Source organism: Dendropsophus ebraccatus, chromosome 4 (assembly GCF_027789765.1).
Source record: "Dendropsophus ebraccatus isolate aDenEbr1 chromosome 4, aDenEbr1.pat, whole genome shotgun sequence".
NCBI classification, from domain to species: Eukaryota; Metazoa; Chordata; class Amphibia; order Anura; family Hylidae; genus Dendropsophus; species Dendropsophus ebraccatus.
Window position 1 is genome coordinate 97,313,712 of NC_091457.1, and position 60,948 is coordinate 97,374,659.

General features: G+C 44.4%; 2 protein-coding genes across 5 annotated transcripts; one reads left to right on the forward strand and one right to left on the reverse strand.

The window, feature by feature from the left end:
- Window positions 1–12,256: 12,256 nt before the first annotated feature.
- KLHL36 (kelch like family member 36) lies at window positions 12,257–33,767 on the reverse strand. Of its 4 annotated transcripts, none has more exons than XM_069968615.1 (6): window positions 33,551–33,767; window positions 31,585–31,676; window positions 26,005–26,082; window positions 23,654–24,727; window positions 16,912–17,069; window positions 12,257–13,795 (listed from the first exon to the last, which is right to left on the reverse strand). In XM_069968615.1, the coding sequence occupies exons 3-6, from the start codon at window positions 26,062–26,064 to the stop codon at window positions 13,240–13,242; spliced, it is 1,848 nt and encodes a 615-aa protein (XP_069824716.1). In that variant the 5' UTR covers window positions 26,065–26,082; window positions 31,585–31,676; window positions 33,551–33,767; the 3' UTR covers window positions 12,257–13,239. The 4 variants fall into 4 exon arrangements, with proteins under 4 accessions (XP_069824716.1, XP_069824715.1, XP_069824717.1 ...); XM_069968614.1 differs by having other exon boundaries at window positions 31,550–31,676; XM_069968616.1 differs by lacking the exon at window positions 31,585–31,676.
- A 99-nt stretch (window positions 33,768–33,866) lies between these two features.
- Window positions 33,867–51,076, forward strand: COTL1 (coactosin like F-actin binding protein 1). Its single transcript, XM_069966333.1, has 4 exons — window positions 33,867–34,096; window positions 34,453–34,535; window positions 47,944–48,101; window positions 49,555–51,076. The coding sequence occupies exons 1-4, from the start codon at window positions 34,020–34,022 to the stop codon at window positions 49,663–49,665; spliced, it is 429 nt and encodes a 142-aa protein (XP_069822434.1). The 5' UTR covers window positions 33,867–34,019; the 3' UTR covers window positions 49,666–51,076.
- The last annotated feature ends 9,872 nt before the right edge of the window (window positions 51,077–60,948 follow it).

Sequence of the window (60,948 nt, forward strand, 5' to 3'; positions counted from 1 at the left end):
ACTGCACACACAGAGAAGATTCCACAGCCCTGTACTACCTGTAATGCCGATATTGGAATAAAGTAAAGAACTTTTTTGAATTTAATAAAAAAATGTTTCTTCTCATCTCCACGCACGTATTACGATCAAGCATCTTTTATCTTTGAAGTTATGCCCCACAATAAGGACTTTATCCAATAATATCTTACATAGGATATACTGTTTATGCCTCGTGGGATTGGCAGTTCCGGCTCCGATCCTCTGTGTGGTTGAGCATTATTTATTTGTGTTACTGCATGATTTTTGTGAAGGTGCTGCAGTACTGCAATAAAACTCCAACATTGTTACTGCAGACTTTTGTACAGACAGTGAAATTGCAGCAGATGCTTCTGTCACTCCTTGCCTGCTCAGGTGTAGGCTGAAGGGCTGGTCAGAGATGGTGAATCACTCAGGGGATGGGAGACAAGATAAAGCCAAGCCTCCTGTGACCTCAAGTCCTGCCCCCTGATAAGTCTGCATCATCAGCCTGTGCTCAGCAAACACACACAATGTAAGACAGAGGCATGTAATCTTTGTGTCCTGAGGGGGGAGAACAGAGGGAGCAGGAGACAATGTGGATTGGCACAGAGGCCATTTTTCTTCACTTCCTGGATGTCAATCAACTACCAGTGTGGCAGAACCGCACGGATATGGTAATACATTGTATAGAACCTTTAATGGAATATATTTTTCCCTATCTGAAGTTCCCCTTCCTCTCCCAGTCCTCTGTCATCCTAATCTGCAATGTGCCAGGATCTTTGAGAGATCACTCTGTCGCCTTAATATTTGAATCTCCCACTACCAGCACATGTCTGACCTGTTTTATTCCCATTCTTACTAGAGAATACACCCCCTGGCTGTCAGAGGCAGTCATTTGCTGCAGCAATGCCACTCCTGAACTAACATTCCCCTCAATTGGCTTTCCTCACACCCTTTCCTCTACCCTGCCTTCTAGCTGTCACCCAAGTAGCTGCCTTTTCTTCTACTTTCACCTTACTACCATGCAAACAACTGATAGAGACAAAAAAAATAAAAAATAAAAAACAGGGAGAGTATCTGATTTGAAAGAGACACAAATTGAGCCCACCTTCACACACAGTTTCTCTGTCATTTTTTTCTAGCATGTAAAAATACTCCCATAAGTGTCATGTGTTTTTCACAAGAATTCATTTGGAAGCTTTTTATTGACATATATGGGAACACAGAGGTGGGCCCAATACCATATGGGAGCACAAATGGGGCCTAATTCCATATGAGACATATAGGAAAGAGACAAAGGGAACTAAGAGGAAAAAAAGACAAAAAGAACTTTAAGGAAAAGGAAAGTACCCAAGTGGAATGACTGGGAATCTGAGAGGAAAAAGAGACCCTGAGAGAAAAAACATAATTGAATAGAAAAAAAAAAGTGAGAACCTGAGAGGAAACAAAGAGAACTGAGCAGAGTGATAAGTGGAAAGAGACAGAAAGAGAGATAAATGTGAAAAAAGCAGATTTGACACGTGTTAATTTACCCAAACAATTGGCCTCTACTCATGGGCCAGTACAAACATTTACCAGCAAGCCCCTGATCAAAGGTGCCACAAAGTTGTTGAGCCAGGGGCGTAGCTAGGGGTTCAGCCTAGGGGGGGCGAGTGAGTCTGAGTGGGCCCCCAACCGATTATGTTACCCAAAGGGAACCTCAGCAGGTGACAAGGCTTTCTGAATAATAAAGGGAATATTCTTCTACATTACTCATAGTAGATAAGGATAAAGAGCAGTGTAAGAAGCTTCTGTGCATTTCACATATACTGTAGAACCACAAAAAAATTTAAAGTGCTTAAGATTAGAAAAATATAGCTGCCTTCTTCCACAGACAGCACCACTCTTGTCCTCAGTTTGTGTGTGGTATTCGACTGAAGTGAATAGTACCAAGCTGTGATACCACACACAACCTAAGAGCAGGGGTGGCGTTGTTTTGGAAGAAAGCAACTATGTTTTTTTTTTCTTTATTCTGGAGAACCCTTTTAACCAGATTATCTTTGCCTAAAAATAATAGTGGTATAAGTAATATGTTTTTAGACATTAAGGCTATGTTCACACTGCGTATAAGTCCGGCCGCATTTCGTACGCCGGTGTACATGTGCGGCTGAAACTACGGGCGTGGGAAAAATCGTCATGCGGCCGGATGCGTACGAACCGCGAACCTTTTGGATTGAAAAATCAAGTTCAATTTGGCTGGAATAAGTACTTTGTACAAGACCGCATGGAAATCCACGGCCGTGAGTTGGAACAGTTCCGTCCTCAAACAACGGTCTTGTTCATTTTTCACGGCGCCGTATACGATCCGTCCGTAAGCTCATACGTAGTGTGCACTGTGCGGGTGTATATTGTATACTTTCAAGCGAACGTATCAACCTCAAAACTATGTGCAGAAACATACGCAGTGTGAACATAGCCTCAAAGGGGTGAGCTGATTGTGATCATACATGTACAATCCAAGATATGTGATGAGCTGCTAGATATCCATTTCCTATCTATCTATCTATCTATCTATCTATCTATCTACTAATCCATCTATCACATTACAGGAGGAGATATGAGACAATGATCACATGTCCTTCATGCACCAGCATCTTCTCAGCCCCGCCCCCTCATGACATCACCACAGGTCCTTCATCCACAAGAATCCTCTCCAGTTCTCAGCCCCGCCCCCTTATGATGTCACCACAGGTCCTTCCTCATCGCTCTGCAGGCTGTCTGCAAAAGAAATAGCTTTTGCAGACAGCATTAAAGGGGTAGTCCACCCAAAAAATTTTTCTTTCAAATCAACTGGTGCCATAAAGTGCCAGAGATTTGTAATTCACTTCTATTAAAAAATCTTAAGTCTTCCAGTACTTATTAGCTGCTGTATGTCCAGCAGGAAGTAGTGTTTTCTTTCCTGTCTGACCCAGTGCTCTCTGTTGCCTCCTCTGTCCATGTCAGGAACTGTCCAAAGCAGGAGCAAATCCCCATAGAAAACCCCTCCTGCTCTCCAGACTGGAAATAATACAACTTCCTGTTGGGCATACAGCAGCTGATAAGTACTGGAAGGCTTGAGATTTTTTAATAGAAGTAAATTACAAATCTCTGTCACTTCATGGCAGCAGTTGATTTGAAAGAAATTTTTTTTGGGTGGACTACCCCTTTAAGCCTCTGAGACCTCAGTGGGCCCCTGCCAGTGTGGGCCCAGGAGCCACTGCACCCCCAAATTTCGCTTATGTGTTGAGCCATTGACTCAAGAAAGTAAATCTATCTGGGTGCCTTAGTTTATTATTGTAACTGGGGTTCAGATTAATACGCCAGGGTTTTTGGGAAATGTAATGTTTATATGGGCACTGTCACTAAAAGTAACTTAATCACTAGAGTAGGGCTGGGCGATATGGGCAAAAAATAAAATCTCGATTTTTTAAAATTTTTTGACGATTCTCGATTTAAATCTCGATTTTTTTCCTTTTTTGCTAAATAAACAGAACATTTTCTCCCTGCAGCATCAGATACTATTTTAATATTTTAGACAACAACTGTATTGATTTCCAGTGTAACAGAGGCCCCATATAGTATAGGAAATCATGTTTGTGCCTCCATCTACGTAGGGTGTAGTAGTGGAGGTATAGTGGATAGGGGGTGTAGGAGTGGAGGTATAGTGGATAGGGGGTGTAGGAGTGGAGGTATAGTAGATAGGGGGTGTAGGAGTGGAGGTATAGTGGATAGGGGGTGTAGGAGTGGAGGTATAGTGGATAGGGGGTGTAGGAGTGGAGGTATAGTGGATAAGGGGTGTAGTAGTACAGGTATAGATGAGGGGTGACTGGGGTAAAACTGAAGGGGACTGGGGTGACACTAAAGGGGACTGGGGTGACACTAAAGGGGACTGGGGTGACACTGGGGGACTGGGGTGACAATGGGGGACACTAAAGGGGACTGGGGGGACACTGAGGGGACTGGGGGGACACTGAGGGGACTGGGGGGACACTGAGGGGACTGGGGGGGACACTGAGGGGACTGGGGGGGACACTGAGGGGACTGGGGTGACACTAAAGGGGACTGGGGTGACACTGGGGGACTGGAGGGACAATGGGGGACACTAAAGGGGACTGGGGTGACACTAAAGGGGACTGGGGTGACACTAAAGGGGCCTGGGGTGACACTAAAGGGGACTGGGGTGACACTAAAGGGGACTGGGGTGACAATGGGGGACACTAAAGGGGACTGGGGGGACACTGAGGGGACTGGGGGGGACACTGAGGGAACAATGAGGGGACTGGGGGGGACACACTGAAGGGGACTGGGGGGGGACACTGAAGGGGACTGGGGGGGGACACACTGAAGGGGACGGGGGGGGACACTGAGGGAACAATGAGGGGATGGGGGGGACACTGAAGGGGACTGGGGGGGACACTGAAGGGGACTGGGGGGGGACACTGAAGGGGGACACTGAAGGGGACTGGGGGGGGACACTGAAGGGGACTGGGGGGGGACACTGAAGGGGACTGGGGGTGACACTGAGGGAACAATGAGGGGATTGGGGGGACACTGAGGGGACTGGGGGGGGACACTGAGGGAACAATGAGGGGACGGGGGGGACACTGAAGGGGACTGGGGGGGGACACTGAGGGAACAATGAGGGGATTGGGGGGACACTGAGGGGACTGGGGGGGGGGACACTGAGGGAACAATGAGGGGACGGGGGGGACACTGAAGGGGACTGGGGGGGGACACTGAAGGGGACTGGGGGGGGACACTGAGGGAACAATGAGGGGATTGGGGGGACACTGAAGGGGACTGGGGGGGGGACACTGAAGGGGACTGGGGGGGGACACTGAAGGGGACTGGGGGGGGACACTGAGGGAACAATGAGGGGATTGGGGGGACACTGAGGGGACTGGGGGGTGACTGGTGCAGCTGGAGGTGATTGGAGCAGGAGGGCACATACATCTCCTCCTCCTCTCACCTCCACACACACGCTCCCCTCCCGGCCAGATATGGAGGTCCCGGGTCTGTGGAGGAGGAGGCCGCAGGGACTACAGTAGGTGGTGATCGCATAGCTGCGGGTCACGGAGCTATACAGCGGGAACGGGGGTCTGCACCGAGCCCCCCGATCCCGCTGTATAGCTCCAGGACGAGCAGCGCCGCGATCACCACCTACTGTAGTCCCTGCGGCCTCCTCCTCCACAGACCCGGGACCTCCATATCTGGCCGGGAGGGGAGTGGGACGCTCAGTGGAAGGGGCGGGGGCAGGTCAGCAGCGGCGCTGTCAGTGGCTGGAGGCCGCCGTAACTGCACCGCCCCTCTCCAGCATCTTCTCCCCGCTCACCCACACCGCCCCTCCACAGCTCTCCCGCCGGCCCGCACCGCAACCCCCCTTCTCTCAGCTTCTCCCCGACACCGCAGCCCGAAATGATTTTTTGTGAAAATCGAATTTACGATTTTCACAAAAAATCAAATCGATTTCAACGTTCTGGACGATTAATCGAATTATTTCGATTAATCGCCCAGCCCTACACTAGAGATGAGCGAACCGGGTTCGGGCTCAAGTCCATCCAAACCCGAACGATCGGCATTTGATTAGCTGGGGCTGCTGAACTTGGATAAAGCCCTAAGGTTGTCTGGAAAACATGGATACAGCCAATGACTATATCCATGTTTTCCACATAGCCTTAGGGCTTTATCCAAGTTCAGCAGCCACCGCTAATCAAATGCCGAAAGTTCAGGTTCGGATGGACTCAAGCATGCTCGAGGTTCGCTCATCTCTAGTAATCAGACATGTCAAAAGTTATTGATCACAATGGGTCTCACTGCCGAGACCTGCTCTGATCATAAAATAGAGAAGGGAAGTGATGGCGGCAGTGTAGTCCTCTCCCAGGATTGCTCATTTCTTTAATATTTTCTCATAGACTTACACTAATCAGGAGCTATGTCTCCTGATTAGAGCAAGTCTCAGCAGTGAGACCCGCCGTGCAGCGCACACCTGCATAGTGTAAATAGTGGTTTTGGAGTGCTGGCCATTTTTTTTATTTTCATTGTGGTATATGTGGGTGGAATGGCTACCCCAATTTGACTTGCACTACACCCATCTCCTGTAGGTGTTTTCACTAGAGATTAGTAGGGTCCTGCATGCCCAGTTTTGTAGGCTTTGTATTAGCACAAGAGAGACCAGTGAATGTGTAGGAACCAGCTCTCTGAGGTCACCTTAAAGTGGTTAGCTAAGAACCTCATTTTTGTTCAACAAAACTTTTAGAGCACAGTTGTTCCATTTCAAATACCTTGTATGCACGGGGGTATATATTGTAAGGGTACCATTACACGGGCCGATGGGGGCCCGATAATAACAGTAAACGAGCGCCGAACTGCACTCGTTTACTAGGCCTATTACACGGCCTGATATTCGTTTAACAAGGGCTGTATGGTCATCGTTACCAATGTCCTTGTAGCCCTTGTAGCTAAACTGGCATACATTACCTATCCCAGGTCCAGGGCTCCTCTTGCGGTCTGCTTCTCCCTGGGTCCAGCGCGCTGCAGCTTCAGAGTGTCCTGTCTTAACTGACAGGCCGCTCAGCCAAGCCTGAAGCTGCAGCGAGTGGGACCCGGGGAGAAGAGGAGCCCTGAACCATGGATAGGTAATGTACTTATTTTGCAAATCGTCAGCCGCCAGCCGCGCACCGCTATTACACGTAGCGGTGCGTAGTCGGTGGCCGACAATTATAGGTCAGAACCTATATCAACGATCATCAGCTGATGGTTGAGTTTATTACAAGGAACAATAATCGGCCGGATAGGGCCGTTTCGGCCAATTATCGTTCCGTGTAATAGTACCCTAAGTCCTAGCACTTGCAGGTTGCTGTTGCACTTTTCTGTTTATGTTATCAGACATGTCAAACATTATTTTTATAATGCTTTAAGTTCTTTTCTGCCCATTGATTTAATTTCATTTATTGAATAACAAATTTGAATGCCGCTCAATAGATTGCCCAGAACTCCAAGTTACAACATTTCTTGTGAACAGAAGAAAAATCAGTAGATGATACCTTTGTAAAGATATTGCCCTACTGTGTGGAAATTACTGCCAAAATGTTTACCATGACATTTTTTTAAATAGAATTTTCTAAAGTTTTGATCATTTTTAGAGATGAGCGAACCTCGAGCATGCTCAAGTCCATCCGATCCCGAACTTTCGGCATTTGATTAGCGGTGGCTGCTGAAGTTAGATAAAGCCCTAAGGCTTTGGCTGTATCCATGTTTTCCAGACAACCTTAGAGCTTTATCCAAGTTCAGCAGCCCCAGCTAATCAAATGCTGAACGTTGGGGTTCGGATGGACTCGAACCAATTCGCTCATCTCTAATAATTTTACGTGATTACTATGTCCTGCTAAATGAAGCTGTTGTATGCATTCTCACAATTAGGGATACCAGCATAGGTTTTCTTTTTATTTGGTTGTCTAACACATGAGCTGTTCCTGATCAACACATTTTTCCTATAGTTTTGTTTGGGTTTTTAAACAACCTTTTATACCTAATAATATCTCCAGTAAATCTAACAGTATTTTGGACTACAGTTATTTACTGCCATTGTAGACACACAGACAGATTTATCTAACAGATTTTTAAAGCCAAAGCCAGGAATCGATTTGAAAGGGGGAGAAATCTCAAGCTTTCCCTCATGACCTATTATCTCTTTATAGTTGGTTCCTGGCTTTGGCTTCAAAAATCTGCCAGACAAATCTGACTGTGTAAACACACCATTATGCTAAGTTTACTCGAGGCGATTATTGGCCCGATCGTACGATTAACGTTTTCGAAGTAACGTGTTTTTTTTTAATAACGATCAGCGTTTAGACAGTACGATATATCGCACGGAAAAATAGTTTTGCGATAGTGCGCCCGCAGCCTGGCCCGCCAGCCTGGAATGCCCCCCCCCCCGCAGCCCCCTGCACCGCTCCGATCGCCACCCCCGCCGCTCCGATCGCCCCCCTGCTGCCGCTCCGATCGCCACCCCCGCAGCCGCCGCTCCGATCGCCACCCCTGCTGCTCCGATCGCTCCCCCCCCCTACGATCGCCCCCGCCGCCCCGGCCACGAGCATACGTTACCTGCTCCGTGTAGCAGGTCTTCAAATACCTGGCTCCCCTCTTCAGCGCATTGATTGGCTGAAGAAATGAGACAGGAATTTCAAACTGCTCCTCTTCAGCCAATCAGTGCTCCTCTTCAGCACTGATTGGCTGAAGGGGAGCCGTTTGAAATTCCCGACTCCCCTCTTCAGCCAATCAATGCACGGAAGCACTGATTGGCTGAAGGGGAGCCGTTTGAAATTCCCGGCTCCCCTCTTCAGCCAATCAATGCACGGCAGCACTGATTGGCTGAAAAGGAGCCGTTTGAAATTCCCGGCTCCCCTCTTTAGCCAATCAGTGCTGCCATGCATTGATTGACTGCAGAGGGGAGCCGGGAATTTCAAACGGCTCCCCTTCAGCCAATCAGTGCTGAAGAGGAGCACTGATTGGCTGAAGAGGAGCCGTTTGAAATTCCCGGCTCATCTCTTTAGCCAATCAATGCACTGAAGAGGGGAGCCGGGGATCTCGAAGACCTGCTACGTGGAGCAGGTAACATATGCTCGCGGCCGGGGTGATCAGAGCGGCGGCGGGTGTGGGTGATCGGAGCGGCGGGGGAGGGGGGGGGGGGGGTTGATCGGAGTGGCAGCGGGTGGGAGCGATCAGGGCGGCGGTGGTGGCGATCGAGCTGGCGCAGGGGTCGGGCTGCGAGCGGGGGGCCGGACGGGGCTGTGGGCAGCCGGACTTTCGCGCGACGACTGTTTATACGGAACGGTCGGCGAATTTTTGGCGAACTACGAACGACGATTTATGAACATGTTAAAAGATCAAAATGAACGATTTATCGTTTGCCGCGTTTACACGTACGATTATCGCTCGAATTCAATCGTTATTGCGAAAACTCGCCCGATAATCGCTCCGTGTAAACTTTGCATTAGACACTGCCTCTTTATATTGAATCTAGGGGATTGGTTCTTTTGCGCTAATTTTAGTTTCTGATGGTGCATTTACACGGACTGATAATTTTCCCAATCGAACAGTTAACGATTTTGAAGGAACGATGTGTTTTTTTATAACGATCAGCGTTTAGACGGAACGATATATCATTAGAAAAAATCGTTATTATGATCGTTTTACGATCGCTTGAGCCTATGTCACACATTGGGTGAATCTTTGAAAGACTGTTTACACAAAACGATCTGACAATTTACAGTGAATGACCAACGATGATTCGATAACATGTTGAAAGATCGCAATGAACGATTTATCGTTCGTCGCTTGATCGTTCGCTGTGTTTACGAACGATAATCATTCCGTGTAAACGCACCATAAAGGTCCTTTATCGATCAATATTTGGGGAATGAGGCCGGTGTTAAAGGGCCAGAGATTAGCCATAGAAAAAGAAAATGTTTTTTTTTCCTCAGCCCCACATCATCTTGCATAAACCGGGGACGTGTAGTGATGACAACCTAGCAATACACAAAACAATTGTGCAGCCAGGCCGCCTGCAAACGATTTGCAGCCTGTCAGCATGTGTAAAAGAGGCTAGCCTATGGCTGTATGCAGACATCACTTGGCATATCTGTCCTAGGGCTAAGGAAATTTCCTATGACCAGTCCCTTATAAAAAGTGACATTATAAGTAGCTGCTCAACATACTTGCTAGTCCTCAATTGTCAAATAATGCTGCCCATCACTTTAATCCATTTTCCCCTGCTCTAGCTCACTATATACTAGACTGCGATTCAGCGGCTTCATTACCATAATGTTGTCTTATCTACTTGAAAATTTCATGTTCACGACATGTTTCTTTTATGAGGATAAATTGTCTCTTTTGTTTTGTTTAAAGCTGCTTTGATGTTACCCCAGAGTGTTATAATATATTCATTTTACACTGATCCCGAGTTGCTGCCTCTCCAAACATTAAATGGTTCCTGCAAGAATTGTACCTGTTTATTCATTTTTTTTTTTAGCCAAAGCCAGAAGTGAACCTAACAGAAAAGTATGCTAACAAGTCATTTATATGTTGCAGATTTTGTATGTAACATTTGCAGCACTATGGCTGAACATCCCCTTATACTGTGTGTTATCAGAAACTTGTCAGAAAGCTTATGGACAGCCATAACCTCTTAGCTGAGCCTCTCTAATCTATGCGCTGCGGAATCTGTTGGCGCTATACAGATAAATAGTATTGTTATTATTGGAGAAGTTTCTCATAAATCACAGATCTGTAGAGATCCAGGTGTAAAGTCAACAATTCCTATTATTCACCAGGCCCAAATACTGGATGTATGTGTGAAAAGAGCGATATTTAGCAGAGCCACCAACCCATCCTTAGATAACAAAGCATAAAAGGTCAACACTCAAAAAAACAGTCACACAATTTTAGGTGTCATTGTTTTTTATGACTATGCCATATAATATTTAAAAGAGAACAACAACATCATATCATAAAATCCAGTGTGGAAAATCTATTGGCAAAACAAGAAAACCTACAAAGAAACACAAGAAGGAATGCTTCCTGGGCCAATAATAACTGGAAGTCACCAACATAATGTGGTAATAAGCTGGGTTACAGTGCAGTTACACATCAGACACCCACTCTGAAGCCGCATTGCTCCCCGTCACTACATTGAAAGAAATCTGTCAATCAGTGGGGGCAGTAGCAGCAATGACTCTTTCATGACCACCTGCTGCCTGCTTTCAGGTGTAGGTTTACTGAACCTACACTACATCCTGGCATAACATAGCCAAACTAAAATGTTCCTTAAAGTGTCACTGTCCTTATAACTTTCAAAATCTAAATCAACAGTAGATACGATATAAAACAAGTTTGCAATTTACTTTTTTTTTTTAGTAATCATGGAAAACATGGCACTTTCTGTTGTCTGAAAAAAAAAAAAAAAAAAAAAAAAACGGGAAACAGAAACTAGGAAGTCCTGTGTATCCCAGACCATCTGAGCGTTCACAGAGAGAAGGCAGTCATGTGACTGATGGACATATTGAGCTGTGACACTCTGTATTGGCTGGAATTCCTGTGTTTAGTCTGTTTTTTTCAACCAGCAGGAAATCTGCCTTCAGGAGACTAGACCTGGATTTCTGGTAAGTTCAGCTTTGTTTTACAGCAAAATAACAAAAAAATAATGTATATTGCAAACTTGCTTTATATCACATCTACTGTTGATTTGGATTTTGAAAGTTTTAACGACAACATTACTTTAAATCTGCAGGATGTCAATTCTTTCTGCAGATTTTTGGCGAACCCAAACAGTTGGGCAAGCCCCCTCAACACTCCCTATAACATTTACCTTTACACATGGTAGGCATAAGAATTTTAGGAGTCAGTCGTGTTTTTTTTGCAGAAATCAATAGTCCAGGCGATTTTAAGAAACTTTGTAATTGGGTTTATTAGCCAAATATGCCATTATCTGCATTTATAAAGCATTTTCCCAGGTCCCCCCGTCCCTCCTCTTTTCCATTCACTGCAAAAAATCTGGAAATTGTGACTTGTTGCATCAGACACAACCCTGTCTGTTCTAGGGAGGGGGGAGGAGGAAGGAGGGAGTTAGCCGACAGCAGAAAGCAGATAACAGAGGATTACAGGCACAGAGCTGGATGACAGCTGTAATCAGAGTTCACAGAGGTCAGTGGTGACTGTCAGAGGAGATAGAGGGTGAGTATTTGTAGATAAACTCTTTGTTGTCCTATTTTGGTCTTTTATTGAGCTCTCTTCATAGGAGAAAAATGAAGACAGGGGGGAGAGCTTCAAACTGCTTTTTCATGATAAAAATGCATTTTTCGGCTAATAAACCCAATTACAAAGTTTCTTAAAATCGCCTGGACTATTGATTTCTGCAAAAAAAAAAAAAAAACAAAAAACAGTGACACTTTAAATGACTGTGGAATTACTGTGTATATTCTTTGCTTTACGTATCACTGATTACGAGTAAGGCTGCATTCACGTGTTCCGTGTTCCGCACGGAACACGGACGAGGAATGCCTGTAACAGACTTCTCCCCCCGCCCGGGCAGCATCTGTCATAAGATGCTGGGAGCGGGGGAACTGTACGGATATGTGCTACGCTGTAATGACATTACAGCACGGCACATATCTGTACAGTTCCCCCGCTCCCAGCATCTTATGAAAGATGCTGCCCCGGCGGGGGAGAAGTCCGTTATAGGCATTCCATGTCAGTGTTCTGTGCGGAACACGGAACGTGTACAAACACACACACCGTATACGCAGCGTATTTTCTGCTGCGATACGCAGCAGAAACGCAGCAGATTATATCTAAATAACTGAACACAGCATTAAATCTGCACCATCAAATCTGCTGCGTATCTGCTGCGTATACGGTGTGTGTGTTTGTACCCTTAGGGTACTTTCATACAGGCATTAAATGTGCCGTTTTGGACATGGAAAATGCACAGACTTTCTGCATCCAAAACAGCACAATGGCGCCCAAAACCCTGCTTCCATTAAAGTCAACAGGTCACTTTTTTTCCCTATACTAAAGTCAATGGAAGCTTTAGGACCCTCTTGCGCTGCCCGCAGTAAGGGCAGCATGGTAATGTTTCCTGCAGGCACATCTTGTACCGATGTAAACTAGGTTTCTACAGTCATATCTAGAGCTGTTGTCACAATTTTTTCAGATTTCTTGTTACTAGACATCAGTGCATTGTGGTATACCTTAGGATCATTAAAAAAGTCAATGGACAATGCGTGTAGATTTAACCAGCGGTATCATGTTCAGAGTTGGAATAAAAATAAGCAGAATAAGAAAGGCGCAACACCTGATAAGAGCCATGATGGTTTTACAGTTAACTGATGAATCAGCCCCATGACAGCATCATACAGTGATGTCACCTCTGCACTTTGGTGAATCAGTTCTTGTAGCTTAGTAGTTTAAAAAAATTACAAGACTGCAAAGGTTTTGGTAACTTTTACAGAGAACAAAATCTATTTGCTACATTTGTGTGCAAGAACTTTGCAGGTAACCTTCAATAACCTTGAGTGGAGTTTCCCTTTAGAGGGTTCTTTGCTTCTGCATGCACAAAGCCCTATGTACCAGCATAGGACACATTCTAGGAAGACCTACCATTTACTTATGCTGTGGGTGATGTGAAATATTGAGTGTTACATCTGAGCTCTGCAGTAGGTCATACCATCATCGGCCTCGTTCTGCTTGTCTTTTTGTTTTTGTTTTTTTAGCTTTTTCATTGCTCCGGTTTTTCAGCATGCACACACAGGCGGACACCCCAGCAACTGTCTTAGGCAGATCTGTCCCTTTCACCCACTTCTTCCTTTCTTTATCATATACTTGTACAGTCCTTGAAAAAGCAGTGTTCTCCCAGCTATACCCACCCAGGATATAAATCTTATTTTCTAAAACGGCAACCCCAGATTCACTGTTTGGCTGAAGTAATGGAGCAACCCGCGTCCATTGATCGCACTGGGGGCTGTAGCACTCCACTGCAAGGATATCAAATCGTTCCATAGACTCAAGGTTGTCATCGCTTCCCCCTATAGCATAAATACTGTCATCAAGCGTGCACATACTGTGCCAGCCACGGGCAATGGTCATGGGTCTCCTCTCCTCCCAGGCGTCAGCTCGAGGATCATAGCATAACAGGTTTTTCCTATAGGGTCCGATCTGGTAATCATGTCCTCCAGAAATGTACACATAGTCCTTGTGTACAGATCCAGCGTGTCCATATGTGAACCTAAAATACAGAAGCAGCGTTATAACATGTACTTTTAAAAATCTAGTTTACATATAAATATTTTCTACTTATCACAGTGTCAGGCTTCAAGGGCCATTCTCATCAAGACATCTACGGCATATCCACCGGATATAGAAGTCTGATGGATGCAAGCAGGGCCGCACCAACCATGAGGCAAAGTGAGCACTTTGCCTCAGGCGGCACTTCCTCCATCCTGCAGGGGGCAGATTTCAGACAGTGCAGTCATCTCTGAACTAACAAAGCACAGTACAGTGCTTGCATCCATAGGAGCTACAGTACTTTACCAGTAAGTTCCTGGCAATCAGCAGGGGAGAAGGCAAGATGAGAAGCGGTAAGATGTGAAAGGTCAGTCTCTTCTGTGTAACTGATTAGGGCAGCTGTCAGCCTGTAATTCTGTTATCTCTTCTCAGGGTGTCCCTCTGCTGCAGACAGGTCGGAGGAGGGAGGGAGGGAGAAGCTTGTTCTTCATTGCATTCTATCCTGGACAGACATCTAATAGCAGGTCAGGACAATAACAATCTATATAGTCATGTGGCCTCATCCTGTATAAAGCACAACTGAAAGAACCCCTGGTTCCCCCTCACTACTCTCCTTAGATGAAACACTGTATATGAGGTAGCCCCTGATTTTACAGACTTTCAGCATGAGATCAAGCCTGACAAATCTGTACAGTGATGTTGTATTTCTGCAGTAATTCTGGTCCTGTCTGCCTATAGCATAAATGTCACCCATATATGACCAGAGGAGCTGTGGATGCAACCTGCAGATTTGCACAGGTAACCTCCTCAGCAGTGCACTACAGGTGGACATTTTCCTGGAATCTGACCTGCACTGTAGATTTAGATTTTGAAGAGGATGTACCACCAGGTACATCCTCTTTAACCTAAACCCACTGATTGAATGGCGCCGGCACGGGGAAGCCGGTGCCATGGTCCGTTTTTTGGACCGAGGCCCAGTTCCCGTGCGCGGCGCTGTTCTATGCACCGGAACCGGCCAGTGCTCAAGCACTGGAGGCCGGCCGGGCCGCCCCCAGTGGGAGGGAATTCCCTCCCCTGTATGACGCGGCTCCCTTAGAATGAATGGAACCTCGTCATACAGGGGAGGGAATTCCCTCCCACTGGGGGTGGCCCAGCCGGCCTACAGTGCTTGAGCACCGGCCGGTTCCGATGCATAAGGCTTCCCTGTGCCGATGCCGTTCGATCAGTGGCTTCAGGTTAAAGAGGATGTACCTGATGGTACATCCTCTTTAAAATCACATGTCACTTCTCATTGTGGACCATGTAAAGGACTTCAAGATACTGGGCTAAAATCTGCTGCAAAATCCACAGGTTTTTCTGTGGATTTGATGGAGTTGTTGCAGAAAAATCCACTTTATGCATTGAGATTTGTTTCAACACATTAAAGTTTTCTCTGAACTATCAAAATCTAACATTATTTATTCTGCACAAGACAGGCTATAAAAAGAAAGAATACCTAATGCAGAATACTTTATATAGATGTTGCCAATAAGCTACAACTACAGTCAGAAATGACTAAATGCGTGCCTTAGTGAGCAGAAAGGCTCGGTGCACCCGGGAAATGGACTCTGGTGCTGTCTACTGGGTGGAAACAATAAAAATATGGTGGTGCATTCAAAAATTTTATAGTATTATGTGGTCAGGATATGGTGGCATTATTTGTGCCCTATATAGTGTTTTTATTGGTGATCTCGGCTTTGGTATATTGTTTTTTATTAAGTATAGTGATAATATTTACTCACAATGTTTGTCTCAATACAGTTTTGCAGAGTCTCACTCAATAACAGTGTAACAGTAATATGTATAGTAATATTTGTATCACTAAAGAAATTTTTAATAGGCGCCATTTCACTTCCTGCCTCAGGCAGCAAAAAAGCTAGAATCGGCCCTGGATGCAAGGCTGGGTCCTGCTTCCCGCTGGCATTTTTAAGCAGGATAGTGCTCACTCACACAGAAAAGGTTTCCCAGGAATGTCTCTTCCAGATTGCAACAATTAGGACCCTATTACACCAAACGATTGGCCGTACTTGGACGATTACTGGACGTTACAGCCAATAATCTTTTAGCGTGATAGGTCATGTTAAAAGGCATCTATGAGCCGACAATCCTGAACGTAGTCGTCTTAACATGGTTTTAAAAAACGATAGTGATGGTGTGCTGGTCATTGCTCCGTGAAATAGATCATCTTCTAAAGATCGGCCATAACTTGATTTACCAGAAATCGAGCATTTATGGGATCAGCTGGGGCGCCGGCTTCAGAAACCTATGAGTGTGCCAGATTTACAAGGCCCAGCTACAGCATCTGTATTCTACATGCCCAACCGTATCTCATGTTGTATTTAGGCTAGAGGCAGCACAACAGCATACTAGAGCCTCCTTTTATTGTAAATATTTCCTGACACATTTATCCTTTCACGATAATAGTGTACTCACATAATGTATTATCATTACATTACATAGATTACATTCACACATAGAAGGTTTCATTCGATTTCAACAAATACTTCTCTATAAGTCAGATGGCATTCAGCCAACCACCTTAGACTGGCAGTGCTACATTAAAGGTCCTTATACACCTTAGACTCATGCCAGCCAAACCCGTTGCTTGCAGTGGATTCAGCCGCTGGTATAAGGTGTATCAAGCCTTCTAGAACTACCACCAAAGGGTGATATTGGAGGTGCTGAAGGTTTCTGTGTATAAGGAGGGCAGGCAGGAGACTTAACTGAGGTCACTTACTGAAGGTGTATAGGGGCCTTTAGATGGTACTGAGTGAAGCATAAAAAAACTGAAGTGACTGTAGCGTGGGTCTGGCTTATCTTTATAGCATTTCTGATAAGAGTAGGACATGATACACGATTGCCGCGACCTTTAACCCACAATCTTTCTCAGCTGTAGGATTTATCTCCCTTAGCAAGACAGGTTGTCTCTGCTCAGGGTGTACAACAGCTAAAGGCTTGAATCCACACTGATGTCACCGCATCAAAATTTACAACACTGCAAATTTCTTGTGGATTTTGACTTTGTAACTGAAATCAGATGGGAAAATCTGCAATACCAATGTCAGATATGAAGATCACCTTGGAAGTTCAGATACATAGTTCCACGTATCGAGCTGGGGGCAGTAGATTTCCACTGAAGACAGGGCACCATTTTCATTCCTTCCACCAACTGCAATAAGTTTATCAGTGACTGCGCCTAAATAAAAATCCACACGATGCTGATTCATGCTGGCAACCTGCAATGGCAAACATGATATTTAGGAAAAGCAGCGCACTTAAAGGGCTTGTACAGTCATGTGAAGATAAAAATTAGTTTATGTACAATGAATAGTTTTGCACATTTCCAATTACTTAGCTTTTGCGCTGCTTGCTGCTAATAAAGAGAGACAATCTTATTTATATCCAGATGCTGAGAACTACTTAGCTATAACATTTCTAGCAGCTGGGAAATTGCCACAATTTTAAATTATAGAGATCCCGCACCAACCTATTTGGGGCTTTATTAAAGTGTCACTGTCGTATTTGTTTTTTTTTTTTTTTGCAGAAATCAATAGTCCTGGTGATTTTTAGAAACTTTGTAATTGGGTTTATAAGGCAAATATGCCATTATCTGCATTCAAAAAGACTTTTCCCAGGTCCCCCCTCCCTCCTCTCACTCATCCACTGCTCATTGTCATAAGATTGTGTCTTGTTACATCAGTCGGGTCCTGTCTGTTCTATGGAGAGGGGAGGGGGGAGGAGGAAGGAGGGAGATTATTTGGCACCAGAGAACAAAGGATTACACAGCCAGAACTGTGTGAAAGCCTCTATTCAGAGGTCAGAGAGGTCAGTGCTGACCAGGGTTGAGATAGCCCAGTGATGTTGTCCAAACTGCTTTCTTATGATAAAAATGCATTTTTCGGCTAATAAACCCAATTACACAGTTTCTTAAAATCGCCTGTACTGTTGATTTCTGAAAAAAAAAAAAAAATTCCCCCCTCCCCTCTCTATATAACAGACAGGGGCACGTCTGATGCAACAAGACACAATTTCTTGATAATGAGCAGTGAATGGAAAAGAGAAGGGGGAAGGGGGGAGACCTGGGAAAAGTCTTTTTGAATGCAGATAATGGCATATTTGCCTAATAAACCCAATTACAAAGTTTCTTAAAATCGCCTGGACTATTGATTTCTGCAAAAAAATTTAAATAAAATACGACAGTGACTCTTTAACCTCTTAAGGACCCATGACGTACCGGCACGTCATGGATCACTGTCACTTAAGGACCCATGACGTACCGGTACGTCGGCCCTTTAAACGGGCGCCGCGGCCGGCCGGGTCCCGATCGGGGGAGATAGCCTGCTATAATACATAGCAGGCCATCTCTCCCTGTCGGCATGGAGGGTTGTTAACCCCCCCCATGCCGACGATCGCCGCTATTGGCTGATAAGCCCATAGCGGCAATCGGAACCTTTCCGGGCCATCGATGGCCCGATGACCCGGAAAAAAATGACGGTCGGTGCTGTCCGAGGACGGCACCGACCGCCATTACTGTAAAAAGTAATGGTGGTCACGGTACCACCGTCCCGATCGCCGTGAACAGCCGGCCGGCCGTTCACGGCTATCAAAGTCCCCACAAGTAATAAATACCTGCTCCGGACCCCTCAGCTAGGTAGCTGAGGGGTCCAGAGCAGGTATTTGTACATTACTCACCTGTCCCGGGGTCCTGATCGGCGTCTTCCGGGTTCCCGGCGTCCTCTTCATCTTGTCGGGGCTTCGGCTTCTTCCGTGAGTCCCGATCGGCTTTTTCCGGCTCCAGCGTCGTCTTTTTTCGTATTTTTCCGGCTCCAGCGTCGTCTATTTTCGGATCTTGCGCTCTGCTTCCCCCTAGCGGCTGATAAGTGTAATACACGTATCAGCCACTACAGGGATGTTCAGAATGTAGTAAAAAAAAATTTTTTTTTCCCAATTTTTTTTTTCTATTTTCCGCACCCTATCGCCGCTGAGTGTTGATCAGCATCGCACGAAAGTGCGCTGCTAATCAGCAACTCCTCCTTTTTGGCGTAGGGTGTTTTTTTTTTATATCCTACTGCCACGGTCTGCTGATAAGTGCCGAACATAAGTGCGGCATTTATCAGCAACACCATTTTTGGCGTAGGTTTTTTTTGTATACTTACTGTAAAAAACACGTAAAAAAACACTACATTACACCACACTACATTGAATAAAGTTTTACACTACACCACTACATACCCCATATACCAATCCCCATATAAAGATGGCCCCCAGGGTGTTTTCGGTATCGGACGCATACGTTATTATTGCCTCCGACACCGAAACAGCCAGTGAGGATGAATGGGGGGTCCTTTGTTCCTCCATTCATCCTCATCCTCATCATCCAGTGACGTGTCTGGGAGTAGCGTAGCGTACGCTGCCCCCCAGACACGTCTTTTCTGCCAGTACCGTCCCAATAAGAGATGACGGTATGGTGTGAAATTCTACAAACTCTGTGAGCCTACCTCAGGGTGCACTTACAGATTTAGGGTACGTGCACACTGCGGAATGGCGAAGGATAACCCTTCATGCATTCCGCAGCTGGCACCCGCCGGCGGACTGATGCAGGGGCGCGTCTCCGCCCGTGTCATAGACTCTATCCTATGCATGGGCGGATTCCATCATCCGTCATTCCATCAACACGTTGGACGCAGAGCGGAATCCGCCCGTGCATAGACTGGAGTCTACGACACGGACGGAGACGTGTGCCTGCATCAGTCCGCCGGCGGGTGCCAACTGCGGAATGCACAAAGGGTTATCCTTCGCGATTCCGCAGTGTGCACGTACCCTTAGAGTGTATGAAGGAAGGGACACTCGAATCCAGCCCCCAGATGCCCACTCCCCCCCCCCCATCCTCGGAGTTAGTGGGGAGATTGTTGGGGAACTGATCTTCCCACTGCTGGATAAAGGTTACCACCTGTACGGGGATAACTTTTATACCAGCACCCCCTCTTCCGGTCCCTCGCTGCCCGAGCTACTGTAGCTTGCGGCACGATCCGAACATATCAGAAGTAGTAATAGCGCCCTAATATTTAGCAGCCATGGAGCGGACCCAGCACTTCTGGATATGAAGGACCCCGTATCGCACCAGGACAACATTTTCCAGGTGACGTCCCCCACACTGGAGAAAGGGAGACCCCAGAAGAAGTGCAGAGTGTGGGGTAACAGGGGGATTAGGAAGGACAACATTTTCCAGTGTGACACCTGTCCTGATCCCCCCGGCCTCTGCATACTGAATCGCTCCAAGGCGCACCACACGTCACTGGGGTTCTACATTATCTAAATTCTGTCCCTTATTCCTATTTCAGGGGTCACGTTGATCCAGGGATTATTCTGATCGCCATTATGGAGTCGGGAAGGAATTTTTCCCCTGTGATGAGGCTACTGTCGTCTGCCTCACGAGGGGTTTTTGCCTTCCTCTGGATCAACACAGGTTGAATTTGATGGACACCTGTCATTTTCAACCTTATAAACTAATAATTGGCCTAATACCCCCAAATAAATTAGAATTGTCCCTTTTCCCCAGTTAAGTAGGTATGGCCGCCATTCCCATTAGAGGATGCCATGATGTAATTACAAAGCCTCTGTGCGGCCAGGACAGTAGAAACCCCCCACAAGTGACCCCATTCTGGAAACTACACCCCATAAGGAATCTAACAAGTGGGGCAGCGGGTATATGGCCCCCTGGTGACGGCCACATTTGGGACGTGAAAATGAAAAAAATTGTATTTTTTATTTTCACGGCACATGTTCTACACATGTGCCCATCACTAGTGGGGTCCATATGCTCACTGCACCCCTTGTTAGATTCCTTATGGGGTGTAGTTTCCAGAATTGGGTCACTTGTGGGGGGTTTCTACTGTTCTGGCAGCACAGGAGCTTTGTAATTGCGACATGGCCTCCATCCCCCATTCCAGCCTCTAAATGGCGCTCTGTCCTTTTGGTGACTTGCCCTGTGCCCATATGGCAAATTATGTCCACATGTGGGGTATTTTCGTACTCAGGGGAAACTACCCTACACATTTTGTGTTCATTTTCTTTTTTAACCCCTTGTGGAAATGGAAAAAAATCAAGGCTAGACCAACATTTAGTGTAATTTTTTTTTAATTTTTACTCTAAATCATTGATCTTGTCTTGATTTTTTCATTTTCACAAGGGGTTAAAAGATAAAAAAAAACACATGTGTAGAGCAATTTCCCCTGAGTACGGAAATACCCCACATGTGGACATAAAGCGCCATGCGGGTGCAGGGTAAGCCTCCAAAGGGAAGGTGCGCCATTTGGTTTTTGAAGGCTGGATTTGGATGGAATGGATTTCGAGGGGCCATGTTGCATTCAAAAGGCCCCTGTGTTGCCAAGACAGTTAAACCCCCCACAAGTGACCCTATTATGGAAACTACACCCCTCAAGGAATGTAACAAGGGGTGTAGTCAGCATATGGACCCCACTGGTGACGGGCACAAATGTGGAACAATGTGGCGTGAAAATGAAATATTACACTTTTTACACTATAATGTTGGTCTAGCCTTGAATTTATCATTTTCACAAGGGGTTAAAAGAGAAAAAAAAAACACAAAATGTGTAGAGCAATTTCCCCCCGAGTCTGTTAATACCCCACATGTGGACATAAAGCGCCATGTGGGTGCAGGGCAAGCCTCTGAAGGGAAGGAGCGCCATTTGGATTTTAGAGGTTGGATTTGGCTAGAATGGATGATGAACGCCATGTCGCATTTACAGAGCCCTTGTGCTGCCAAAACACTGTAAACCCCCCACAAGTGACCCCATTCTGGAAACTACACCCCTCAAGGAATCTAACAAGGGGTGCAGTGAGGATATGGACCCCTGGATGATGGGCACATTTGTGCCATGAAAGTGAAAAAAATGAAAATTTTCACTTTCACGTCACATTTTTCCACATTTGTGCCCGTCACCAGTGGGGTCCATATGCTCACTGCACCCCTTGTTAGATTCCTTGAGGGGTGTAGTTTCCAGAATGGGGTCACTTGTGGGGGGTTTCCAGTGTCTTGGCAGCACGAGGGCTCTGTAAATGCGACATGGCCCTTGAAATCCATTCCAGTGAAATCCAGCTTCCAAAAGCCAATTGGCGCTCCTTCCCTTTGGAGGCTCGTCCTGCGCCCGCTTGGCACTTTATGTCCACATGTGGGGTATTTCCGTACTTGGGAGAAACTGCGCTACATGTTTTGTGTTTTTTTTTTCCTTTTATCCCTTTGTGAAAATGAAAAATTGAAGGCTAGAACAACATTTTAGTGTAAAAAATACTTTAGTCTTTTTTCAAGCCATATTGTTTGGAAAATCTGTGAAGCACCTGTGGGGTCCAGATGCTCACCGCACCCCTTGTTACATTCCTTGAGGGGTGTAGTTTTCTAAATGGTGTCCCTTTAGGGGTGTTTTTTAGGATTTGGCACCCCAGAGCCTCTGCCAACCTGAAGTGGTACAGTCAAAAATTACCAAAAATAACGGAGCCATTGAAATTCACTAGGCGCTCCCTTATATCTGAGGCTTGTGGTTGCGTCAAATAGCGCAATAGGGCCACATATGGGGTATTTCTATAAACTGCAGAAACGGGGCAATCAATATTGGGGTGCATTTCTCTGGTAATAGGTTTATAATTATGAAAAATATTGGATTACAATAAAATCTCTGCACAGAAAATTAAAATTTTCAAATTTCTTACACACTTGGCTTTTATTTCTGTGACTCCCCTAAAGGGTTAAAACACTTTCTGGATATGCTTTTGCAGAGTTTACGGGGTGCAGTTTCTGAAATGGGGTGCTTCGTGGGGCTTTCTAACACACAGTCCCCTCAAATACACTTTATGGCTGGGTTCACACACTGTATACTTCAGGCAGTATTTGGTCCTCAAGTCAGGTCCTCATAGCAACCAAAACCAGGAGTGGATTGAAAACACAGAAAGGCTCTGTTCACACAATGTTGAAATTGAGTGGATGGCCGTCATATAACGGTAAATAACTGCCATCATTTCAAAATAACAGCCGTTGTTTTAAAATAACAGCAAAAATTTGCCATTAAATGACGGCCATCCACTCAATTACAACATTATGTGAACATAGCCTTTCTGTGTTTTCAATCCACTCCTGGTTTTGGTTGCTATACAGCCTCACAAATACAGCCTCAAATATACATAGTGTGAACCCAGCCTAAACCTGAACAGTTCCCTAAAAATATCTGATTTTGAAATTTTACTGAAAATTTGGAAATTTGCTGCTAATGTTTTAAGCTTCCTATTGTCTAAAAAAAATGAAATATAGTTTAATAAATGCCGCCAACATAAAGTAGACATGTTGCTAATGCTATTTAATATATAATTTATGTGGTATAACCATTTTCTGTATAAGCAGAAAAGTTTTAAAGTTGGAAAAATGCATTTTTTCACAATTTTTCACGCTATTTTGGGTTTTTTCATAAAGATTCGTTATAAGTATCGACTCCAATTTACAAGAAATGTGAAGTACAATATGTCACGAGAAAACAATCTCAGAATCAGCCGGATAGGTAAAAGCATCCCGAAGTTATTAATGAATAAAGTGACACTGGTCAAATTCATAAAATTTGCTCCGGTCCTTAAGGCCATTTCAGGCCCGGTCCTTAAGGGGTTAAACTATGTGATCCCTTGCATCTGGACTGTCCCTTTAACTAATGCAAGAAGAATGTTTCTACTACTGCTGTCAGTCATATGTATTGCAGATAGTAGACAATGCCATGGTGTAGCTGCATCTACATGATTTGTCTTTTGCAAGACGTCTCACCTGGATCCACTGACTCCAGCGGGGATCGTACCTATAGAGCAGGTTAGACGCGGCATCCCCACCATTGTCCCTTGAGAAACTTCCTCCAGCCACATAGATAAAGTTGCCCAGAGAAGTGACACAGTGGTGACTTCTTCTAGCAGGGAGCTGCGTCTCGGACATCCACTGCTCCTTCTGAATGTCCAAACTGTAAACATCATCACTTAACTCGAGACAGTGTTCGGAAACTTCCCCACCCACAAAAAGAAGGCGTTCTGCTCCCATCCGTAGAGTGCTACGGATGTTCTGAAGCAGGGGCTGTGCTGCAATGTTATTGTGGTAATAGATGGCTTCCTCCACCAGACTCTCAGAATTTGACTCTTTTGGGAGAAGAGAACATACAGCTGGCTTGACCCGATGCAACAGCTCGCTCTTTGATATGAGCTGGAACCGGATGTTTTGCAGAACTTGATAAGCTTGGCTCTCCCGTTGTGGAAAGTGAGTCAACCATTGTAGGGCAGACTGCAGTAGGTCATGCTCGCTGACATGCTGCACCTGACTGCTCATCAGGTACAGACACAGTTTCTGTAAAGGGATGTTCTGCAGGAAAGCATTTGTGAAGCTCAGGGTGCTGTAGTTGCCCAAGACGAATGAGTCAATGTAAGAGCCCAGACGTTCCAAGCTATAGATGGAGGCCAATTCCTGAAGATATAGATAGTTCTCCTCATTGACCTCATTCTCCAAGTACTCACAGCAGAAGTCCACCACTTTCCATATCTGTAGAAGGTGGGCAGTTTCCAGGACATAATCAATATTTCCTCCGTCCAGTGTCAGGTCACCGGTATACAGAAAGTCAACAACAGCTTTGAGGCCTATGAATGAAGCACCAACCAGCTCCACCTCCTTCTGGTGTGCTTCTTTCATGCCTATGGTGAACATAGAGTTGAAGTAGTCACTACAGGCTGACAGGAAGTTCCTATGAGCTGGCACTCTTTGATCATCGGCCACCAGTACAACATCACAGAAGTGCTCCTTCTGTCTCTGCTCATTGAGTTTCTGTAGAACCAGAGAGGAGAGGTCTGTCCATCGGTACAACTGTGGGAGCAGACGAAGTGTTACCATCTACTTGATGCCAAAAAACAGCATTAATACATATATACACTGTATATTAAGGATGCGTGCACACGTACAGCATCTGCAGCAGATTTGATACTGTGCTCAGATGAAATCTGCTGCGGATCCGCACCATCAAATCCGCTGCGATACAGTATGTGTAAAGCTACCCTAAAGATGTTTTCCAACTGATCCAACAATGGGAATCCAACAGCTAGTACCTAAACTTAATGTGTGGCTGGTTAAAGGAGACCTGTCACCCTGGCTGCCGGGGTGAAGCCCGCCCGACCCCCCCGGTGGAGCCCCTTATACTTACCCGGTCCCGGACCCTGTCACCGAGAAATCGTGTTGGAAGCTATGCGCGCGCTCACTAGAGATGAGTCTGACGCCCATACAGAATGACTGCTCCAGTCATTCTCTATGGGCGTCGGACTCATCTTTGATGAGCGCGCACACGGCTTCCGACTGGGATTTCTTGGCAATGGGACGGGGACTGTGACTTTGACGAAGGGGTAAGTATAAAGGGCTCCACCGGGGGTCGGCTGGGCTTCACCCCGGCAGCCAGGGTGACAGGTCTCCTTTAAGGCTTTAAATCTATGGCTTGAGCAGATTGCAGCAGAAGTATCTATGGCTGGAGCAGACTGTAACAGGGGTATGTATGGCTGGAGCAGGTTGTATGGCTGATACGAGCTATCATTTGAGGTTGGCAAAATTACTGAACATTGGGATGAATGAGAAGTAACAAACATTTAAACGGGAACTATCATCAGGTTAGATGCATCTAACCTGCTCATAACTTCCTATTGCACACAGGGTGCAGAGAATGAGGGTGCAATAGGGGGGCTATCAGTAGGTTACATTGTTAGATTAGTTACCCTTTAATTAACCCCGCATAGCGTGCATGCCAATTCATTTGTCTATTGCTTGTGGGCAAATACTATGTAGTAAGCTGCTAAGCCTCACCTAGTGGTGGCTGCAGAGTGGCTGAATGTTTTATGTACTTTTTGGACTATGCAGAGCTCAGAGTCAGGAATATAAAGCTCTGCCCTTTATACACATAAATAAGTACACTACACAGCATAGACGTTGGTAAAATGCAAAACAAAATGCTATTTAATGACAGACAAGTTTTTGTATACTAAGAAGTTTTCCAATAAATAATTTAAAAAAATGTCAGTCACTTTAAAACCCAATAAATGTAACCGGTCATATGGAAATAATGACTGCTTCCTATGGAGCTGCTGTGCAATCTCACATACCTTTGAAGACTCGCTGATCTTGTGCGGTCGAGAGACCCTTGTTTGCTTTGATCCTTCCATCTCTACTCAGATTGCTTCCTTAAAAGAAAATAAGACACCTTAGGTAGAGTCTACCAGTAAGAAGGAACATATACATAAAAAAGCAAACCAATAGCTAATTATAAGATTCAGCACAAAAGCAAAGTAAAGGTAGAGCGTGGCCTAATGTTTCTTTGTTGGATATAACATGGTTTCCATATGTATTGTAGGTGATAATCGATGTGGCTCCTATATACCTGGACTCACTTTCCAAGGTGACAAAACAAAGAGATTCCAAAGTTTAAGTTTGTCCCTTGCACACAGACTGGCTACCTGATAAGGGAATTGGGTATGCAAGACCGTTGCAGGAATTTATACCTTGGTTTGAAGTAGCATGGATGATTATGGCCTCAAATTATTATTATTTTTAAAGAGTTTGTATCATAAGGCAAACATGATAAAATCAGATCTGTCCATCTTCCATGTCAGACCGGGCTTTAATAAAAATGGTAGTTCAGCCGCAAATGCTGTATTTCCTTCAAGCAGCTCCCTACTGGATTCCAGGCTCATATTTTAAGGCCCTGGATAGATTATTAGGGGGACTGATATGGGGGAAAGGAAGAGTAAAAGCTAGATATAGTATATTCGCAGCCCTGTCTGGCAGGGGAGGCATGGACCTACCGAATTTTCAGGTGTATTACTATGCTATTGTTCTTTGTAACATAAATAAAAGTAACTTGACATGGGTGGGGGAACTAGTTCTTGAGAAATTTGGGGGGGGAATTTGGTTCACTTTTTGAGCTATTGGAAGCGGGTAGTTGTGAAAATGCACAAAGGAAACACTGGCCTACGTTGGTTATGTGGCAGAAGGTGTGGTGTAAATGGAAAATTTGGTGTAAAATTTCATCGAGCACAGTGTACTCACCTGTATGGGGAAATGAATTTATAAAAGAACTGGACTCTTTTGGGGGAAGAAAGCCTTGGAAAAAGTTAGGAGTTACTAAAATTAAACACTTATATGAGAATGGACACTTGAAACCTTTTAGTGTAATACAGGCACAGTTTAATATTAAAGAAGAGCAATGGTTATATTACTCACAATTAATTCACTTAACACAAAAGGTGGTTGATAAAAGTAAATTGATAATTCAAGAACATGGGTTTACACAAATACTGGATAAAATTGGGGGGGGGGGGGGTTTAAGAGGGATATTAAAAAGATTTACATGGCACTAATGGAGGGGAAAGAACCATATCAAAAGAATAGAGTAGATTGGGAAGGTGAAGTCGGTCCGATGTCTGAAGAGGAATGGGGGACTATATTGTCTAATTGTATGTCAGTTTCGTTATGTATGAATCATCAGCTAACTCAATTTAAGATAATACAGAGGCTTCATTATTATCCGGAGCTACTGATTAAGTTTGGTAAAGGGGGAAGTGTGGCATGCCCTAAATGTTCGGAGGTGAATGTGAACTACCTATATATGCTATGGGGATGTATCAAAATACAAGAATTTTGGAGATTGGTGAAAGAGGAGATAAACAGTAGATTAGGAATATCTATCGCCTACGACCCTAACTGTATGATCTTGGGTAATACTCTGGATCTGGAGAAGGGGTATGAAGGAGTGATTAATAGGACTCTTTTTTTAGCCAGATTAGTGGTATTAAGGGCCTGGATTCAGACATCCTCGCCAGCAAAATTAGAATGGTTACATTTGGTGGAAAAGGTAAAGCAATACGAGAGGTTGTATTTTGGTAGGGGGGATAGGGGGAAAAGGAGGTACAGAAATAACTGGTATAAATGGGAATCAAAAGACTGGGACATGAGTGATGTAATGGAGTGAAGTGGAGAATAATTTTTTTATTTTTTATTTTTTTGCTCCTCTGCTCTTGGGAGGGTGGTTTTCTTTATTGGGGGGGGGGGAGGGGATTTTGGGGAGTGAGATATATAATTGCTGTCTTATTATTATGAGATGTGAGATGTTTGTGTCGACATATTATGTATAATAAAAATATTTCTTTGTTAAAAAAAAAAAAAAAAAAAAGGGTTTGTATCATAAGGCAAACATGATAAAATCAGATCTGTACTGCATATATACAAGGGAATACAAATGTGCTATACTAAGATTACATAGTGATGCGAGCAGAGACACCAGAGACAGCACAAAATCAGTGCCAGCTCTAACCTGGATAGTTAGCATTAGGGTTGGAGGTTAGAATTAGGGTTATTACCCGAACTACCTAACCACAACTCTAATCCTTACCCCTCTGGCTAGCCCTAACTGCTATGATTAGGGTAGGGCTCAGTAAGGCCTTCATTTAGTGTTTTTACTGTGACAACCCTAATCTTAACCCCGCATGTAATGGTACCTTTACACGGAGCGATTATAGTTCAAATTTTCGCGATAACGATCGCATTTGAGCGATAATCGCTTGTTTAAACACTGCGTACGATCAAGCGAAGAGCAATAAATTGTTCATTGTGATCTTTCAACATGTTCTTAAAATGTCGTAGGTCGTTTGCTGAAGATTCGCAGATCGCTTTATCTTAACAGTCTTTCAAAGATTCACTCTGTGTGAGATGCGCTTAAGCGATCTTAAAACATTCGTAATAACGAATTTTTCAAACGGTATGTCGCTCCATCTAAACACTGATCACTATAAAAAACACATTGTTAATCGTTTGATTGCGCAAATTATCACTCCGTGTAAAGGGACCATTAGGGCTGGCAGGGAGGCAGCTGTTGATTATATGCTAAGAAGCCCACACTGTAAGCAGCTAATCATAATGTCAGACCATGAGTATCTCTGCTTATGGGACCACATAATGTCACTGCATGCTTTCAAGCAGCCTGTACATTCTAGGATCTACTCTCAATGGAGACCAGCTGCCAGTACTACCTGGAGATTGCCATTAAAGGGATTATCCAGTGCTACAAAAACATGGCCACTTTTTCCCCTTTTGTCTCCAGATTGGGTGGGGTTTGGGACTCAGTTCCATTGAAATAAATGGATCTTAATAGCAAACCACACCCGAACTGGAGACAAGACAACTCTTGTGTCCAGTTCAGGTGCTGTTTGCAATTAAGCTCCTTTCACTTCAATGGAACTGTGCAGCAAAAAAACACCCAAGCTAGAGACAAGAGTGGGGCTGTCTCTAGAAGAAAGTGGCCATATTTTTGTAGCGCTGGATAACCCCTTTAAGATGAGTCCACCTTCATGGGTCATAATCACTAGAGATGAATGAAGCTCAAGCATGCTGGAGTCTGTTCGGTCAGCACGTGAATACTTGTGGCTGCAGCCCTACAAAGTTCTGGAAAATATGGATACAGTCTATGGCTGATAATCGGTTGGTTGAGCTTTGGGGGAAGAAGCTTTAATGATGGTCACTTGTAATCCCTGGATTGTCTATGCATGCACTGAGCTTATCAGGGCTGAAGCTAAGTATTTATTGATAAGAGATTAGTTGTTTGAAGTGTTTTGCTTGCTGGCCGGTTATGAATTTGCTGCTTGATTAAAGGGGTAGTGCGGCGCTAAGAAATTATTCACAAAATAACACACATTACAAAGTTATACAACTTTGTAATGTATGTTATGTATGTGAATCGCCCCCTTCCCCGTGTTCACCAACCCCCGCACGTGGACCCGGAAGTGCAGTGTTTAGAGATGAGCGAACCTGGAGCATGCTCGAGTCGATCTGAACCCGAACTTTCGGCATTTAATTAGCAGTGGCTGCTGAACTTGGATAAAGCCCTAAGGCTATGTGGAAGTCATGGATATAGTCATTGGCTGTATCCATGTTTTCCAGACAACCTTAGAGCTTTATCCAAGTTCAGCAGCCCCAGCTAATCAAATACCGAATGTTCGGGTTCGGATGGACTCGAACCCGAACCCGGTTCGCTCATCTCTAGTAGTGTACCATACATACCTGACGCACGTCGTCCCCAATCTTCTGTCAACAACATAATCTTCGGGAGGCCGGCCGAATCGCTGCAGCCGTCCCTGCCGTAACTGTGCTCAGCCACTCGCGGCTGAGCAGCCGATGACGCGGCAGAGGGGGGCCGGCCTCAGGGACGGCTGCAGCGATTCGTCCGTCCTCCTGAAGATTACGTCGTTGACAGAAGATCGGGGTCGAGGACGACGCTCATCAGGTATATATGGTACACTACACTTCCGGGAACACGTGCAGGGGTGGGGAACACGGGGAAGGGGGCGATTCACATACATAACATACATTACAAAGTTGTATAACTTTGTAATGTGTGTTATTTTGTGAATAATTTCTTAGCGCCGCACTACCCCTTTAATTTAGCTTGTTTGCTGGTTTGTTTAATGTCACTTTGAGTGCTGCTCTTACTTTGCATGCTTATATATATTTATACTGAAGCACAATGGGGGACATTTACTAAGGAGTCTAAAGTGTGCAACTATTCTAATTAGGATTGGTGTATATTTTAATACAATATCTTGTGACTGATTTACTACAATGTAGCACTTATACAGTGAATGTATCTAAGTAAAAAGTTGCAAAAATGTAAAAATTGCAAAAGCATATTCACCTGGTACTGACCGGACGTAGGCCTGCACCTGTTTGTGCGACCTTTTAAAAAGTTGCGAGTGATAAATTGGGCGCTAATCCTGGATTATGCAAATTTTTGGATGAATACTCAGAACAGGCAGATTAAAAAAAAAAAAAGTTGCATCTAAAAAATATTCGCCTGTCGAATACTGGTTCATAAATAGAACTTAGACCAAAAATGGGCGGAAAATCCAAATATTCACCTAAAAATAGGTGCAAAGGCCTTAATAAATTTTCCCCATTGTGTATGTACTGTTTTATCTTTCATAATATTGTCCCATTATTACTACTCATTTGGCTATCATGTGTGACATCTTCATCAGTACAATCTTTGAATCCACTGTAAATGACAATATTGAAAAGAACGGATACCATTCCAGAATGTTGGAGTGGAGTGGTTGCCACTCCTACATCCTACCTCCCCATCCAAACTGCTCTGCACAGAATACTAGTTCTAGTGGTTGTGGCTTCCCAGCTGTGGATAGATGATAAATATTCTTCATGGGATAACACCTTTCAGTAACTCTGCAAATATATTATATGACTTGTACTGACCCAGAGTTATATTCTGTATATTACTCTAGAGCTGCACTCACTATTTTGTTGGTACAGTCACTGTGTACATACAATACATTACAACTTGCGATATACTCCAGAACATTACTCCCTATTCTGTTGTTGCAGTCACTATGGACACCTCTGCAGGGAATTCTCTTTATTGTTCAATATTTTCAATTGACACAAAAGATGCCAGATGTCACTGAAATCATCAGGATCGGTTCTGACACCAGTTTACCAGTCAGAGAGTATTCCAGGCCGGGGTTTTCCTGGCCTAAATAAGCCAAAAAGCTAAGCAGAGCTAGGGGTGTGGTTCCAACTTTGGAGTTTGGTTTTGAACTGCAACAGAGTGTCATCTGGACGGGTTTTGGAGCTGTAATATCCCACCTTTCCATATCCAGGCGGGTGAACTCGCAACTGACCTAAGAGGCCGTGAGTTTTGCCTGGTCCACTTGGACTTTATAATACTGTTTCCTTGGAAGTAAAGTCCTTTTGTTGTGCTGTATTTTCTGAGCTGAAAATAAAAGAACAGTTAAACTGACCTACTGATAATATTTTTATAGCGCACACAGATTCCACCTTTCTGTATGTTTTTTTGTTTTTTTTTGGTATAAGGAAAACCTCACAAACATGGATGTGTTGCCCTTGGTGGGATTTGACCCCAGGACTCCAGTGCTGCAAGGCTTCAGTGCTAACCACTGAGCCACCATGCTTCCCCTTCCTACTGATACTTTCTATTGCCTTTTATACTAATCCCTACAAATTGTATAAAAAAAGGAGAAATCTCACAGCAAATTTTTTTTTAGTTTGAACCATAATAACAAATGCATTTAAAGGTGTCCATAGCTTTTATATTTATCAGGTACTGATCCTGAGTTTACAGAGGAGAGAGCTGGACCCCCATTTACAAACATTTGCTATATCTGATATTTCATAACTGTGATAGAAAAGCCCTTTTATAAAAGTATAAGAATTGTTAGGCAATGGCATATATGCACATTCATCTTTTGAGTCGTGTAGTACATTAAACTGGACACATGGTGGCGATACATCAGTTTTTACCAGTATTACAAGGCTGGTAATGTATCCCAATGAGGGTTTATCACATAATGTAGTGAATGTAATGCTGGATATTTGGTGATATGAACCATACTGGTTTAATTTTGGCATCTTCCTGTATTTGTATAAAGTAATGTGGATTATGCTGCTATAACGTGTATCTTTTGTATATAACTATATATGTAGAGCTGGTATAAGCTATATACCTCCTGTATATAGTGGTATGGACCATGCTGGTGTAACCTGGATATCTTTTCTATATAAATATAAGTGTACAGCTGGTATAAGCTATATATCTTCTGTATATAGTGGTATGGATTATGCTGGTGTAACCTGGGTATCTTTTCTATATAAATATAGGTGTACAGCTGGTATAAGCTATACATCATATGTATATGGAGCAGGCTGGTGTGTTCTATGTACAATGGTTATTTGTGACATTCCCGCCGCCGCCAGCAGATGGCACCAGAGACGCCTGTAATAAATAAATGCCGGCCTAGCAGTCTGTCTATTATCGCGCTGTGTAAATAAACTAGCAGAACTGGGGGGCATGGACTGTCACGTGCCCCCGGGACCCCTCAGTGATGACAGCTGTGCACATCTTGTAGCACACTCTATGTATAGCTATAAGGCGCCAGTAACTACTCTCATCCCTGTGTGACTGGAGCCCAAGCAGACAGCTCCTGCAGCCCTTCTGTGCAGTGCAGCGCCCCCTACCTGCAGCCCTTCTGTGCAGTGCAGCGCCCCCTACCTGCAGCCCTTCTGTGCAGTGCAGCGCCCCCTACCTGCAGCCCTTCTGTGCAGTGCAGCGCCCCCTACCTGCAGCCCTTCTGTGCAGTGCAGCGCCCCCTACCTGCAGCCCTTCTGTGCAGTGCAGCGCCCCCTACCTGCAGCCCTTCTGTGCAGTGCAGCGCCCCCTACCTGCAGCCCTTCTGTGCAGTGCAGCGCCCCCTACCTGCAGCCCTTCTGTGCAGTGCAGCGCCCCCTACCTGCAGCCCTTCTGTGCAGTGCAGCGCCCCCTACCTGCAGCCCTTCTGTGCAGTGCAGCGCCCCCTACCTGCAGCCCTTCTGTGCAGTGCAGCGCCCCCTACCTGCAGCCCTTCTGTGCAGTGCAGCGCCCCCTACCTGCAGCCCTTCTGTGCAGTGCAGTGCCCCCTACCTGCAGCCCTTCTGTGCAGTGCAGCGCCCCCTACCTGCAGCCCTTCTGTGCAGTGCAGCGCCCCCTACCTGCAGCCCTTCTGTGCAGTGCAGCGCCCCCTACCTGCAGCCCTTCTGTGCAGTGCAGTGCCCCCTACCTGCAGCCCTTCTGTGCAGTGCAGCGCCCCCTACCTGCAGCCCCGGGCTCCTGGCTCTTGCTCCCGATGCAGAGCGTGCAGCCCCCGCTCCCCGCACATGTCCCAGCCGGCACAGGGGGGCATCACGCTGGATCCTAGGGCTGGGGTGTCGGGGAAGCCCTGTGTCTAGTGCCGTGACATCACCCAGTTGCAGGAAATCCCATCCCAGTAATGCTTTGCAGGGCACAGGAAGCAGATGAAACCATTGCAGTGCAGGGGAGAGGCTGGCAGGCTGTCTCTTCTTTTTTTTTTTTTTTTTTTCCTGTTAAGCCAGAATGCTCCTCCCCTTTTTTGCAGTAGAAAAAGAATGGTCCGCCCCCTCGTCAGTGTCAGGCTGGGAGCCCAGGGGTTAAGCTGCTCCTCCTGTCCTGAGCTGGTTAGAGGATTTAGCAGGGACACAGCAGCCGCAGCAGCAGCTCATTGCATCTCGTCTCTGCCAGCCCTCACACATCTTGCATCCCATCATGGCAACGAAGATAGACAAGGAGGCGTGCAGAGAAGCGTACAATCTGGTCAGAGATGACACCAGCGGCATTAGTTGGTGAGTGCCTGCAGAGTCCTGACTTATATGATGACAACCCACTGCACCCTCATGCAACTTTTACCTTCTGCCCAGAAGTCTACTATTCTGTTCCTTCCAGGGCTGATGCATTGTCCTGGAGACATTACTGCAGTGCTCCCTAGCCTGATGCTCTCCAGTTGTTGCAGAGGCATGCTTGGAGTTGTAGTTCTGCACTGGTTGGAGAGCCCCAGGTTGGCTGTGATCCCAGCCCATAGGTGTCCTGCTGAGACCTGTACCTAGAAATCTTAGTATTCTAGGTGTAGGGACAGTGCTGTGTCTATGTCTGGCATCTGTGCATCACACTTCCTCATGTATACCTGCTTTTTACATTAAAGGGTCACATTCAAATACGATGGGTGCATGATCGTCCCGGGAGAGCAAGGGTCAGCCTATGGAGAGTTTGTGAACACCTGCTCAGGTAAGGATTCTGCATTGTAGTCTGATGGGATAACTATGACCTGGGGCCATGGAGCTGGAATGTGGAGCCGGACTGTATGGGACTTGTTCAGCCCTGCCCGACTGATCTCACTGAGGATTGTCAAAGTATCACTGTAACATATGTGTAATATTCTGCACCAGATGGCGGTGTAAGGTCAGATGTAGTATATACATTCTCCTCATCACAATAGTGTCTGTATTAAAGCCTTTCTTTTGGGGCTGACACCAGTGACTGAGACTCTCCTCTTTATGGCTATAAAAAGTCCTGATCGCTTGCAATTTATCATCTTGTTCTGTTGGCCATTTAAAAAGTGTCAACTATTGAGAACTCTATTTTTTTATCACTTCTGTCTATTGACAAGCACATACTGTTTCTCCCCCTCTGGGCATATGTTTCATTCCCGGGATGGGATACAAGTCATCCTCTCTGTGGTCATAAGACTGTACAGTGTACAGTGTTATAAATGCAAGTATTGTTTTTATCTAATATCACACTAAGGGGGGGGGGGTATCAAGAGAGGCGTTGCTGGTGTGCGATAGGCGTAAACTGTAATAAATCGTACGCACGGGGAAGCCACACCTCCCTCTGCGCAATGTAGTGCCCCCTTCTAGCCCACTAGGAGAGTGGGGAGCAGACCGGTAAAGAGTCACAAAAATATTGCTAAAATTTGCAACTTTTTACTGATCGGTGCTAGGTGCGGACCTTGATAAATGTATATTAACCCAGGGGTGGAATCTGTCTGCAGCAGCTCTATAAGTACTACAAGTCCCAGCAAGTAACAGGGGCTGTAAAAATGTCTGACTTCTTGCAGTAGCCCCAGGAGTTCTGTGATGTGGCTGTACAAAGGCTGGGCTGATATACTGAATGTAATACTCTAGTACACGTTACTGGCTGCAGGCTATATCCTCCTTGGACAGGGTGTGACTACTTTGGCAACGTTTTTTTATTGCTTCAGGACATCTCAAAATGATGCAACTTTTTCATAAGGTTTTAAAAATCCACCTTTTTATGTATGCAGCTGCGGACATGTATCTCCAAGTAGGCAGAATAGTAGTTCAGTTTCCACTGAGTGAGATTTCACACGTCTGAACTACTCAATATTCTTGCAACAGTAATGGCAGGGAAGTAGCCGGGTACCCTAGAATACGATTATATCTACAGGGGAAATAGTGAAGGCGGGATGGGCTTGCTTTAAAGTGTACAAACATGTGTGATAGATTGTGTGTGTGTGTAATAAGCTAAGCCTCCATTAGAATAGAGATTATGTGCCTGTCCCCACCTGTGTCCCCATTCGTTTCTAAGGTAAATGTGAGATTCTCTGATCATTAATTGCAGGTTACCCTTGAATGTTCCCATTACCACTGCGCCAAATTAAATCCAATCCAAGGGCGGCCAGAAATTCTCCTTGTCTGTCTCTAGTGACAGGTAGCCTAATGTGATCCTGGTTTTCACTCCTGAAGATACAGTTGTCAGGATGAAGTTGCTTACTACCTCCAGTATAAGAAGAGACTTGGAGAAAAGGGTGCTGCACTCTGGTGCGATACCCAAGCAGGAAGGGGACTGACATTTGTCACGTGTAAAAGACAGGAGATGACCGCTCTGAGGAGACATCCATATTCAGGACGAGAAATCTGCATCTTCCTTTTTGGCTCGCAGGCTGTAGGATATTTCATCTTTGTGCACCCCCTGCTATTTCAGTATCTCCACAGAGTATTCAGCGGCCTGTGCACTGTAGGAAATATAGCATAGAGGCATTATATATGCCCTTTATAGCAATGCCAGTTAAAATTCCCATAAAGTGTCCATATAGTCCTTATAATAGCCATACTGCTCATGAAGTAAACAGTAAACCCTTCCTCCACATAAAAAAAGAATTCTGTATTGTGCCAACAGATTCCATCCCATAGGAATACACAGAGTTACATACGGAGTGTGATACACCTGCAATTCCTATTGTAAAATGATGACATTCCTGGTATCCCAGTTGTATAGAAGATGAAGGTGCTACAGAACATCTTATCTTAAAAAAAATAAAATAAAAGTAAATTTCTATTCTTTAGTCATTCTTAGTTGTATTTGTTCCTATAATATTTGAGTGGCAAACAGTATGGCCACAATTACAGCTCCCACAGGGGGTGTACCCCAGCTTCCCTACTCATCCAAAGGCATATCTCCCCAGTTATTCAGCAGTATTTTTATCTCAGTTAGGGTATGTTCACACTGAGGAACAGGCGCGGAATTTCAAATGAAATCCGTGTGAAATTAGCCGCGGATTCCGCCTTAAATTTCACATGGAAAATATGAACATAGCATTGCCCCATTGTGTTTAATTGGGTTTCACCTGTTGTTCACACGGCGAAATTTCCATGCTGAATTTTCTGCTACGAATCCACTTTCCGCCTCAAGAATTGACATGTAATTTCTTTGGGCGGATTCCGCTAGAGAAATTCTTCAATTCCACTCGAGTTCTGCCAGTGCTGAATAGGCGAGGAATTTCAAGCAAAACACTTTTCAATTCCTCGCCTATTCCTCTGTGTGCACAAAACCTAAAGTGAGATCTGCCCCAAATTCGAGCATTTTCCCTGCGAATCCTCATCATCATCTTTCCAAATTTCATGCAGATTTGCTATTGCATTTATTCTGTGCAATGGTTTTGTTGTGACAAACAGAGCCAGTGTGTAATTATGGGGCTGTAATTGTGTAATTGTAGTGCCCCAGAGAGTACGGGGACAGGAGGCTGAAAGTGTTTACTTACTGTATTTGTGCAGATCCATCACCTGCTCCTTTCACAAAACACGTTCAGTGACCCAGATTTACTAAAGAGTGTAAACTTGGGGTTCTTTTACATGGGCTGAATATAGACAACGAGCGTTGCTAGACATTCTCATTCGACTGTTAATCAGCCCATGTAAAAGTTTCAGGGATCGGCTGAGGAGCAGGAAAACACTCGCTTGTTGGCTGATCGCACCTTTTGAGCTGCCCTAAAGATCATTGTTTACCGGCCACACATCTCTTTGTAAACAGGAGATGTGTGGCCAATAGCAATGAATTTAAAGTGACTCTGTACCCACAATCTGACCCCCCCCCCCCCCAAACTGCTTGTACCTTTAGATAGCTGCTTTTAATCCAAGATCTGTCCTGGGGTCCGTTCGGCAGGTGATGCAGCTATTGTCCTAGAAAACAACTTTTAAACTGGCCGCCCGTGCCCAACGACCGGGGCTTAGATTGTGTATGCATTAGGCTGGCACAACCTCTCTATTCCTCCTCCGTGCTCCTCATCATCATCATTAGGAATGCTCCAGGCAGATTGTCTCCTATTCCCCACCTGTGTCAGCTCAGCACATGGGCTGAATTGTTAGGCCACCTGTGCAATGTTCAGTGTGGAGAAAATGTTCCAGTGACATTCCTAATGATGAAGAGGGTGCGGAGGAGAGACGTAGGGGTGGTGCAAAGTTCGGGCACAGATACTTCCATTTGGCACGGGCTGCAAGTTTAAAAGTTGTTTTTTAGGACAATAACTGCATCACCTGCCAAATGGACCCCAGGACAGATCTTGCATTAAAAGCAGCTATCCGAAGGTACAAGTGGTTTGGGGGGGGGGGGGCAAATTGTGGGTACAGAGTCGTTTTAAATGGCTGCACAAACGATACAAGCCAGGGGTGAATCAAGCCACTCAGCTGCCTGAGGTAAACTGGAAGTAATCTCCCAGTTGGCAGACCCCCCCCCCCCCCCCCCCCCCCCCCCCCCATGTGGTCAAAAGCAGAATGCTGCCTGCAGCCACAAGAATCCTGTGGCCCCTTGCTTTGTCAATGACAATACAGCATTGTTTAACTGAGTGTGCCAATTAAGAGACAAGAGCAGCACCCAGTGACCGGGTGGTGATGCCAATCCTGCCACCCCCTCCCCCCTTCCTACAGCAGGTGGCACCACTTGAGGCCCGGCAGCTTGATTAATTGTCCAGATTTATCACAGAGGCTAAGGGTCCATTTACACAGAGATTTTTCAGATTTTTGAAGCCAAAGCCAGGGTTGTATTTAAAAAGAGGAGAAATCGAAATCCTTTATGACCTGTTCTCTGTTTAGCCTGTTCCTGGCTTTGGCTTCAAAAATCTGTCAGATAAATCTGTGTGTAAAGGCACCCTAAGGGTGGGTTTACACTACGGAACCAGAGTGGAGAATATCTGACATTCCGTAGCTCTTGCCCATTCACGGCCGCTTGCCTCTCCGCCCGTGCCATAGATATTATTCTATGCACAGGCGGATGCCACATTCCGCCGAAAGAATTGACCTGTCAATTCTTTTGCCGGGTAGCGGAATCGGACCGCCCATAGATTGGTGTCTATGGAGCCGGTGGAAAGGCTCGCGGCCATGAACAGGTACAAGCTATGGAATTCTCAGCTCGGGTTCCGTAGTGTGAACCCACCCTAAGGGCCCTATTCCACGGGAGCGATAATCGGCCGTATCGGCCCCATTCGGACGATTATCGCTCGGTGGAATAGAGAGAAAGATCAGCCGATGATCGTGTCATCGGCTGATCGTTCATTTAGGGCCAGATCTAAGATCATCGGCCCCCACCGCGCATCGGTACGGCGGAATAGCGGTGCGCGGCGGGCGACCGACTATTTGAGAAGCAGCACCATACTTTACCTGTCCGGGCTTCTCCTGCACTCCGTCTTTTTCCCCGGGTCCTGCTCGCAGCATCAGCAGCTCCGGAGCGGCCTGACTGAGCTGTCAGACCGCTCAGCCAATCACAGGCCGGGACAGCCGCGGCCAGTGATTGGCTGAGCGGTCTGACAGCTCAGTCAGGCTGCACCGAAGCTGATGCTACGCCGCGGGACCCGGGCAGAAAGACTGAGTGCAGGAGAAGCCCAGACAGGTAATGTATTGCTGCAAGGACATCGGTAATGATGATCGGGGCCGTGGAATAGGCCAAGTAAACAAGCGCCGATCTAGCAGATCGGCGCTCGCTTACATTGTTGCTCGGCTCAGAATAGGGCCCTAAGGCTGTTTGATAACTCAAGTGTTGCCACCGCCCCTTCCACCCACTAATCATCGAGCGGTTTCTCCCAATTGCTGTGAATAGGGAGAAACCTGTCAATCATGAGTGGGCTTGGCTCCTAATGAATAAGCTGGAGACTCTAGCCGCATCAGGCACACACTGCAGGCTTCAATCTGTGGGTGTTGCCAAACTATGTTAATTACTGATGTCTGTCACTATATTATGCTGCCCTCAGTGGGGGCAACATAACAGTGTGAAAGGTTCCCTTTAAACTGGGCCTGAATCTGCCATAATTCTGACACAGCCCCTAGTGCAGCGGTAACCCCTCTTTAGTTGGAAAAGTATATAAGAAGTGTTCAGAACACATAATAAACGTGGCGCAAGTTGTGTAAATCCATACCATTGTCTGCGATTGACTCATAGCCTGAAGATTGATAACAATAGTAATTTATGGAATCTCAACTCTTAAGCTAGAAACACACACAGCTTTTTTTTTTTTTAGGGAAAAATGCCACTGCAATTTTTGTGCCAAACTAGAAGAGGATCCAAGAGGAAAAAGAATAGAGATGAGCAAAGCTTGAGCATTCTCGAGTCCATTCGAACCTGAACGATCGGCATTTGATTAGCGGTGGCTGCTGAACTTGGATAAAGCTCTAAAGTTGTCTGGAAAACATGGATACAGCCAATGACTATATCCTTGTTTTCCACATAGCCTTAGGGCTTTATCCAACTTCAGCAGCCACCGCTAATCAAATGCCGAAAGTTCGGGTTCGGATGGACTCGAGCATGCTCGAGGTTCGCTCATCTCTAAAAAAGAAGTAGAAGTCCTCCCTTTATATTTTCCATCCCATTTGAATCCACTTCTGGTTTTGGCAAAAAACTATGGTGTATATTTCCAGCCTTAGGGGACGGTCACTCAGCTTTTTTTTACGTTGTAGTAAATACACAAATCCCACACACAAAATATTGTGGTTTTTTAATGGGTTTTGCAGGACCTTTACATTGCTGGCCTACCCTTAGGTATCTGATGGCTTTTCCTTATCGGCAGGAATGTCAGGTGTTGGCACCCTACTAAACGAACACTGATAACTCATACTTATGGTGTGTTTACACAGAGAGATTTATCTGACAGATTTTTTAAGGCAAAGCCAGGAATGGATTTAACAAGAAGAGAAATCTGAGTCTTTCCTTATGACCTGTTCTGTTTATAGTCTGTTCCTGGCTTTGGCTTCAAAGATCTGTCAGATAAATATCTGTGTAAATGCACCCTTAGGCTGCGTTCACACGACGTATATTTCAGTCAGTATATTTCAGTCAGTATTGCAACCAAAACCAGGAATGGATTAAAAACACAGAAAGGATCTGTTCACACAATGTAGAAATTGAGTGGATGGCCGCCATATAACAGTAAATAACGGCCATTATTTCAATATAACAGCCGTTGTTCTAAAATAACAGCAAAAATTTGCCATTATATGGCGGCCATCCACTCAATTTCAACATTGTGTGAACAGAGCCTTTCTGTGTTTTTAATCCACTCCTGGTTTTGGTTGCAATACTGACTGAAATATACTGACTGAAATATACATACACTGACTGAATTATACGCAGTGTGAACCCAGCTTAGGCTGTGTGTCCACATTGCAATCTCTGCATGTGTTTGACACCATACCTTTACATTCTCCAATGGCCCTGCGGTGTTGCTGAAAGTCCTGGCATGAAATTTATGGTTTCAAAGCATGGTTTGCATGCATGTGGAAATACAGCCTTAGACTAGTATATCAGTGTGTTAGTATGGTGCAAACACCTGGTATTCCCGACAATCAGCTTTTCATCAGAGCTGAAGCCTCTGGCATTTATACAGTGAACAAGGCCAGAAGTAGTTGACCCCAATAATTATATAGTAAAAAGAGGAGAATTTATTTGTGAGCCCCAATGGGGACAGGAACGATTTGAGTGGTGACAGTGGTGACAGTGCTGTAAAATGTTAAGGCTGTATAAGTATAGGAGTTAATGTAAGTGCTGAGTTTCTGGAGCTCAGCCCCAATCTATGACCATCCTCCAATGTGCTTTACAGTTGGGATAAGGTATTATTACATTTGTGCAGAAAAGTTCCATCTCTGTATCATCCGTCCTTTTCCTAGAAGCGTTGTGGAACATCCAGGTCATCTCGGGCAAACTTCAGCTGGGCTGCAATGTTTTTTAACTAGCAGTGACTTCCTTCACGGGGTTATTACAAATACAGGAAACGTGAACAGAAGTTTTAGTCTGTAGTCTTTTGCAGTTATCCTTGGGTTCTTTCTCACCTTTCATAGGTGCCTCTCCTACTTCTGTAGGGCTACTAACTGGACACCCACTCCTAGAGAGAGTAGCGACAATCCTGAATGTTCTCCGCTTACAGATAATTAGTATGACCATGGATTAATGTACACCCAGTTCTTTAGCAATGCTTTTGTAATATTCTTAACCTTCCTTTGTTTGTATAATGTCTTGTGCAAATTGCTTCGTCTGAACCATGGCTCAATGCAATCTTTCTTGAGAAAAACCGGTTTGTCACCAGCCAGGCTTTAACACTTTGAATTTCATCTCCTTAATAGAAACACCTGTAGCTTATTGGTACTTGGAGAAATCAGAAACCATTTATCTGTAAATGGAGAACTTAAAGCCGAAACCATTTGTTCACCTATTTCCACACTGGTATAGTTTTCCAAAAGCAGACAACATTTTCCTTGATGTCTCTGACCTTGCAGAGGACTGAGAGGAGGTTGAGTCTCTTCACACTGAACACTACACTGAGTTTTAGGGTACAAACACACACACACACACACACACACCCTATACACAGCAGATCTGCAGCAGATTTGATGCTGTGTTCAGTTATATAGATCTAATCTGCTGTGTATTTGCTGCGTATCGCAGCAGTAAATACGCAGCGTATACAGTGTGTGTGTTTGTACCCTTAAAGTGATACTGTCATCCCCCCCCCTTCCCTCTTACTAGGACGTTATTCCATCGGTGGGCAGTGTCACCTAGCTAGATTGCCCAACGGTCATGAAGCCCAGCCTAGGTGACACTGTCATCTGAGATGCTACATCAACCTGTGACGTGTCCTTTTCTCCCTTCTTACCCACAGGAGAGCAGTGTCAGCTGGCATATCACAGGAAACTAAAGACTATGTAGCAGCTCACATGCTCATTCATTCTCTATGGGACTTGCAGGGTGTTGATCTCATGTATGTTTGTCTCGGACAATGAATAGAGTGGTTGCCAAACATGCATGTTGCTGCTCCATTCACGCAGGAAACAGGGGACCTCCATACTCCTGAATCATGCGAGTCCCAAAGGTCAGGCCCCTGTTGATCAGCTAGTTCTAACCTGTCCGTGGATAGGAGATCATTTATAACCTTGGGATGACCTCTTTAACTTCCAGTTTACTTTTGGAACTCTGTTTGGTTTTATTTCAGGTTTGGACGTTGTCTGTATGTGACGTGCACTGGCATGCCCCAGGCCCCTACTGGGCGCTCCCTGACATTCTTTCTTTCATGCCTTTTCCAGCTTAGGTTCTTCCTAAATCTCAGGGGCTCAGTTATTACAGCAAACAATGCAGCTACATATTGATGAAACATGAAAAAATGTGTCAGCTTATCTACATGGCATTTTGTGCCCCTAATAGTTTAACCCATCATAGGAAAGTGTTCTCTCAGATGGACAACCCTTCTGAAAAGAATCACTTGGTATTCCAGCTGTTTAGAGGAAGGAAATGTTTAATACTCAGGCTGCATTCACACGTCCCGTAAAATTGTGCGTTGTTGCAGTTTGCGACCACGGACAATTTTAGGGACCATTGAAGTGAATGCAGCCATTCGCATGATCCGTGCCTAGACCTGCACCACGAAAAAAATAGGACATGTCCTAGTGCGGATTGCGGCCTGGATCGCCACCCAGCCATGATGTGCTCTCCTGTTCTCGCATCTACTACTCACCTATTCCCCCGTGCAGACTGGCGTACATGTTCACCAGAAGTGGCCTGGACTACGCTGCCTTCTCCCAGCAGCATAGTCCAGGCCACTTCTGTTGAGCGCTTGTAGCCGGTCTGCACTGGGGAATAGGTTAGTAGTAGATGTGAGAACAGGAGAGAACAGCATGCTCTCCTGTCATCTGTGGGGGTGGGGGGATCCGTGGCAGGTGGCGGAGGGGGGGCTCCAGCTAGGGGATCCGTGCCACAATTTTCCTCAGGATTGCGGCACAGATTGTTTGAATGAGCCCTAAATATCTGAAGGCATCTAGAGAATGGTGCAAGTCCCATATATATTAGTGATATCATTACCCTGTAATTGATGATCAATTGATGATTTTATTACTGATCAATACAAATTTAGGAAATTCCAAAAGGTTAAGTTGCTTTTTTTTTTAGCAACTGTAGTCCATTTAGGAAGCACACTGAGGAAGTTTCATTTTATAATGCAGCATAGTCTATTACTAAATAATAAAGGCTCTTGTGTATTCCTGTTTTAGTTGATGTGGCAGTATGGGGGCAGCATTATTTTGTATCTATGATGGATGGAGTAACATGGCTTCATACTGTGGATCCAGTTCACAGTGCACAGGTGAGAAGGATATACTTCCGCCTCGACTGGTCTCACACTAAGGGTAGATTCACACTTACCGTAATGCAGCAGATTTAATGCTGCCGATCTGACTAAATGAATGAACACTGCATAAAATCCGCACTGTCAAATCTGCTGCGGCTCTGATTGGGCAGATTTGATGCTGTATTCATTCATTTAGTCAAATCTGCTATATCTGCTGTGATACTGTACGTGTGAAGCTACCCTAAAAGGAATTTACAAAATCTTGAAACTTTTATGTCCCCTCCTCCGATGCCTCTGCATTCCCTAGGTGGGAGAAATGCAGCTCCATTTGCAGAATATTAATTGAGTCAAGACCAGGGGTCATTGTGACGTAACCGCAGACAACAGCAACTACATTCCCTCCCTGCCGGCTGAATGCACCAAACCAGATATATCTATATTGTTGCTTTATAGGAAGCAATCCCTCTCTCATATCTATCTTACATACTCCCTTCTGCATATGCATCTCTGTCAGGCTACATTGTTCCCACTGCTGCTGTCCCACATCCCAGCATTGGATCAGCATTTCCTCTCTAGATACATTTACAGAACAGCACAAAGTGTTGTACCAATATTTACCTTACCTAAACATTCTGTCACTGTTGCAGTTTTTTTTTTTTTTTTTTTGCTGACACTTCCTGGCAGTGTCAGTAATACTCCTTCTGCGGGCTGACATTACCTCTGCACGCCAAGAATAGAACTATAGAATTGTCTATTTGTCTATAAGGAAGACATATGCCAAATGTATAAATATTATTGTACCTAGAAGTGTCAGTTTTTTAATATCTCTAATATAATACCTAATATATAATAGCTTACATAATATTCTGCCCTAATTCCATAATATATCTGTATAGTGGTCTCATTGCATACAGATTTCATGCTTGTGTATTAGTAATATATCTGGCATTATATATTGGTGCAAGATGAGGACTTGCCCAGAGCAACCAATCACATTCCTGCATTTTTGTACGAAAAATACAGATCAAAATACTCCTTGCGAGACTGACTTGAAACTTTCTTGGTTGCCATTTGCAATCTTGTATGTGCATGGGGATTTGTGATCTCAATTTAGATATTAATGATATCATTGCCCTATAATTGACAATGCCTTTATCAGAGCTGTCCTTTGTGCCATAAGGATTTCCTCTTTGTCATGAGAGACAGACAGAAAATATTGATTGCTTTACTGAAAATGACTGCCTGGCCAAGGAATGACAAGCACTGTAAATCACATTCCAAATAAGTGTACATCAAGTAATGGGAATGTGCGGATTTATAGAAACTGACTTAATGTAAATTTATAATGTTATAAAGGGAACTGGACTCTAATTTTATTCTATCCAAACCACGGGCAGCATAAAACACTGGCAGGCTCCCTTTTTACAGCCATTTCCGAGAAATCCTAGCTGTAATTTTGGCCAGGTACGGAGCTTCAGGAGTCGTTGGGGCGGTCCACTGGCCCAGACTGACAGATCTCTCCATATCTGCAAACAGACATAATACACTGCGCTTCTAGGTTTTCTGACATTTTAGGCTGCTGCTTTGGACACAGATTAGCCCCATTTCAATTAGACTAATTTGCATCCTGCATTTCCGATGTTCACTCCTGAGAGATCTGCTTGAAATAAGTGACGTGTCAAAATCCAAAAAAAATGTGCAACAGTTCAGACATAATGTAACTCGGCTCACACCTTGGCAGTCATGGTGTACGGCCTCCTGAAGCCACAGATGTCGCTGGATTTTATTTGAGGACATCACCTCATGCCAACCCCTCTGGCTCAGCTACTCAAGCTTTCATGTGAACCTAGGCTCACCAGTTCTAATTTAATTATTGCAGCAATATGTATATATGTATTCTGTAAGACTTTAAATGGGGTTTCCTGGCAAATATAGTTTGCAGTATGGCTTATTTAAAAAAAACAAAAAAAAACAGCATACTTACCTGCCCTGTTGCCCCTGCTGTCAGATCTTTCAGTGGGGACCTACTCTTCCCCCTTTCAATTTGCCGCTACCACAGAAACTGCTTGTGTAGCTATGTGATTGGTTGGCTGCCGGGATCAGCATGTCCTTAGAAGAAGAATGGTTCAACTTCAAAAAGGGTCCTCCTCTGCGTAGGCCATAGTAATGACGTAATTGTCCAAATCAGATGCAAGTGGCTACGCACTTCTCACCCTGCCCATTCTAGCGATCAGTCAGGCTCAGCGTAAAAGTCAAAAGTGGGTACACACTTTCCTAAAAGGTCTGGTACAGAGTTAACTACTCTGTGGCCTGAAGACTGTAATTCAGTATTGTGCAGAGAGCTGTCCAAAGTGCGCATTGCAAGCTCGCAAACGAGGATAGTCAGGATTCGGGAAAGGCTGTGGTTCATCGGCGATAAGAACCCACACAGGCTTTGGCCATTACCAGTGTTAAGTGACTTTGGACAGGCTGCGGCAGAAGAAAGTCACTGAGAGTGAAATGTCCATAACCTTTTATTGTACAATGACAACGCTCTTTACAGAGAATCTTTTCTTTATCCTCATAATGCTGCCTGCAGCTTTTAAGACACTTGTAAAAGGGCTGACATTTCTCAGCGATTAATTCCCCCTCACTTTCCTCCATATGGGAGGTTAGGGGGGCTGGTGAACGTGAATTGTTCATCTTTCCAATAGTGAATTGTGTTGTCCTCCTGTAACATTGTAACCAGGTGATATGTGACCATTCACCAGAGGATCAATTCTTCTGCTCTTCTCTAAAATTCATTAGAATTTTCTTGGACCTTGGTCTTATTTTGGTTGTATCCCTTGTAATGAACCAGCCCTAAAATAATCTGATTTCATCGTCCCTGTGCTATCTGAAACTTTAAGTCTAGTGCTTTGGGTTCTTGAATGGATGTTGTGATGTTTAGGCTGGATTCGCATGGGCATAATACGGGCTCAGTGGGGAGCATATGGCACTTGGGAGGGGGGGCTGCTTCGTTCCAGACTTCCTCCTTTACTGCTCTGAACTTTTAATAAGTAACTTTAATAAGTAATAGCCCAGTGAAATGTCAGGGCAGCGGCCGGCAGGTGCAGGGACCGTCATGTGGAACCTTGTGATTCCAGCACAGACAATTGGTTAGTAATATACAATAGCGATGAATCTTATCCTGCCGGTCATTGTGACCGCTAACAGTCCTCTGCTCTGTGATCTGAACACAGCATACTAAAGGAAAACACATCCTTATTGTAAATTGCATGGTCCCCTCTCCAAAGATCTGTTCCTGGGAAAGCTGGGTCACAACCATTATGGCTTCTCATACATCTCCTGCAGAGACCTTAGTTGGAGACTTTCCAATCCAGTTTGACCAGAACTGGTGTGAGCTCTGTAAATGTGGCCATATTAGATGACACCCAGCTTTAACAGATATAATTCAGAAACTGCTCAATGATGGCTTAATGATTCAATGAGACATTGTCACAACAGAACAGCCATCCAGCTCTTTCTCAGTTATTGTATATCTATTTTTGCCAAAGGTGACTGACAAGTAACATGGCAAAAATACCAGCTTGTCACTTAAGCTTTCCCATGCTCCTGAATAACAAATCTGCCTAGCAAATTCTGCATAGCATTAACTGGCAGATTAGCTGTCAAGGAGACTAGGAAAGCTATGATAGCAGACATATTAGCTATCACCCAGCTTGCTGCTTTCCCAAATGGCTAAATGCAGTGCACACTGTTATCATGTATGTATTGTAGTGCAGTATATATGATTGTACCATCTTTTCTCAATTACAGATGACATCCGTCTGTATGCTTATGTCAGATTCACCACTGGAGATGCACTGAGCAAGAGGGTGAAATTTGCCTTAATCACCTGGATCGGTGAAAATGTCAGTGGACTGCAGAGAGCCAAGATAGGTACAGACAAGACCTTGGTAAAAGAGGTCATCCAGGTATGTATTCTTAATAATTGTTGGATGTTATAGCTGCAATCGCTTATGCATTTCACTAATGGGGTAATAAAGAGTGATGCAGATGTCGAAGGAGGAGTACTTAGACTAGTGTCTTTGGTTTGGAGGCATACTTGGATTTACACACCTTGCCTTGATGTTCGGCTGGAGGCCGTCCATTCCACCTTTAGGTCCCAGCTTTACAATGTTTAAAGTAGTCCAGGAGCTGCTGTGTTAATAGCACAAGAAGCATTAAGGAAATGACTGTGAGCGTCCTCATCAGCCGTGTGACTACCATATGGTGCTTTCCAGTCTGGCAGCTTGAGCCGTAGGTCACTTTGGGTGGGTAGAGGAGGCCAGAGTCATAATCAAATCTCTCTGTACGGAGTACAAGTCAATAGCAGACACTGTTCAGACTTGAACAAACAGGCGTCTGTCCCGCACGGTCGGGGTGTGGGGGATGGTTATTCCTGCTTTGTGATTTTATTTAATGTGTTACATTCACATGCTGAGATTTTGTTATCTGGATTATACACCGGCAACCTTTCTATTCTAAATCGGGTTGCTTTATAAGCGTGAGTGTGTATAAATATATCTCAAGTCTACTTCTGTTTCAGCTACTTCATACTTACATGTCCATATAGTTGCCCTTTTGGACCGCTGAATGAAAGCCCAGCCTTGGGGGGGTTTTCATACATGCTGTTTTGATACTGCTTTTCGCATAGTTTTTAACAAACCAGGAGTAGATTCAAAATAGTTCAACTTTTCCCATAAATGTTCCCTATCTTTATGATCCATTTCTGACACTGGCTTCAAAAATAGTGTAAAAGATAAAAAGCATCAGAACAGCTTGTGCTATAATGTATACTTCCCCACTATTACTGCAGTGTCATCTGTTTCATCCTAGCTTTGCTGCATTCATATTTTTCATTAGTGTATTCTTATCAGCCACCATCTTAAAGGGGTTGTCCAGCGAATGTTTTTCTTTCAAATCTTCCCATACTTATCGGCTACTAAATGTCCTGCAGGAAATGGTGTTTTATTTTCAGTCTGACATTGTACTCTCTGCTGACATCTCTGGCCGAGACAGGAACTGTCCAGAGCGGGAGAGATTTTCTATGGGGATTTATAGAAAACCAAGACAGTGTTCCTGTCTCGGCCAGAGTTGTCAGCAGAGAGCACTGTGTCAGACTGAAAATAAAACATTTCCTGCATGAGCTAATAAGTATGGGAAGGCTTGAGATTTTTTAATAGAAGTAAGTTACAAATCTTTATACTTTTCTGATATCAGTTGACTTGAAAGAAAAAGATTTTCACTGGACAACCCCTTTAATGTTCCGATAGAAAAGCTCTCCTGTCCTGACCACTGAACATATGAAAATGTGTATTAACCCTCACGTTTATTTTCTATATTATAGATTAAAAGAAAAAAACTAATTGTTTTAATTTTTCTTAGAATTTTGCCAAAGAGCTTGTGATCACAGACCACAAAGACCTAGCTGAAGATTACATTAGAGCCGAGCTGAAGAAGGCTGGAGGTGCCAACTATGATGCCCAGACAGAATAGAGGGTGACCCAAACCTTCTGCTGTCATTCCAGTTCAAACAAGCAAGTCGTCTCAATGAAAACAACTGGAAACCATGATAAAAACTGGTTTATTTCTTTGCGTAAATCCCTTACTATTTTGCTGCCCAGCCCAGGACTTGTTTCCTCCATCTCGCGGTACCATCAGTGATGTAATCACGCCTGCCATAGGCATGCACCTTGTGATCAGTCACAGCACAGCTCACTGCCCACCTCCTTCATTTCCAACTCATGCCAAGTTGTTACAAGGATGCCTTGGACTGCACTTCCAGGAGTCTGCACTGTAGTGTTTGAGATATTTGTACTACCAACTTCATTGTCTGTGAGAGTCACATGACCAGTGCTGTTCCCCCAGTTGTCATCTTTAGCCCAATTCTGAATGGTGACCATTGCTCTGTCTGCCATTTAAAATCAGCAGGAAACAATAAGTTAAAATGCAACTCTAGTTACGTACAGACACAGATTCTTCTACATTGTCTCATATTTCATTCATCGGGGGCAGTATTATAAAAGTCAAAATGGGCTCAGAGCAGTTGTCACCTGCCTTCCTCCCCTCATACAGTGTATTACCCTGTAGGGGGCGACACTAAGCAGAAGAAGGCGCCTCCTACTGTATACACATTATAAAATCTGTGATTAACCCCAATGATGAATAGGAGGCTCATTCAGCATGTAGATAAAGAGATTCAATAAAGCCTGTGGGGGAGATTTATCAAACATAGTATAAAATGAAACTGGCTCAGTTGCCCCTAGCAACCAATTAGATTCCACCTTTCATTTTCCAAAGAGTGTGAAGAATGAAAAGTGAAATCTGGTTGCTAGGGGCAACTGAGCCAGTTTCACTTTACACCATGTTTGATAAATCTCCCCCTATGTTTATCTGTTAGGTGGGTGTTTGGAGTTGCCTTTTAATTCATTTTGACCACTTCTTTTTCCTAAACATTCCAGCAATGGTGTGATCACCTGCTAAGCTAGACCAAAATCTGTCACCTCCATTTATACATTACTCTCCTATTATTGGGCCGGTCCCTGGTTACATTTTGTGGCATCGCTGTATTATTGATCACCTGACACATATCATGTTACTTTTAAAAAGTTAATGGCCGCTAGTGTTATTTTTGTAGAGTTTTGCATTTGAACTGGAATCTGCTGCTGATCATTACAGCTCTGGGGTCAAGTCTGCTTATCGTTTACAGAAAAGGAGGGGCAAATAAGATTTTAAAAAGTTTTGTTTCTTACTAAAGTGAAATGTTTTAGCTTTTTTTTTTTTTTTTTTCACACCCCAGAATGTGAATTATCTGGGTGACTGAAACCTGAATCGGTGTGAACTGAACAGGAGAAACGCAACACTGCTCAGAAAAACCACTTGAAGAATAAAATTGTTTTTTCCAAAATGTGGTGCTTTGTATAGATTTCTTTTATAACTGGTGTAACAAGGATAAGATATGGGGGGAAGGGATGCTTTCCCAAAAGGAGACGTCAGTAATGTAGCTTGTAGGGTCAGTTTACACAGCCCATTATGGGACCATGCAAGGACACAAGCGAGCGCCAATCAAAGAAAGCAAAATAATTGTGCAGCTGGGCCACACCAATAATCACTGTTTCTCTGTACGGCCATTTAAATATATTGCAACTAATTTTTAAAGCCGCACAAAAAATGCAATCAGCCGACGAGCGGCCGTTTTCCTGCTTCTCGGCTAGTTGCTGATACTTTTACAGGGGTCAATCTGCCGTTTCTTGCTGTGCTCCTTGCTGATAATCTGCCCAAGTAAAAGGGGCTTTAAACCATAGTGATGTTGGGGCCTAACTAGTCAAAAATACTAGTTGGAACACAAAATACCTTTACACCTCCAAACACCAAAATTTTTTTTCTTTTTTTGCAAAAACACAAGCAGCCAGATGTTAGCTGGAGGTCAATGGAAGTTTATCCAAAACGCAGCATGCTTAGGGTATGGAGTTTTTTCTCCCATAAACTTCAATGGAAATCTTCTGCTCCACTAAAAAATGCCAGTGCTTATGTGTAAATGTTCGAGGTGAGTATGGACCATTCCCCCCCAGCCTGCACTGCACCTATCCCAGCAAGGAAGGAGGGTACTTTACCCCCTTCCCTCCTGGCATGGGTACAGATAGAATGCATCCTCACTTAATCCCCTGGGGGCTGCATTGTTTAGTATGGCACCCAAAGGGTTAAGTGTGTATGTGATGCATCCTCACTTAACCATTGTGTGTCAGACTGTAAGCAGCATCTGACAAAATGCTGCATACTGTAAGGTGCAGAACATCTTTCAAAATGATGGCTGTCAAGCTCACTTTTTTTTTTTTTTTTCTTTTATGTCTCCCCTTTTTGTTTTTTCAGGTATCGGTATTCAAAGAATTGCGATGGATTCGGTGGTCTACGTCAATGACCAGCATTTTGGTGCTTTTTTAACAAAAAAAAAGTCCATCCTGCCCTGGTACTCCTAGGCTGCTGCAGTTTGGTTTGGCTGTGTGCCCCTACTCCCTTTTAAAAAAAAAAAAATTATTTTAATAAATAATTTTCCAAAAGCGAGTAGGCTTCCCCACAAACACGCTGGTCATTGACGTAGTCCACTTAATTTGACGCAATCCTCTGGATACCGATATCTGAAAAACAAAAGGGAGACACAAAAAAAGCAGGAGCAGAGTACCACACAAGGGGTTAAGTGAGGATGGGTCGCATCCACACTTATCCATCCCTTTGTGTGCCATAATGTGGCTTCCTGGGGGTTGAGAGGGGGTGTCCATACTCTGACCATACTCTGCCTCTGACGTCTTCTCTCCTCACCAGAGCCCGGCATACTGTGCCCATAACAGCACAGTCTAGCCCACAGGGGGTAAAGTTAAGACTGTTTGTTCTTCTGCCAGACTGCGGCCCCCCCCCCCCCCCCCCCCCCCCAAAAAAAAAAAAAAAAAAAAAATCATCCTATCGTCCGGGCACAGAGATTTTGCTGGTTCCAGCTTCAGCAGATATACTATAGGGGCTGTTTGTCAGCAGTAAAATATGGAGTATCAGTTACCGTAGTATAAGGTGTGTGTATCTTATATATGTCTGATCCCAATTAAGTTATATTGCCTTGGTGGTGTAAGAATTTATCCAGACTTTATCCAAAAAGAATTTATCCAGTAATAAATGAGATGCAAGAGGGTCCAAAAATTGTATATTGTGTTAAGAGTAAATCATTTATATGGTATGTATGAAAACATAGACACGTGTTCCTTATGAACAGCAAAGATATACAATGGTGCCTTGGATTACGAGCATAATTTGTTCCGGGACCGTGCTTGTAATCCAAATCCACTCTTAAATCAAAGCAAATTATCCCTAAGAAATCATAGAAATGCAGACAATTGGTTCCACACCCCAAAAATAATGATTTATTATTCTGAATAACATGTAAAACAGATGAAACAAACATTCAGAAATAGCTGAATATGTGATATTATAAGTTATTGTACAGTAATGGAGAGGATGGGAAACACAAGGGCTGACGGAGACTGCAGGGAGCATGAAGGAATGAGCAGGACAGATGTAGGCACATACATGCAGCACTCTCTGTCCGGGGAGAGAGGGGTTACAGCTATAAAGAGATTACCTCCACAGTCCTGTCCCCTGATGTGAGTCCCAGCCTGAAGTGGATCTGCTATGATTTGGAAGGTGAGGGAGACTTCCTGGGTCAGAGTACAGTGCTGTAGACCCCGCTATGCAACATGCCCCTCCTCCACTCACCCTCTTGCCCAGTACAAGGAGCTCTTAAACCAAAGCAATGCTCTTAAACCAAGTCACAATTTTGAAAAACTGTGAGCTCTTAAACCAAAATGCTCTTAAACCAAGTTACTCTTAAACCAAGGTACCACTGTATTTAATTATTCCATAAACGTAATCATTTCCATGTTAAAGTGTACAGAGAAACACAGCTTACACTGGGCGATACATTTGCAAAGGCAATCGTCCAATGCCCAGCAAGTTCTGCGCACAAGCCTTTTTCTGATGAACAGGACTGGTGTGTGTGGAATTTGTTGGGCGTCAGACAGTTGCCTTGGCAGCTGTACAGCCCAGGATGTATACTTTATAATTACTATACATGGATACTCCACACACTCAGGTCTTTATCTCCAGCTAACAAGTTCCCGAGTAAGGTTAGGTTCACATCTGTTGTTCTGTCACAGATGCAGAATAACGAAAATGGCACCTGCACGCAAAATACCAATGGTACCCAATGGAATCTGTTGACCTTATTGTGGTCTGTCAAACACCAATGTCCCCGATAGACCCTGCTAGCTTTATTGAGATTTGTTGGGGCATCAGTGCATTTCTATGATTATTTTATATCCATTCTCTAGGACTCAAAGTGTGCTCAAAAACTTTTAATCATTACACTGGACTATGCCTCTTCTACAATACATGAAAGAAGAATGATAGTGACCCATCCTTATGAACCAGTCCACATTCCAAAGTTCTGACGCTGTTAGGTCAATGAGACATGGTTTATTTCCTATATCTGTCCGTACTTCCAGAATATAGAAAAATGCTTTTATTCTCCTTGAAATGTGTCAAGCTTTTCCAAGCCCTGGATCTGCTGCAGGCTGGAATACATCCTTGCTCCCCTCACATCCCATTCCAGACAGCCAGCTGGAAGCTGAGCCCTGAGCAGGGATAGGGATGAAAGGGGAAGCGAGGAGACATCACAGCCCTCAGCACTGCACAAGAGAATAAAGAGGCACTGTCAACAAAAATAACTTTTGACATGTCACAAAGACATTACAAAGTAAGAAGAGCCCAACAGCACCTATGTTCCAGGGAACTGCACAGTTTGTGATGCATGCTGGAGGCTAACAATCCACAGAATCAGCCAATGACGTAGAAATCCAAGAAGTCCAAAAGCATCGTACGGTGGAATTAAAATCTCAGAAGTTTGCTGTGCACCCAGTACAATATGTTTCAGCCACAGGTAGCCTTTGTCAAGCATATGGTACTGATTGGATTTTTATGTCACATGTTAAAAGTTTAGTTTGGTTGGGGTCTAAGTGTCAGACTGCGACCGATTGGGAGAAGTTGGCTTTGTGTCGTAACGAGATGGGTCGCATAACATCTCTTCACAATGACACAGCATGGAGCGGACTCCGTGGTAGCATGGCCCTGTCCCCTATCAATCTACTGGTTGGTTGGGGTCTTAACACTCAGACCCTGACCGACATGTCCAAAATTTCTTTAGTTGAGAAGTACACTTTAAATACTTCTTTGTCAAAAGCTATCTCTCCTGAACCCCCCACCATCTTCCCCCATATACATGCAGACTTTCTTAGGAAAGAGAAGAAAGACGGCGCCAAACTTCTCTGGTGGCTACTTATCTACGCAAGAAAAAATTGGTCAGCTGAAATCTAACTGAAAATTCGTACGTGCTTACATTACAGGTGGGCTAGGCATGACCAAGTATTAACTCTATGAAGTCCAATATGCAACTAACAACAATAATTCCTATACGTTATAGGAATTATTATAGGAATTATTGTTGTTAGCTATTGGACTTCATAGAGGTAATACCTGTCATGTAAGCAGGCACGTATGAAGTTTTCACCCTTCACCCATGGAAATAGTCTGATTTATGGTATGGAGCACTGTTTCTTTCTTTGTTAGAAGCATAGAGTGTGACACTTACTGTAGTACAAGGTGAGCAGTAGTCCAGTATTAATGAGGGGTGTAAGGTCTGGGGCCTCACACTGTGGGGGCAAGACATACATCTTGCTGCCTACACATTCAACTAAATATGTGAATTTACATTGAAAAAATCTCAAACATGGAAAGCCTCCTCCACTTATACAAGAAGAATTCAGAGGGTCAGAGAGGAGGATAAAATATTCAGGGACATAGACAATGAGTGATCTGTGTGATGTCATGTGTATGTGTGTCTGCCGCAGGCAGTGGCATACAATCAGCATAGATGATGAAGCTGTATGACCATGTCTGTGGAGTAGTTACCTGTCAGCTGTAGATACCATGTAAAACCGTCACTTCAAGGAATATCCCAGGAGCCTGATTACTGCTAAGAATATGACAGGAACATACATGTAAGGTCACTGCCACCAACAAGGTTTGTACACATCTGCTTAGTACTGGTGTTTTAGCTGGGAGGAAGATTAGAAGCAATGTAAGAAAATATAATTATACTAAAAGAGTAGTAGATTTCTAGAACAAACTTCCAGCAGATGAGGTTGGTAAAAATCCAGTAAGTGAATGTGAATCTACCTGGGATAAACAAATACCTATCCTAAAATGAGCATGCAAAAGAAGAGCCCGTGGAGCCTCATCAAAGAGTCTCGAAACACATGACTAGCCAGATATCCCTCCAGGAAGGTCAGCGATCTGTTTCTCTTATGGCTCTACTAGGCATTGCTCCCACCTAGCCAGAATCCTGCTCCAAGGGGCAACGCACCTAGGACTTCACTGCATTGAGCGCTTTCATTAACAGCCGGCAGTGTTGTCATTTGGCTGGTCTCCCTGAGATCAGTGATCAGTTTCTCCTATGGCTCTTCTAGGCATTGCTTCAACCTAGCCAGAATCCTCCTCCACACTGATGAGGGGCAACACCCCAAAACAGCTGTATGTGGATGGCAGTGTTGTTATTTGGCTGGTCTCCCTGAGATCAGCGATCTGTTTCTCTTATATCCTAAGATAAGGACAGATAATATAAATATTGATTAGATGGACCAGGTGGTCCCTTTCTGCTGAAAATTTTTAAATGTTTCTTACAGCTACGAGGGGAAGATACTTAAGCCTGGGTCTGTATCAGAGCTATATTTCCTTTCCATGGATTATATGAGGGGGCAGCCCTGAAAGCTATAGTCTACTGAAAAGAAGAATGCTGTAGGGAAGTTGGATTTTGACCTGGGAGGAAGCAGGCGGAGGCAGCAGTGTATTCAGCAGATCTTAAGTAAATATTCTTCTACCCAGTTAGTAAATACTCAGCAAAAATCAGATAATGAAATTGCCAGTAAGAACATGAAACGTTCCGCTACAAGGTATCTGACGACATGGAAAGTATGTCTACCCAGAAAATATATATATCACACCCCAATGATTTACCTGCACCACCTCCTTACTACAGAGGCAGCCATTTTATGTTCTTGTATGATTAAACTATATCAATGTAGTAGGTTTGGCCATAACAACTATCACAATATACCACCCCACAAATAACACCTAAAATACGTTTACCTAAACTGTCAATGTTGTTATAACTTTCTAAGTCTAAATCAACAGTAGTTGTGAAATAAAGCAAGTTTTCAATTTACATTCATTATTTTGTATAGTTATCATGTTGTATAACAAAGCTATGCTCACCAGAAATCCAGGTCCAGTCTCCTGAAGGCAGCTTTTTAATCTTGTGCAGGTTGAAAATAGAGACTAAACACAGGAAGTCCTATCCAGTACAGAGAGTTATGGCTTAATGTGTCCGTCAATTACATGACTACCTTCTCTGTGAATGTGCAGATGTGCAGGACTTCCTGTGGGTTTTTTTTAACCAGCAGGAACATGTTTACTTTGAGAATCTTCAGTGCAATTCAAGTTAAAGCAAAAAAAAAAAAAAGAAACTCACAAAAGTGTGGCTGAGACAGAAAGTCAAAAGAAGAAGTAGCTTGTAGGTTTAATAGGGACCGTCTTGGGGGCCTTGTACAGGTAGCAATGTACTCTGCAGGGCAAGTTAAGTACACAGGTAGAAGAGAGTGGAGAATACTTGTACTCACGTATAGATAGGGAGCTATCTGACTGCCTTCTGCCCAACTAGTCCAAGGAGTGCCAAGTTGGGTAGTACAAGCCCAAGGCCTTACAACTGGGCATAGCATACTTCCCAGAAGATCCGTGCGTGGTCAGCAAGATACCTGAGCAGAGTGATATTTGTCTTGCTAGGGGTCAGGTCCTAGCTGTGGTGACTGTCCTGAGAATCCAGGAGATGGCTCCCCGACATGGTAAAGCATTTCCCTAAATTGCCCCCTCCCGCCCCCAAATACATACGCCAGGCATTCAAGCACTTAGACCTGTAGCAGGCAGGCATTGGTTGGTGACTGGTTTACCCACCTTTAACTGCACTGCCTTATTTATAAAGATGGCCGGACCATGCTAAAAAGGAAGCACTTTGCCCCTCTGCCATTTTGTCTCGCACCCCCTCCTAATAGTCTGTAAGCTCATGCATGCGAGCAGGGCCCTCACTCCTCCTGTATGGATAATTATATGTGGATTTCTGTAATGTCTGATTTTTGTCTATGTATGTACCCCCAGAATTGTAAAGTGCTGCGGAATCCGTTGACGCTATATAAATAAAAATTATTATTATTATTATTCCTCAGATGACGGCTATCTCTTCTGAGGGTTTAGCGCTGCATACTGGAGCAAATCTCTCAGTATAAGGATCTCTTCTTGTGGCTGTGTCTATAGTCCCTACACCCCTCTAACTGAAGACCTCCCACCAGGAATTAACATCCATTTTATAGGGGCAACTGAGCTTCTTTGTGATAGGTGTGGAAACTGGAGACAAGAGGGAGAAGAAGTGTAATAGGTGGAAAAGTGAGGGAAAGACATCAGCACCTCTGCTTGGACAATACCACAAAACATGACAAATAAACTTAACCCATAACCTTCCTTCAGCTGTGCTCACAGAAAAGACTTACACATAAGACAGAGAGTGACACCTAGTGGGGAAACAGAAATAGGCACCTTCATCCCCTTTTAGTGCAATACCTGACAGAGGCACTTTACCCAAGTGGAATAAGACTTAGTGAACCACCTGTACTGGGACACCACATAAGTATAGCTTTATTTCAAAGTGTCACTGTCCTTATAACTTTTAAAACCTAAATCAACAGTAGATGTGATATAAAGCAAGTTTGCTATTTACATGTTTTATTTATTTATTGTTATTATGAGTCACTTCCTGTGTTCTGACTTCTTTTTCCCCCAAAGAATCTAAACACAGGAAGTCCCATGTTTCCCAGGTCATCTAAACGCTCACAGAGAATGCAGTCTTGATTAATGGACACATTGAGCTGTGACTCTCTGTACTGACCGGAATTCCTGTGTTTAGTCAGATTTTTTCAATCAGCACAAGTCTAAAAATCTGCCTACAGGAGACTGGACCTGCATTTCTGGTAAGTTTAGCTTTGCTTTGTAGCATGATAAAAAAAATTAATGTAAATTGCAAACTTGCTTTATTTCACATCTACTATTGATTTAGAAAGTTATAACTTTCTGATATGCCGCAGTAGCTATGTATGTCAGCAGTATATGGCAGTAACATTAACCCCTGTCCTCCCCCACATTTTTTTTGTAAAATCACTAAATGCTCATATGCAAATTACTAACATAAGAGCATTTAGGACGTTGTTCTGGGCCAGAGAGCATCGCCCTGCCCAGCCCGCCCCCTCCCGTCCTGCCCACTATGCATATTCCTAACTGCATAGTGGGCTGTATACATTGCGGCTGTGCAGGGAAGCACAGGCTGCTTCCTACGCATGCGTAAACCCCCCGGGCTACCGCCGATCCTCCCGGAAGTCCCTTAGAAAGTAAGCATAAGATAGACTTTATACTTACGTCTTGAGGAACCTACGGGAGGATCGGCGGCAGCCCAGGGTATTTACGAATGCCTGAAAAGCCGCCTGTCTCCGGTGGGACTGCTTCCCTGCGCAGCCACCGTGTATACAGCCCACTATGCAGTTATCAATATGCATAGTGGAGGGGAGGGGGCGGGCTGGGCGGGGTGATGCTCTCTGGACCTGAGTAACGCCCTAAATGCTCTTATGCTGTTATGCTCTTAAGAGCATTTAGTGATTTTACACACAATGCGGGGAGGAGAGGGGTTAAAGTAATCGCAATCTACTACTGACATACACAGCTACTGCGGCATATCAGCAGGTTCTCTGGGAAGAACCTGCTGATAGTGCCGCTTTAAAGCGACTCTGTACCCACAATCTGACCCCCCCAAAAACACTTTTACCTTCGGATAGCTGCTTTTAATCCAAGATCTGACCTGCGGTTCATTCGGCAGGTGATGCAGTTATTGTCTTAAAAAGACAACTTTTACACCTTCAGCCCCGTGCCCTACGGGCGTGGCTTAGAATGTCTGTGCCCTAAATTTGCACCACCCCTCCGTCCCTCCTCCCCATCCTCTTTATCATTAGGCATGTGACTGAAACATTTTCTCCATGCTGAACATTTGCACAGGTGTCTTAACGATTCAGCCCATGTGCCGGGCTGAAACAGGTGGGGAATAGGAGGCAATCTGCCTGGAGCATTCCTAATGATGAGGAGGGTGGGAAGGAGGGACAGAGAGGTTGTGCCAGACTAATGCATACGCAATCTAGGCCATTCACGTAGGGCATGGGGCTGCCAGTTTAAAAGTTGTTTTTTATAACAATAACTGCATCACCTGCCAAACGGACTGCAGGACAGATCTTGGATTAAAAGCAGCTATCCAAAGGTACAAGTGGTTTGGGGGGGGTCGGGTCAGATTGTGGGTACAGAGTCACATTAAGTTATTCAATCCCCCCACTAACAGTAACAGATAATATCAATAATTGAATGACAATAAAAAACAAGCATGGTGAGCCCCTTCATCCCTTATTGTCTAATACCTCCTACAGGAACTGGCTGGCTCCTTGTGCTGACTAAACTAATACTCAGCATATTGCTAAACAGGGGGTGACACTGAGCTCAGGAGAAAGTTCATCCCAGGGCATGAAAGGAAGGACATTAACAATAGGAAATGATACTGTTGCTACGTAGATGCAATGGTATTTCCTCTGCTTTCTATATAATGTGCTAGAATTTCCCACTGCATTGACAGTACACATTTACCTGTACACCAGAAAATTGGTTCCAATTGGATATATAGTAACTCAATCCAATGGAGGCCAGAAGAATATACTTCTATATGGGTGGTATACCTCAGGGTTTAGAACAGTGCAGACTCCTGTGCTATTTGAAAAAATGTATATGACATAGACTGTTTGTTTGTTGTTGTTTTTTTTTAAACATCAGACCCTATGTATGATGATTGCCAGGAAGGGGCACCCTTCATAGGTATACATCCTAAATATACATCAGTGATACACTCTGGGAGACAGAGTGTGAAAACAACATTATTATACCAGTCTGTACTTTATAAACTCCAGGAAGCAGTTAAGTGTATATAATCCTGGTCACTGCTTCAGGTCAATGTTCTCTGTGTAATCGTTGGCCACTCCTCAGCCTGCAGTG

Excerpts from the sequence above, each read along its gene's own strand:
- KLHL36 (XM_069968616.1), bottom strand. The coding sequence starts at position 26,064 with ATGGAAGGATCAAAGCAAACAAGGGTCTCTCGACCGCACAAGATCAGC. Across the intron at positions 17,070-23,653 it reads GCTGGAGTCAGTGGATCCAG|GTTGCCAGCATGAATCAGCA; the intron begins GTGAGACGTCTT and ends TTGCCATTGCAG. Across the intron at positions 13,796-16,911 it reads TATGTATCTGAACTTCCAAG|GTTCACATATGGACACGCTG; the intron begins GTGATCTTCATA and ends TCTGTATTTTAG.
- COTL1 (XM_069966333.1), top strand. The coding sequence starts at position 34,020 with ATGGCAACGAAGATAGACAAGGAGGCGTGCAGAGAAGCGTACAATCTG. Across the intron at positions 34,536-47,943 it reads GTTTGTGAACACCTGCTCAG|ATGACATCCGTCTGTATGCT; the intron begins GTAAGGATTCTG and ends TCTCAATTACAG. Across the intron at positions 48,102-49,554 it reads TGGTAAAAGAGGTCATCCAG|AATTTTGCCAAAGAGCTTGT; the intron begins GTATGTATTCTT and ends AATTTTTCTTAG.